The sequence below is a fragment of the Callospermophilus lateralis genome, chromosome 11 (assembly GCF_048772815.1).
Source record: "Callospermophilus lateralis isolate mCalLat2 chromosome 11, mCalLat2.hap1, whole genome shotgun sequence".
Taxonomy (NCBI): Eukaryota; Metazoa; Chordata; class Mammalia; order Rodentia; family Sciuridae; genus Callospermophilus; species Callospermophilus lateralis.
The window spans coordinates 46,382,031-46,454,119 of NC_135315.1; the positions used below are offsets into that span (position 1 = coordinate 46,382,031).

The following is a 72,089-nucleotide window of genomic DNA, read 5'->3' on the forward strand; positions in this document are numbered from 1 at the left end:
TAGTACATGGCATGATATAGGAATACATCCTCTCTATATTTTTTAGCTCTATAGCTTGTGTCCCAAAATTGTTCCCAATAATAATTTGAAGTGTCACCTTTGATATATATATAAAACTGTGTTGGTCAGATTTTTGATGCTGTGAACAACATACATGAACAACTTAAAGGAGGAAAGATTTATAGATCTATTTTGGCTCACAGTTTCAGAAGTTTCAGTTCATGGTCAGCTGGCTTCATTGTTTTTGAGACTTAGGTGAGGCAGAACGTCAGGGTAGAAGGGTATGACTACAGAAAGCTGCTCTTCTCATGGCAACCAGAATGCAGCAGGTGGGGCAGGAAAAAGATGTAGTCCCCAAGGGCATGCCCCCAGTGACCTACTTGCCCCAGCTAGACCTTACTCACAGTAGTCCATTCAGCTATCAATGGATTAATCCACTGATGAGGTCAGAGTCCCCATGATCCAATCCCTTCCCCCAAAGCCCCACTTCTGAACACTGTTTCATGAGGGAACCAAGTCTTCAACACAAGAGCCTTTGGGGACATTCCAGATCCATCCACAACCTGTACATTAGTCTGTGTCTGAGCCTTATATTCTCCACCATCCTGTGTTGGTCTATAGTGTTTCCACAGCACTTCAGCCTCAGCTTCTCACAGTCGGATTTGCTTGATCTTCTGGGAAGGAGTCCTCTGACTCTCCCCTCCCAAACCTTGATTAGTCTCAAATGTTTTCTCTTGCATTTTAACTGTAGGTAGCACTAAATATCAACTGGGGTTTTTCTCCCATTAGGATTTTACTCAGATCTATGTTAAATTTATAGATTGATCTCAGAGAACTGATAGCTTTACAATATTTGGTCATTCAGATAGGGATATGTATCAAGTGTTATTTCTAGAGAAGAATTTTGTAGGCTTTTAAAATCTAGAGTTTTTCTTTTTCATTAAGTTTATTTTTCAATATGTAACAGGTTTTTTTTAACCATTGTGAAGCGGACATTTTAATGTTCAATATGAATATTTTAGGACTCTTGATGCATATTGCTAATTTATCTATCATCAGGAAGATGGCATCTTTGTTTCCATTTCACCATACCATCACAAGTATTCATTATTTTAAGTCATTGTTAATTTGGGAGGCAAAATTATGTTAACCACGTTTGCATTTTTGCCTTTGTAACGTGACTTTATGTCCTAAGCTTATTTACCTTTCAAGTTCTCACTGTTTTCCTATGTACTTCTATTAGTTCTTAGAGGGCAAAGATATTAACCTTCTCATATATTCTGCAAATATTTCCCCAAGTTCATTATTTGACTTCTAACTTGAATTATTTTCCAGACCTTTAAAAAACATTTTATAGATTCATATATGGAAAATGTTTACATATAAGATCTTAGACCTATTGATACTTTTCCTTTGTGCCTTCTATTGCTTTTGTACCTAGAATGTTAATCCAGCCTGCATTCATTTTGATACATTTTATAATATATGACTCTAAGAGATATTGGCACTATCTATGAATATCTCACTCCCTACCTCACTCTCCACTCACTTGTGATGTTTAATTTATTCACATGTTAAATTATCATAAATCTAAAAATGTTTGTATAGTCTGTCTTCTATTCCATTAATTGTCTATTCCTAAATCAGTATGGCTTTATGATTACTACTCAGTAACAAAAACCACCCTCATTTATTTCTTTTTCTATAACCCATTACAAACTAAGCTTTACACACACCATCTCATTTTAATCCTTGTAACCAAAGTTCTATTTGGCAAATGTTACATTTTTTTACTTATATATGGAGACAGCTCCAGGGGGAAAAATATGACAAAAGAATACAGTCTAACATTTTCTTCATTATTTTTCCAGGTTTTTGAAGGAAAACTACCATCCTCTAAATCCCCCAAACTAATCTTAAGCACCCAAGGACCTACATCATAACAGATGTTAAAGCATCACATTTATTGCCTTGGGCAATTTCTTTCCTGCCTAACAAAATGTAACACCCCACACCCCATCCTGGTTACCTCCACCATCCTGGGGGCAGAGACACCAGCTTACAACAGACAACCCCACCTATTGGATGAGAAGAGAAGAAGGAAAGATATGGATCTCTAAAACTAGCAACAACTATGGTTTCTACCTTTAAGTATTTTTTTTTCTTTCTCTTCTACCCTTCTGTCTTCCAGGACTCACATCCCCAACATATGTGAAACCAAGAACTTCACAAGAAGTAGGATTTTGAGGACTGAGTTATCTGAATAATATAATATAGAGGGTTGTATATGCCCTTTTTTTCCTTTTCTTCTTTCTTCTTTCATTTTTCTTTCCCCCTCCAAGTTTTACTATTTTAACATCCTATATAATTCTAAATACATATGTGTGTTTGTTTTATTTACTTTACTGTCTTCCCATGTACTTGTCTGCCCTAAATTAATTCCTGTCTATTCACTTGCTACTAACCCTCTTCATTAGATTTCTATTTCATACTTTCTAAGATATATGAACTCTTTAGCCTCACATCCTACCTCCTCAGCATATTATCTTATGCCCCCACCTCCAGTTAATTGTCCACCATCAGAAACTGTAAAACTTTTTTTGAAATTACTGATTATATTTTAAATAATAATTGAATCCAACATTTCTGGACATTGAGACTAAACTGTAAACATCTTAATAACATCAATTTATTCATAGGTGATGTATGTTGATATTGGGATTTGTTAATATTGTCCTTCTCCACAAGGAGAGATGTTGGAACCCTACAAGAGCACTACAAACCTAAAGGGTAAAAACAATAACACCCAAGACCCACAGAGCTGGAAAGGAAGACACACAAGCAACATGAAAAGACAAGGGAAGAAGGTGCCTCAAACAAATGAAGACACCACATCATTAGAATCATTGGCAGCCATAGCAGAAGAAATGACAGAGAAGGAGTTCAGGATGTACATGGTTAAAATGTTCTGTAAACTCAAGGAAGATATAAGAGAGCAAACACAGGCAAAAAAGATCACTTTGACAAGGAGCTACATAAACAAAACCAGGAAGCAAAAGATCACCTCAACAGGGAGATAGAGGTTCTATAAAACAAACAAAAAACAAAACACTACAGAAATACTTGAAATAAAAGAAATAATAAACCAAATTTAAAACTCAAATGAAAGCATCACCAACAGAGTCAACCATTTAGAAGATAGGACATCAGACAATGAAAATAAAATATATAATCTTGAAAAGAACACAGACCACACAGTGATAATGGTAAGAAACCATGAGCATAACATTCAAAAAATATGGGATAGCATAAAAAGACCAAATTTTAGAGTTATTGGGCTAGAGGAAGGCATAGAGGTCGAAACCAAAGGAATGAACAATCTATTTAATGAAATAATATCAGAAAAATTTCCAAACATGAAGAATAAATTGGAAATCCAAATCCAAGAAGCCTACAGGATGCAGAATGTATAAAATCACAACATACCCACACGAAGGCACATTATAATGAAAATGCCCAACATACAGAATAAGGAGAGAATTTTAAAAGCCACAGAGAAATGAATTAGACTACATATAGGGGAAAACCAATTAGGATAATGGCAGATTTTTATAACACAGACCCTGAAAGCCAGAATATCCTGGAACAACATATATCAAACTCTGAAAGAAAATGGGTGCCAACCATGAATCTTGTATCTAACAAAATTAAGCTTTATATTTGAAGATGAAATAAAAAACTTCCATGATGAATAAAAGTTAAAAGAATTTATAGCTAGAAAAACAGCACTACAAAACATCCTTGGCAAAATACTCCATGAAGAGGAAATGAAAAAATAACAATGAAAATCAGCAGAGGGAGGTAGTACCCTAAAGAAAAAGTTAATCAAAGAAGAAAATCAAGTCAAGTTAAATAGCAAAAATAAACAAATATGGCTAGGAATACAAACCATGTCTCAATAATAACCCTGAATGTTAATGGCTTAAACTCACCAATCAAAAGATTTAAAAATATACAGAAACATATCAAAAAGATAGTGCACCATGATCAAGTGGGATTCATTTCAGAAAGGCAAAGTTGGTTCAACATAAGGAAATCAATAAATGAAATTCATCATATCAATAGACTCAAAGATAAGAATCATACATGATGAAAAAGGTAATTTCACAACAGACACTACAGAAATCAGAGGATAATTAGAAATTATTTTGAAAAATTACACTCCAATAAAATAGAAGATGTTTAAGACATCAACAAATTTCTTACGTCATTCAATTTGCCCAGATTGACCCAGAAAGATATAGACAATTTAAACACACCAATGTCAAGTGATGAAATAGAAGACACCATCAGAAGCTCATCAACCAAGAAAAGTCCAGGACCAGATGGATACACAGCCGAGTTCTATAAGACCTTTAAAGAAGAACTAATACCAATACTCTACAATTTATTTCAGGAAATAGAAAAAGAGGGAGTACTTCTAAATTCATTCTATGAGGCCAATATTACCCTGATTCCAAAACCAGGCAAAGACACATCAAAGAAAGAAAACTTTACATCAATATCTCTAATGAACATAAATGCAAAAATTCTCAATAAAAGTCTGGCAAATTGAATACAGAAATATATCAAAAAGACAGTGCACCATGATCAAGTGGGATTCATTTCAGAGATGCAAAGTTGGTTCAACATAAAGAAATCAATAAATGTAATTCATCGCATCAATAGACTCAAAGATAAGAATCATATGATCATCTCAATAGACACAGAAAAAGCATTTGACAAAATATAGCACCCCTTTATGTTCAAAACACTAGAAAAACTAGGGATAACAGAAACATATCTCAACATTGTAAAGCCTATCTATTCTAAGCCCCAGGGCAACATCATTCTAAATGGAGAAAAATTGTAGGCATTCCCTCTAAAAACTGGAACAAGACAGGGATACCCTCTTTCACCATTTCTATTCAATCAATCAACAAATATATGAAAAATGCTCATCATCTCTAGCAATTAGAGAAATGCAAATCAAAACTACTCTAAGATATCATCTCACTCCATTCAGAATGGCAGCTATTATGAAGACAAACAACAATAAGTGTTGGAGAGGATGTGGGGAAAAAGTACACTCATACATTGCTGATGGGACTACAAATTGATGCAGCCAATATTCAAAGCAGTATGGAGATTCCTTGGAAATCTGGGAATGGAACCACCATTTGACCCAGCTATCCAACTCCTCAGTCTATACCCAAAGGACTTAAAAACAGCATATTACAGGGACAGAGCCACATCAATGTTTATAGCAGCACAATTCACAATAGCTAAACTGTGGAACCAACATAGATGCCCTTTAGTAGATGAATAAATGAAAAATGTGGTGTATATATACAATGAAATATTACTCAGCAATAAAAAATAATAAAATCATGGCATTTGCAGGTAAATGGATAGCATTGGAGAAGATAATGCTAAGTGAAATTAGCCAATCCCCCCTCCCAAAAAATGCTGAATGTTTTCTATGATATAAGGAGGCTGATTCATAGTGGGGTAGGGAGGGGGAGCATGGTAGAAATAGATGAACTCCAGATAGGACAGAGGGTTTGGAGGGAAAGGGAGGGGGAAGGGGGTTAGCAAGGATGGTGGAATGTGATGGACATCATTATCCAAAGTACATGTATGAAGACCCCAATTGGTGTGAACATACTTTATATACAACCAGAAATATGAAAAATTGTGCTGTATATGTGTAATAAGAATTGTAATGCATTCCACTGTCATTTATTTTTAAAAAATCAATTTAAAAATTTTAAAAAGAAATTATAAATGGGGACCAAATATTATAATATTTGAATAATAAAGCTCCCTAGAGAAAGAACAAAGAAAATGTGGTGAAGAAATAACCCAGGTAATCGTTAAAAATAATTTTTTTTTTCTGGAACTGAAAAAATGCCCAGATTCAAAACATTATGGATAAAATAGATTGACTCCAAAGCAATCTCTGTGAAATTTCAAATCACTAGACTCAACGAGAATAATATATTAGCTTTCCAAGTCAGGGCCGGAGGAAGTAAGTTTCCATTCTCATGTGAAGGATAAGGACTTAAATGGACCTTGATTTCTTCCACAGCTGGCTAGCTAGTCTGGAGTGAACTTCCTTCTGAGAACAACTCTCAGAGCAGGGCAAAATATTTCAAAATACATTCTTGCAGACACCACAAAGAAGATTTTTTTTAAAGTGAGAACTGTTTGGACAGAATCTGGAGGAAGAGGGAACCCTGTGGAGCTGAGCCATTCTTCAGAACAGCTGCCGTTGATTTAAGTCAGGGAAACCAAAAGATTAAGACATCAAGAAGTTGACCAGATTTCTGACAATACTAAAGGACCTGGAGAAAAGAGATGGGAATTTAGGGTCTGATAAACCCCTGTGCTTTGGATTAGGATCCAAAATGTCTACACTTTAATAGTTAAGATTGAACTGAAAGGAACCCTTGCAGGAACTATAGACAGTTCCAATTTATCTCTATCCTTAATATTGAGTTGATGTGATCCTAAACTTTCAGGGCTTCCACATGCCTGGCAGAAACAAATGTAAATCCTCACTCTAGACCTTGTAAGATACACAGTTTTTATCAAAAAATTTGCAAATATAGATATAACTTACATCAAAAATGGCAAGGCATGTCAGAAGATAACATAAATAAAAACCATTAGGAGCAATAGAACTGGATCACATTCCAATTTATACATTCAAATTATCAGACACAAACTTTAAAGTAACATGGTTATTATTTTTTAATTTTTGTTCTCATTTGTTATATATGACAACAGAATGCATTACAATTCATATTACACATTTAGAGCACAATTTTTTATATCTCTGGTTATATACAAATTATATTCACACCATTCATGTCTTCATACATGTACTTAGGGGAATGATGTCCATCTCATTCCACCATCTTTCCTACCCCTATGCCTCCTCCCTTTCCCTCCCACCTGTGCCCTATCTAGAGTTCATCTAATCCTCCCATGCTCTCCCTCCCTTCTCTTTATATTAATCAGCCTCATTATATCAGAGAAAACATTCAACATTTGTTTTGTTTTTTTGGGGGGGATTGGCAAATTTCACTTAGCATTATATTTTCCAACTCCATCCATTTACCTGCAAATGCCATGATTTTATTATTTTTTATTGCTGAGTATTCTTCCATTGTGTATATATACCACGTTTTCTTTATCCATTCATCTACTAAAGGGCATCTATATTGGTTCCATGGTTTAGCTATTGTGAATTGTGCTGCTATAAACATTGATGTGGCTATGTCCCTGTAGTATGCTGTTTTTAAGCCCTTTGGGTATAGACCGAGGAGTAGGATAGCTGGGTCAAATGGTGCGGTTCCATTCCCAGTTTTCCAAGGAATTTGCATGCTGCTTTCCATATTGGCTGCACCAATTTGCAGTCCCACCAGCAATGTGTGAGTGTGCTTTTCCCCCCCACATCCTTGCCAACACTTATTGTTTGTGTTCTTAATAGCTGCCATTCTGAATGGAGTGAGATGATATCTTAGAGTAGTTTTGATTTGCATTTCTCTAATTGCTGGAGATGATGACCATTTTTTCATATATTTGTTGATTGATTGTATATCCTCTTCTAAGAAGTGTCTGTTCAGTTCCTTGGCCTATTTACTGATTGAGTTATTTGTATTTTTTGGCTAAGGAAGTAAATCAAAGAAGACCTTAGAAGATCTACCTTGCTTTTAGATAGGCAGAATTAATATTGTCAAAGTGACCATACTACCAAAAGCACTATACAGATTTAATGCAATTCCAATCAAAATCCCAATGACATTCCTCAAAGGAATAGAAAAAGCAATCATGAAATTCATCTGGAAAAAATAAGAGACCCAGAATAGCTAAAGCAATCTTTAGCAGGAAAAGTGAAGCAGGTAGCATCACAATTCCAGACCTTAAACTATACTACAAAGCAATTATAACAAAAATAACATGGTATTGGCACTAAAATAGACTAGTAGACCAATGGTACAGAATAGAGGACACAGAGACTAATCCACATAATTAAAGTTATATTAGACAAATACTCCAAAAACATACATTGGACAAAAGATATCCTCTTCAACAAATGGTGCCCGGAAAACTGGAGAGCCATATGCAACAAAATGAAATTAATCACTTATTTTTCACCATGCACAAAACTCAACTCAAAGTGGATCAAGGACCTAGGAATTAAACCAGAGATCCTGTGACTAATCAAAGAAAAAGTAGGCCCAGATCTCCAGCATATTTGATTAGGCCCTGACTTCCTTAATAAGACTCCTGTATTGCAAGAATTAAAATAGAGAATCAATAAATGGGATGAATTCAAACTAAAAAGCTTCTTGTCAGCAAAAAAAAAACCAAAAAAAATACAATCCGTATGGTGAATAGAGAGCCTACATCTTGGGAGCAAGTTTTTACTCCTCACACATCAGACAGAGCACTAATCTCTAGGTTATATAAAGAACTCAAAAAGCTAAACAAACAAACAAACAACAAACAATAAACAAACAATCAAAAACTCAATCAGGAAATGGGCCAAGGTTATTATTTTTAAGGACTGACAATGGCTACAGAGTGCTAGAAATTTTGCATCTTTAAATGAAAATTTCAGAACTGGGTAATATAACAACCCAAATTAAGAATATATAAGTAACTTTGATAACACTATGGACACTGCTGGGAAAAAAAAAAAGTATTTGGGAACCAGAGGATAACTGGGAAAAACAAAATCCAAAGGGACCCCCACCCCGCCCCGCAGAGATAAAAGAAAGCACAGTTCAGAAGAAAGCATGAGAAAGTAAAGAAAATGGGGTTTGAACTATGTGAGCACCCCCAGCCGTGGTGACTTTGAGATCAGCCCAAACTCTGTCCCTGGAAAAAGTCTGGTGGCTTGCTTTTTTGGCAGGTGCCTTTGGTCCTGGCTTCTAACAAGCCAGTATATGGGAGCCTATGTAATAAATAAAAAATAAACTTTCTAGAGTTTAAAGTAGCACCCTGCCCCTGTGCTTTCTTCCTTAGCTAGCTCCAGGAACAATCCCAGCCCTGCAACCTCTCCAGCCTGCTAACGTGAAGATCAGTTCCAGACAGCTATGTCAGCTCTAACCTGAGTTTCCAGCCTGCCACCTGTCCTACAAATTCCAAACTTTCCAGCTCCCTCAGTTGCATGGGCCTCTTCCTTAAACCCATTTCCTTGGACAGACAGGTAAAAGATAAAGATAGAGGATAGACAGGATAGATAGTAGACAGATAATTAGGCATAAATATGGACTGTTGGTTCGGTTTCTCTGGAGAACTCCAGACAATATAAGCACTAATATGAACACCAATATGCCTCTGTAATTGTTTCTGAAGGACAATGGGTTAGAGAGAACACTATTTTTGTTATAAGTCTTATAGTGTTTTTGGCTCTCTTCCACGATTCTATGCATTTATTGCTTTAATCAAAGTAGATATAAATAAAGCTAAGGAAAAAAGAAGTGTGTGGGGGAAGAACAGCAAAGAAAAATACTCAAACATAGACCCCTGAGGATACTCTATTCTTAAGAAGGAGATGGTTCAAGATATATAAGTAATGAGCATGTGTAGAGAATCAGACGTGACTGCGAGCGTGCTTGCAAACAAGACGCTTGGAGTCCTTGGTGGAGCTTGCCTTACAAACGGGATGTTCTGCCAAGTGGGCTAGGAGGGCTCTGAGAAAATTTTTATCTGTTCTTAACAAACAGCAGAGCTCAGAATGCTCCAGCCCAAGAGTAGATTAAGCCATGAGAAGCAGGTTACTTCTGATTAGTAAGTTACTTCTGTATACTATGTTTAGCTAGCTTAAAGACCTGAGTCATTGCTGTTGGAATGCTGCCTTCTTTGTTCACAATACTATAAAAAGATTGCTGTATTCAATAAAAGGGCTTCTTCTGCTTCTTCTTCCTTGTTCATGCTGACCTGCGTTTGAGTTATTTGCCGCAAACATAGGGAAAATTCAGGGGGCCTGTCTGGGTGGCCTAGGGCTTTCAGTAGTAGAAACTGCTTAGCACTCTCACCTATATTTTATGCATATTTCACCACCATAATTCTGTTTCGAAAACAGCACCAGAGAGCTCACAGGCTAGTGAGGCCTGCCTAGGATCAGGGAGTGGAGCAGGTTCAGAGGAATCACTTAGTAGTTGGAGTCTATGTATTCAGGGCAAGTTCTTCTCTAGAAATATTTACTGATCTGAAAGAGGCTGAACAGTGCTTTTGGAAAGCTCAATTGCCTGATTCTATTACAATTACACTATCATACCTAGAAAGCCAATTTATGTACTTGTGTGTGTGCACACACATGAACCAGGAATAGAATCTGGGGTTATATGCATGCTATGCAAGAATTCTACCACTGAGCTACTACCCCCCACCCCCTAGAAAGTCAATCTTTAAAATTGCAGTAACAATGATAACTAAATAAATATCTTTCCTGGGTTTGATAAGATGACAATATTCTCTTATCATCTCTGTCACAGACACAAGTGTTCCTTTGGTTATGACAAATTCCAGCTTGTGTCACTACCATTCACCAGGCCATTAAAGGAAACTGTTAAAAGTCCTTAAGAAATCTGGGAAGTGACAGCTTATTCTATAAAACTTTATTGTTCCAGACACTAGGTTAACTATGCAGGAGTACCTTAGGAAAAAAATCCTATGCTTTTATAATTATAATCTATTTATGTCAAAATATATTCTATTGTCATGTATAACTAAAAAGATTCAATTAAAAAATATAAATATGCCATTATGTAAAAATGTGAGTGTGTAACCGATGTGATTCTGCAATTTGTATTTGGAGTAAAAATGGGAGTTCAAAACCCAATTGAGTCAAATGTATGAAAGATGATATATCATGAGCTCTGTAATGTTTTGAACAATCAATTTAAAAAAAAAAAAAAATATATATATATATATATATATATATATATATAGATAGATAGATACACAAATTGATGACATGCCTTCCGATGCAATGCTTGCAACAGACTGAAAAAAATCACAAGTATAAACTAAGAAAACATAATATGGATTAGGATCCATGTCTTCCTAGGGGAAACAATGGTTTTTATTGGAGGAGAGACTTTGAAAAAAATACAAATGACCTCATGTGTATGTTAGTGAATAGGAAGTCCTTGAGTGTCTGTCTTAAGCAGCACCCCTGAAATAAATGGTCTCTAGTCTTTTGTTAGTCCTGTGCATTTCCATTCAAGAGTCAAAATTTCAGGCACTAAATGTGTATGGAAAGATCTGATGGAAAGATCCTTCAACAATTATTTAAATTTAATATTGCACAAAGGCTAGGCATATGGTTTTACTGCCCTGAACCCAGATCATGTGCACCAGGTAAAGGAAGTAGTTTCCACGAAGCAAATAACAGAATGGTTAGAAAAGGAGAATGAGTGTAGACCACCCATGATGTTGAGATTCTCATCTTTATCTTGACCTTTGTGGTTCCAATTTAGCTAAGCCTAGAATCTCAGGAAAATTGTTATAGGGACCTATTCCTTAGTTTGAAGCAAGAAAATTAGTGAAATGAGGAATATTTAGTTGAGATTTTAAAATAAGCAGTCTCTCACAGTCAAAAATATTTCAGAAAACTCAGATTATAATTTCAAGTTACAGTTTCCTCATGTCACAAGAGCTTGGAAACAGCAAAGAGAAAGATTTAAAAATTGCAACAGTTTCTACAAAATGCTTCCTCAGACAATAGTAAAGGAAAATAGGAAGTACTATTAACAACCCCAAGAATAGATAACACTCTACCTTAACCCCATTATGAGGATTTACACATTTTCAACTATTTCTCATTGTCTCAGTTTTTTGCATGTGCGCACACACACACACACACACACACAAGCTCTAAAACAGTCTTGGCAGGAATTCTTCAATCTGTGAATAAAGGTAATCTGGTCACTGTTCTGAGCTCTGTGCTCCATAATGTGCAGAGGGAGATCCCAGGTCAAAGGGAACAACCAGTTCAGTTGAATATTGTGGACCTTCCTTCTCCAGCTCATCCTTCTAGAGACAGTCTCCTGCTTTGATTGGGAATGGAGGCCTTCCCAGCCAATGTTCTTTGTCATCTCATTAGCCAGGACCAGGTCATATGCCAAGAAGAATGAAACAAATCACATGTCAAGGAATGAGGTTACCCTGAGACTGGTGTGGACAAATCAGCCCCTGTGGTGGGTAAGGGGACTCATCCTCCCTGAGATCAAAGGATCTCCACCTGCAGTCTAATAAACTATGGTTCCATTAGTGAGAAAACAAGAGAGGTGAGGAGAGAAACAGCCACCCGGTGGGCCACCAAGAGTGGCTTGGGATAGTCTTAAACCATCCCCCAAACTCACCCCGGTTTCCTGTCCTCCCACCTTGCTTCAGTTCCTGGCTGTCCCCTCCTCTCCACCTCCCCACAACTACTAGTCGGTTATAATGTTTTCTCCTCAGCTCCGTCACTTATCTCACCTGGTGGGCACCTAATCACCTGTAAAGGTTATGCAGCATTTTCTCAGATGCCTATTCTGATTCACTGGGTCTGGAACAGGCTTAAGAATTTGCATTTCTAGTAAGTTCCCAGGTGACACTGCTGCTGCTGTTCTGGGAACTACAGTCTGAGAACTGCGGCTCTAAGTATGTGTCATTCTCTAATTTGATACTTTGTCTCCCTAGAAAATACCACACTCTTCAGGTAGGGACATGTCAGACTGAGTTGACATCACAGCACCCAACATAGAACCTGCCACACAGTGGGATCCCACCAAAGTTTAATGATTTATATTCCACTCTGTTTGTCTTTGCTGGAATCCTCGGCTCATTGGTTCTTCTTCTTTTTTTTTTTAATCTTCAGTAAAGAGATTCTTCTCCAGCCATTTCATCTATTTTTTTTCTTCTTCACAATTCAGAGAGTTGTTGAGGCTTTAGGAAATTTGAATGCCAATCTCACTGCTCCTAGAAGAGTGTCTTTAGGACATTCTTTAGGAAATAATGGCCTCTCAGGTCATACCTGTAGACCTAGTGCAAATCCTGGCTCCTACATCTACAAGTTGTATAACTTTTGGGAACTCACAGCTCAGCCTCAGTTTTATCATTTATAAAATGAATATAATAATACCGTACTTCATGGAACTGTTAGGAATTTTAAATGATATATTTATGAGAAATGAATGTAATGCCTGATATTTAATATAGTTGCTAGTATTATCATTATTATTCATTTAATTAGTTTATTCTCCCTCTGTTTTCATAAGCCCATTTTTTTCCTGCCTCACTGAGACCATAAGGATATTTGGGCTCTGAAATTTCCCTTAAGAGAATTCTTCATGCCAGGCATGGTGTTGCACACCTGTAATCTGATTTACTCAGGTGGCTGAGACAGGAGGATTGCAAGTTCAAAGTCAGCCTCAGTAATTTAGTGAGGACCTCAGCAACTTAGTGAAAGCCTGTTTCAAAATAAAGCATAAATAAGGACTGAGTATGTAACTCAGTGGTTAAGCACCCCTGGGTTAAATCCCCTGCATCCCCCCCCAAAAAAAAAATCCTTCATATTTCTCCACTTTAGATTGGTTTCTTACTGACTACAGGCTCCATCTTGCTTTGGCACAAGCTGGACAGGACTGAGATCCTGGCATCTCCAATCTGGCCATGGAGTAAGGGCAGTATCTCAATCTGGGACATGAGGCTCAGCTGCCCCAATTTCAATCTTGCTGTCCTGGGATGACTGCTAGTATCTTTGGCTCCTCATTCCCTCCCTTGACTTCTGGGTTAAGCTGAACTTTTGGGGCCAAGGTGGGCCTGGGGCCCAGGGAAAGGCTGCAGGGTCCACACTGGGAGATGGACATCCAGGTCTCAGCTCTGGCACAATGTTCTTCTCACATGGGGATTGGGAGGAGGAGCTCCTTCGTAAGGGAGGAGTCACATGGTGATGTTGCAACCTTAGGGGTGATGGTGGAAGTTCCACATGGAGAAAGCCAGGGAGAAGAGGACTGGGTCTCCTGGCCATGGGTCTTTAACCAGCCCTCTTGGGTCTTTCCCGGAGTAGGAAGCTGAGGAGTGACAGCATTACCCTCTGAGCCTGGTGGGTTAGCACAGCCAGCCACCCCTCTGAGGACTGTCAATCTCAGTTCCAGGATCCCTTACACCTTCATTCCTACTCTCCCACTCTGTCTCTTTAGCAGGGTAGGTGAGGGGAAGCCAGATTGGCCAAGGGCTGAGTCCTCATAGGGCCAGGGATCACAGAGGCTGCTCTAGCTCCCCATGGAGTTTCCTGATTAATTAATTAGTGGGTGACCCCCTCTGCTCTGACCTGCCTGTCACCCCTCCCACCTTTGACTGTGGAGCCAAGTCTTTCTCTCCAGGGTACACTTGCCATAACTCCCCCCCACACACACACACACTCAGCTTCAAGGAGACCAGCCCTAGGTCTATGTTATGGTGGACAGAGCCTGATCATGCCCACAGGTGAGCTGATGTGCAGGGGACTTATTGGCAGGGAGTAGAATAATCAGAGGAGAAAGGCAAGGTAGGTAGGTCAAGTGCCTGAGGAAGAGAGTTAAATAAGTACCTGCCCACATGTGGCAGACAGCACAGGGAAGTGACTAACCACAGGTGGGATTCGGAAGCTGGAACTGGAATCCTGGCTCATCCCTTGATTGCTGAATGGCTTCAGGCACAGTCTTCTCCAGGTACTGCTTCTCCATCTTGTGACATGGTATTGGGTGAAATGATATCTAAGAATCATTACCAGTTGCCTGCTACGAAGACAGGAAGGGGAACTCCTTGACGATGTCTTACTCATCTCTGAATGCCCCTCCCTTGCCTTCTGCTCCAGTACCTGCCTGACACGGAGTAGACACAACAGGTAAGATCGTTGAACCGATTATTGAAGAGAAATGAGTGAGATGTTGACAGAGAGAATTAGAGGAGGGGAGATGTTTGGAATAGAAAAATCCATTTGGGGTCAAAACTGTCATCAAAGTTATTTTGCACTCCACTGAGAGACAAATCTGGACTATTTAGGAAGAGACTGGATTCATGGAATTGGATAGAAACCCCCAGAACTGAGAGTGCAGGGGCCAGTGATGGTCTCCCCTGTGCACCATTGCCCACTACCTCTCTAATAAGGCAGACAGACCTGTGCAAGGGCAGGAAGGGGGGGGAGCAGCGAGCAGGCGTTTATGTGTGAACCTGTGTTGAGTCCCACTATGTCTGGGAGGACCCCCTGAGGTCTCTATGTCTCTGTCATTTATGTGTGGGAGGGGGATCTGTGTGTACATCTTCATATGTAAGTGGCACATGTGCTATGTTTTCTGTAGTGCATGGATCATGTCTATGTCTGTGTGTGTGTTAGTGACTATGACTGTCCATGTGTGCTTGCATGTGTGTGTTACTGTCCTAGTGAGTGTGAGTGCATGTCTGGCATGCCTATGTATGTGAGTGATTCAAGATATCCCTGCACCTTTGTGCAGGTGTGTGTCCTGCGTACTTCTGTGTCTTGGTATATCTGGGTGACATTGTCTGCAGTAGGGTTTAGGGCAGCAACTTGTGTGGGAGACAAGGTACTAGTTCTACATCTATCTGATGCATCCCTGCTTCATTTTTCTATTTTAATTGAGTCCTTCCTACCTACTTCAAAGCAGCACCTGTAATATCTGGGCCTCAGGAAAAGGGCCCTGCATCAACAGAAGCAGGTCAGTACCCAGAACTCTATCACACTCGTCCTTTACTTCAGTTGCCCAGTCCTTTGCCAGAAATTTCAGGGGGAACTGCCATAAATCCAGTGAACCTATCTCCCCATCACTGAAAGTAGTTAGGAGGTGGGGGGTTTGACATTTAATAAGCACCTACTATTTGCTGAATTTTGCTTCAAACACTAAACCATGAAGAGGGCATAATGATCCATTTTTAGAGAAAAAATGTAGCTCAAAGATTTTATGTAACCTCTTAAACTTCCCTTGTAATTTCCTTTGCACATGCTATTTATTCTCTATAAAATTATCTTCCACCCTGTCAGTCCAGTGAACACCTTCTAGCTGGCCCTGCTCAAGTGCCACCTCTTCTCTGGAGCCTTCCCTGATGGTCGAGAGATTTAGGGCAAAGCTCTGTGTGAGACCAAGGGTCAGATGTGAAAGGATAACTAAATATTTGTTGTCAGAAGCCTCATCATTTAGTGGGAAGATGAGCATCATGGCAGAAGAAGTCACTTTAGTGTCAGCAAAGGAGGGCTGAGTTCCAATGAGAGTTACAAGAGACAGAGGAGAGAGGCAGATGGGGGCTGCAGAGTCTAGAAAGGGCACGGGGCTTCTGGGAGGAAATGGAACCAGAGTTGGATATTGGAATAGGGTAGAAAAACCATTCCAGGAAGGGTAGAGAGGGTAGGGGAGGCGTGTGAGAAAGTTCTAAGAGGCAGCATAAAGGCCAGCCTGGCTGGGGTCATGGGAAGCAGTAGCCTATGGAAGCAGTTGAGGGGAAGACTGGAGAGAATATCAGGAGCCATGCTGGAAGGCCTTGGACATTGGGCTGAGCAGTCTGTACTGAATCCAACAGGCAGCACGGAGACTGGCTGGGCACTAAGCTGAGCGGGAAGAGCGTGGCTCAGGAATTCCCAGGGCCCTTGCAATTCTGTCTGTCTGCTTCTCTTTATATAGTACCATTGTCCCAACCCACAGGAAACACACTAAGCCTCTAGACTGAGATGGATGATCACCATCTTCCTCCAACTGGGGACCTCTGGCCAGGAGAGAGACCAGCTCACAAACTCAGCAGAAGGGATTGAGGTGTGGCATGCTGTCTTTTGGGTAAGAGAACCCAATATTTCTCTGCTTTCTTCTTACCTTGTATCCTGTCTCTCCCACCCCACCTCATCTCTATCTATTCTGCATTAAGTATTAATGGAAAAAGCCACATTTTAGCTCCAACTCTCCCACACATACGAAAAAACTATCTTCCTTCTCTTTCACTTTCTCTTTCCCCAACCTGCCCTGCCCTTTCTATTCCCAAGTGATCTTGTACTCATTCTTCCAAACTTAATTTGAGCCTCACCCCTTCTGTGGGATCTTCCCTATATCAGCCAGACAGAGGAAATCACTCTCACTTTGTTCATACAGTTAATGTAGTGCTTATTACATTGTGCACAGCTGGAGGTCAAGGACAATGGCTGCCTTACCTCTGTAGCCCCAGAGCCCACAATGCCTTCCCCCAGCAAACACTCAATAAATAGGCATGAATGGTAAGCATGAGCCATTTTATTGACCCAGGGAACTCCACACAGATCAACCCCAGCTTGAATACCGTGCCCAATTAGTGTTAAGAAAACATTGACAAAGGAAAGAATGAAAGAAAAAGGACCTGGAAATTAGATCCTATGAGAAAGGATCTAAGGCTCCAGTGATCTTCAGGTTGAAGAAAATATCTGTAGATCTAGAATAGATTCCTTTGATTGCTATGCAAAAACAAACAACCCCCCCCCCAATTAAAAAAAAAGCAGAAAATGTTCCTAGAGGCCAAAATTGTGGCCATTTGTTGCAGAAAAGCAGATTTTAGTTGAGATTAAGAAAAACAACTAAATATTTAAAGCCCTCCAATACTGGACTGAATCATCCCAAGAAGCCATAGAAAAAAGCCAGTGCATTTATATATGGCAGAAAGGAAACCAAGATCTATCAGCATCCATTCTCTGTTACTCCTTTTATGTACATTACCTCACTTAATCTTGGCATCAGCCATGTAAAGCAGGAATCAAGATCCTCATTTTACAATGGAGATTAAATGAAGGAGAATCCAAGTTTACACAGCAGTCAGGATGAAAGCTCATGTGGCTGTGACTTACAGCCAATGCTCTTTCTGCAGCATCACACAGCTGCCTGGGGGCGGGGTGGGAAGTGAAGGTCAAGGGCTCTGTCAAGGAGAATAGTGCACTGAAATAAAAGTGGATGGATTTGAGGAGCACCAGAGACCAGCTCTTCCAGGTTCCTATTCTATCATGGGCCAAGGAGTAGGGTTTGCAGAACTAAGGAGTTAGATTCTCTGGGACAGCTAATGGGTGATAATGACAGAGAAGCAGAAAAATGAAAACAGGATACATCTGTGGCTTGTCCTGGAAGTTGACAGGTGAGATATGACTATTGGACTTTTCCCATCATCCTCTCTTCATTTCTGTTTTCCACTTATTGTTTTTCAAAAGAGCTTCATTCAACAAGTAATTTTGGATAAATTTTGTATACAGCTCACTGGACAAGGCAGGGAGATACAGCTTCTTCTTGTGAAGAGTTTTTTTGTTAGGGGCTGACTTGGTCCATTCTCTGGGATCTCATCAAAGCCTGGCCAGTTTTCCTGGCAAAGGGTGGACAGATTAGCTTAGTAGGAGAGCACTTGTAGAGACTTTGGTGCAGAGAAAAGTGTGGTCTTTTAGGGAAGAGATTGAATGGGAGACAAAATGAGTGCATTATTTCTGAAATCATTGGAGTCATTGGCTGAGAAATATAACTGTACAACTGATTTTATGCACTGAGATATGAGCAAAAATAAGCTTTTCCCGGGATCTCCGTGTCATAATGTGGATGCTTTGCTGTCTCCAGTCCATGCTGCCTCTACCAACAACTCTACACAATCTCTTCCCACTCTCAGGAATACCCCCTCCTCCTACACCAGAGCATGTCTCTTTGGTGAACTTCTATTCATTCTTCAAGGCCTGATTCAAATCCTACACCTTTTTAAAAAATACTTCCCAAATTCCTCCAAGAATAATTTACTCCCACGTGGTTCATAAAATTAAAAACGTACTAAGACACTCTGCATGTTGCTCCAGATCTAACTTTTTGAGGATAGAAACTGATATCCTTTCATCTCCCGTCTCCCACAGTATACTATATGGGGGTCAACAAATCATGTCTGATAGCGCAATTCCAGCCTTTCACCTGTTTTATAAATAAAGTGCTATCGCAACCTAGCCATGGCCATTCACTTACTCATTGTGGGCCACTGCTTTTTCAGAACAGAGGCAGAGTGGTGTGGTTGCAACAGAAACCATATGGCCCACAAGCCTACAGAGAAAGTTGGTAAATTCATGAATTAGCATAATTCATGAATGGCAAATGCAGCAAGGTGTGTTGTGAAGAGATTTAGAGTGGTATTTAGATGGCCTGGGTCCTAACTCATTTTGACTAAATAGTGGTGATGATGATAGATTGATGATGAGTTGACAGAAGTTATAAGACTTAGTATGTGTCAGGCACTGTGCTAGTAATTTTAAACTTACTATTCACTTAACCCAAGGATAAAAACTAGTATTTTTCTCATTAAAGAAGAAGAAACCGAGACTCAGAGAGGACATACTACCTTAGTAGTAAAGTGAGGACTCAAAATCAGGTATGACTTACAACAAAACTTGAGACTCAACCATTACCTTAGAACACCCTTGTGAAATGCATTTTCTTCATAAAATTAGGATCATTCAACGACCAATGTGGTTTTCAATATATTTTAGCAAGCAGAAATCTATATTATCAACATGTTTGTAAATACTGCATGCTGGATGTGTATAAAAATTTACATATGGAACCTCAACATGCAGAAAGTCCACCTGGGGCTCCTCGGAATTCAGACCTGCTGACTCCTCACTCCTCAGCATTCCTACTTGGCTTGGAGTATGGCTCTGGTCAACCTCACATCCGGCCCAGATTTCCTCCTCCTTGGCCTGATGGATGACACAGTTGCCCATCCAGTGTTGTTCCTGCTCTTCCTCAGCATCTATCTGCTCAACGCCATGGGCAACCTGTGCATGGTGATACTGGTAAGGTCCGATGGGGCTCTGTGCTCCCCTATGTATTACCTCTTGGGTCACCTGAGCTTTGTGGATGCCTGCTTTACCACGGTCACGGTCCCCCGACTGCTGGCCAGCCTGCTCCACTCAGCTCAGGCCATATCCTTCCAAGCATGCTTTGCCCAGATGTACTTCTTCCTGGCTCTGGGCGTCACGGAGAGCTACCTCCTGGCGGCCATGTCCTACGACCGCGCGGTGGCGGTCTGCCGGCCACTGCACTACACCGCGGTCATGACACCCTGGCGCTGCGCTGCGCTGGTGGGTGCGTCCTGGGCGGTAGCTCACCTGCACTCGCTGCTCCACACCCTGCTCATCTCCGCGCTCTCCTACCCCCACTCTGCCCCCGTGCGTCACTTTTTTTGTGATGCGACGGTTTTGCTGAGCTTGGCGACCTCGGACACATCCTCCGCGGAGATTGCCATCTTCTCCGAGGGCCTGACGGTGGTGCTGACCCACTGATTCTCGTGTCGCTTTCCTATGCGCACATCCTCGACGAGTTGCTTCGAGTGCGGTCGGCAGGAGGCAGTCGCCGTGCCTTCTCCACCTGCGGGGCCCACCTGGTGGTGGTGTCGCTTTTCTTTGGCTCTGTCCTGTCGGTATATTTCCGTCCTTCATCCGCCTACTCCATGCGTTATAACCGCCTGGCCAGCGTGGTGTATGCAGTGGTCACACCGACCTTGAACCCGTTCATCTACAGCCTTCGCAACAAAGAGGTCAAAGGCGCTCTAAAAAGGGGGCTCAGATGCCGAAGTGCGCCCCAAAAGGCGTAAGGACAGGTCTGGGTTCACCAGTATTTTAGTAATAATAACAATTACCAAAAACATTTTTTAAAAAGTTTCTCAATTTTGATCCTATGAGATCTTATTTTTTGTTAAATAAAAAATTAGATGAAGTAAATATGACGTGAAATATAGTGGTGGGTACATAGCAGTGGGTCCAATCCATTCAGTGTTGCCTGAGTGCTTGAACTAGACTTTAAAAAATTGGGGGCAACAAATGAAGGTATGGCAAAGAAATTTGACCTGTTTGTGGAAAATGGAAAGAAGAGTGTGACACAGCAAAGAGGGGTGGAGAGGAATGTTGGCAAGCAGGGGAGGTCTGAGAAGGAGTTTTTTTCCAAATTTTTTGGTGGTACATTAGAGTTATACAAGACCATAGGGTTTGTTGTTACATATTCATACATGCACACAGTATAACAGAGTAATTTGGCCAATATCACACCAGCACTTCTCCCCTCCCTCCTTACCTCCCATCCACTAGTCCTTTCCTTTTGATATTCATGAGATTTCTGTCCCATTCTCTTTTAGTTTGCTGTTTCCTTTCTAGCTTCCACAAATGAGAGAAAACATATGACCCTTGATCTTCTGAGTTAGGCTTATTTCATTTAACATAATGGTCTCTATTTACATTCATTTTCCTGCAAATACGATAATTTCATTTTTCTTTACAGCTGGATAAAACTCTGTTATGTATATGTACCACGTTTTCTTTACCCATTTATCTGTTGATGGTCACCTAGGCTGGTTCCATAGTTTGGCTATTGTGAATTTTCTCTTTGAAGGGTTTTAAGGAGGTTTTGTTGAATGTACTATAATGTTATCTACAGTCCTGCGGACTCTTCCCTGGGAAACTTCAGTGAAGATCTAGTTATTTTTAAAATGTTTTTAAATTTTAAAATTCCCTATATACTACATCAACCATTTTCATAGTGGAAATTCAAAAATAAAGATAAAGATAAAAATTCTCCTTTACCCACTCAAATCAACCTACACTGTCATCCAAGTTGTCCCTTCAATCACTCTTAGTCTCTTATTTGAAACATAAATAGTAACTTCCACTATATACTATTTTGCAATTTCCTTTTTTTTGCATAAAACAAGACATCTAAGAGATCTTGTTGCTACAAATAGAATATATTCAATTTTAATCTCAGCTTCAGAATCCTAGATCCTATAGATCTTCTGTGGATTATTTAATCATTTCCTTATCAGTAAGTATTATAATAACTATTTAAAACTGTTTTTCCAATTTTTCAGTATTATAAAGATGTAATGGACATTCTTGCAAAAAATAAATAAAAGTCAACATTTAGTGAGGAATTAATTATGACAAGCACAGTCCTAAGTGTTTCCTGAATATGTTTCAATCCACAGAGGTTTCCATAAGGAAGGCACTATTTCTTCCCCATAGTACAAGAGTGAAAACACACTGAGAGAAACCAAGTACTGTCCCAAAGTTGTCAGTCTAAGTCCTTTAGCTCCTTCAATAATTTCTAGTCTATTTGATCTTTTTCATCGTATTGAGAAGCTTTTTTTAAAAGAGAAAGAGAGAGAATTTTTTAATATTTATTTTTTAGTTTTCGGTGGACACAACATCTTTTATTTTATTTTTATGTGGTGCTGAGGATCAAACCCAGCACCCTGTGCATGCCAGGCAAGCGCTCTACCCATCCCCAGCCCAAGAAGCTTTTAATAATATATAAATTCTTGGAGTATAATTATGGCCACCTTTTTTCCTTTTCTTTTTATTTTATTCAATTTAATTGTTTCTATTTCTTTTTTTCTTTTTTAAATTTTTTTATCAGCCTGCATTAGCTTTACATATTAATGGGATTTAGTGTGACATTTCAATGCATGCATACAGTATGCACTAAGTCCACCCCCTTCCCACTCTTAATTATTGAATTCCTTCATTTGCTCTTCACTTGGCTCCTTTTCTATTCTTAGTGTTCTTTATTTATGCCTTTTCTCTGCTTTGTCTTGTTTTGTGTGTTGAAGTTTTCCCTGTGAGGTTAACCTTTTCAAAGAATATTTAACTTAACTGATGCTAATTCTATTGGTTTTTGGTTTTCAGCACCATTTGATTTTTTGGCTTTCACAGTTAGTAATCCCTTCCTCTTATTTTCTCCATGTTGTGGTACTTTTTCTATATTCTTTAGGTTTATGTATCATCTTGACTTTAGGAGAGGGGTATCTCTGCTGATGACATTTTTGGATGTGACATCTTTTAACATAGATAATCCAGGGCTGTTCTTTGGGTGATGGGGCTGAAGGCCTCCTGGGTCTCACTGGTCCTGCTGATCCTCCTGGAGTAGTAGTTATATTTTATGTATAACTATGTGGCTTGGACTGCCTCTAAGGTGTAGATGACATAAATCCTAAACCAACATGAGGGCATTTGTCCTGGTTCTTAGGAGGAAGTATTTCCTCCCCCTTCATTCCTTAGCTGAAAAGGTCAGCTTCCTTCTCATCTCTTGCTGCTAGGTAGGAAGTTTTAGGAGAACATTCTCATTGAATTTGCCATCTTGGAAATCCAGACTCCATATGTGCTTCCAATTCTAGTCTCCAGTCCTATGTATCTCGTAAGTTCATGTCCTTTGCCCTGTAGCACTCAGGCTGCCAGGATCTTACAAGTGGCAGCCATGCCCAAGGCTGCATGCAGTGTTGGCTTCTGAGCCCACCATCCCTCAACCAGGTTCCTCCTTCCTAGATCCTGGAGGTGTCCTGTCCTTTTGGCCAGCCCAGACATGCAGTTTCATGTGTGTAGTTCCTAGAAGCAGAGGATTTTCAGGGTTGCTACTTCAGTTTTGCTAGAACCTGAAACACTCACTGGAGCTTCCAAAGCAGAAGAATTTATTTATTCAGAGTCTCCATGACTGCCTTATTGGACTAGAGGCTGCTTTGTGTGTGCGGAGCATCTTCATCACTGACTAAGTCAAGTCTCACGCTGTAAAAACTGTGTCAGCTAGCTGGGGGCTTGTAATCCCAGCAACTTTGGGAGGCTGAAGCAGGAGGATGCAAGTTCTAGGCCATTCTCAGAAACTTAGTGAGACTCTGTCTCAAAATATAATAAAAAGGACTGAGGGTGTAGTTCAGTGGTAGAGTCCCCCGGGCTCAATCCCCATTACCAGGAAAAAAAATATTACATAAAAATTTAAAAGATAAATCATGCATCAACAAGACACATGACTGAGCAAGAGCAATCATTTGGTGGAATTGCTGTCATTCCCATTTTATTAATAAGCAAGTGGGGGCCAAGATAAACGAGGACTCTTGCCTAAAGATATAGGGCGAAGTGGTGCCGTAGGCTCTGAGCCCTCTTCCCTCCTCTTTGACAGCATCCCCAATACCCGTGGGGGGATGGTCACTGCCAGACTGTCAGGATATGTGTCAGTGTGCTGAGCACCAGCCCTGCAGAGCCGTCCACAGGTGAACAGCCACAAGTATGGATACTGGAATTAGCAGATTCCATGTGGCCACTGGCTTGCATCCCTCTCATGCCCAGGAGCCTGAGGAGTACTCCACCTTTCAGATCTGAGCTGGCCAAGGTTGAGTCACTTGGGTGGGCTTCAGAGGCAGTCCCCATGCACTCCTGCAGCAGGCCTGGGCAAAGCTGCACAGGTCTCAGTAAGAAACATTAATGAACAGAGCCTGGGTTGAAGCCCAAATTAAAATGGCAGTGACACTTGGTTCTGTCACCACATGTAGTCACTGCACAGTGGCTGACAGGAGAGGTATGCAGACCTCCAAGGATTCAGCAAATGGGAAGCCACTAACAGGACTAACACTTGTCCAAAGGTGGACGCCAACATGGGCCACCAGCCTGGGAGAGGGCCACACTTACCCCCGACACAGGCTCCAGTCACCATGACATTAAGATGCAATGTCTTCCTGGCAGAATAAGGTGACTGTGACACATGTCTTTATGACACCCCCTCTGAGGAGCCCTTCCCAAGGCTGCGCCAATTTCCACACCTGATGCAGCCCCCAAGTGAGGTGGTCAGGGTCTTTGAATTGGGTCCCGCATCCACACCCTGCCTCCTCCTCCCAGCAAGACTCCTTTTTATGACTAAAATTAAGTTTTTATCCACTTCATGTAAGAGACCACATATGGAGCTGGCTTCTTCAGATGCCCCTTTCAGGACACAGGGAGCCCACTAGGGGCTCCCTGGGCTTCCCATCACCCTGCCTGTGCCCAACACCACTCTGATGTCTCTGCCAGGAGCTTCAGCCTCCCTCACCCATCCCTAGCTCTGTGCCTTACCCCTCCTCAGTTTGCACTGTCTTCCTGCGTTCTGGCTGTGGAGTCTGCTGAATCACCGCTCTGAGGTCCAGAAGGCACTGGCCAGTCACTGTGCAGACCCTAGTGCTGGGGCGCGGGTTGGGGGATTACTGGTGAAATCTGCCCCCTTCTCTTCTACCAAGTGACTCTTCATAGTTTCCAAAGAAATCTCAGGTGTTGTAGAAAGCTGTTGTAGATGACTATGATGGGCAGATTATCAGCTGGCACTTTTTAATTAATTAATTAATTAATTTTAATTAGGACTATATAACAGCCGAATGCATTTTGATTCATTGTACACAATAGAAACACAAATTTTCATTTCTCTGTTTGTACATGATGTAGTGTCGTACCATAAGTGCTGTCATACAAGTACCTAGGATAATAATGTCCATCTCATTCTGCAGTCTTTCCTGCCTCCATATTCCCTCCCTTTCCCTCCTTTCCCTTTGCCCAATCAAAGTTCCTCCATTTTTCCCATGTCCCCCTGCCCCATTATGGATTAGCATCCACTTATCATAAAGAACACTTGGCCTTTGTTTTTTTGGGGATTGGCTTACTTTGCTTAGCATGATATTCTCCAACTCCATCCATTTACCTGCAAATGTGATAATTTTATTCTCTTTTAATGCCAAGTAATATTCCATTGTGTATATATACCACAGTTTCTTTATCCATTATTTATCTACTGAAGAATATCTAAGTTGGCTCCATAGTTTAGCTATTATGATTTGAGCTGCTATAAACATTGATATAGCTGCATTACCATAGTATGCTAATTTTAGTTCCTTTGGGTATAGACCAAGGAGTGGGATAGCTAAATAAAATGGTGGTTCCATTCCAACTTTTCTAAGGAATCTCCATACTGCTTTCCAGTTCGGGTGCACCAATTTGTAGTCCCACCAGCAACATATGAGTGTGCCTTTGCCCCACATCCTCACCAACACTTGTCGTTGTTGTATTCTTGATAACTGTCATTCTGACTGGCATGAGATGAAATCTCGGAGTAGTTTGCATTTCTCTAATTGCTCTGAGTAGTTTGCATTTCTCTAATTGCTAATTGCTAGTAATTTGCATTTCTCTAATTGCTAGCGATGTTGAACGTTTTTTCATATATTTGTTGATAGATTGTATATCTTCTTCTGAGAAGTGTCTGTTCAGCTGGCATTTTTATTGGATCAACTCCATACATAGCTGAAAAAATTAACTTCCTCCTGCTTCAACAGTCAGAACCTATAACACATAATACCAGCTCTTCTGGTGTATCAGCTGACAGCATGGTCACCCCAGTCTCCAGCAGGCTGCCTCCCGGAGGTTACTTCTTTGTCCCCCAGCAAGAGATGGTCCCTAAAGTGCAGGGCTCTTGACAACTGCCCAGATGCCTCTACTTTAGAGATCCTGTTTCTGGAAGATGTACATATTTGCAGGGGAAAAGTTTGACTTGAATATCAAAAGAGATGTTGGACTCGGACTTTTTGGCAATGCTGGGATAATTTAGACTATGGGGACTCTTGGAAATGGACTAAATGTGTTTTGTATTGGGAAGTTGGCATGAGCTTCTGGGTGCCAGAGCAGAATGTTATGATTTAGATAGGAGATGTCTCCCAAAAGCTTAAGTACAAAATGATGAAAGAATTTTCAGAGATGAAATGGTTAGATGGGGAGAGTTGTGACCCATTCAGGGGATTCATCCACTCATATGGATTAACTGAGCAGTAACTCTGGGCAGATAGGATTCCTTGAATGAGGTAGGTCACTGGAGGCATGCCTTTGGGTTTATATTTTTTCTCTGGTGAAATGAGCTCTCTCTGCTTCTGACTGCCATGTCAGAACTGCTTTCCTCTGCCACACCCTTCTGCCATGACATTCTTCCTCACTGTCAACCCAGAGTGATGGAGTCAGGTGGTCAGAGAATTAACCTCTGCAAACATGAACCAAAATAAACTTTTCTTCCTATAAGGTGTTCCTGTCAGATCTTTTAGTGACAGTGATACAAAAGCTAAATAAAACATAAGGTATTATTAGTGCTTGTGCATTTTTGGGGGGAGTACCAGGGATTGAACTCAGGGGCACTTGACCACTGAGCCACCTCCCCAGACCTATTTTGTATTTTATTTAAGACAAAGTCTCACTTAGTTGCTTAGTACCTCACGTTTTTTGCTGAGGCTGGCTTTGAACTCGTGATCCTCCTGTCTCAGTCCCTTGGGCTGCTGGGATTACAGGTGTGTTTGTGCATCTTTAAAAGTTATTATCTTTCAGGATGAAAATGGATAATGGATAAAAGTCTAATTGAAACAAGATTGGCATGTAGTGATAATTTCAGTATATTACTTGGCCATACTTTTGCATACATTTAAAATTTTGTCATGATAATTTAAAATTTGATCACAACTTTTGCTTCTATTTGTGGATTTTTTAAAGATCAGGCTTTTCTAACACCATATCATTAGCAAATTATTCCTTTTTCAGTTTTCTTTTTTAAATAGGTAATACCAGTAGGAAATTCAAGTCTATATCTCTCACAATGCTTTTGTGTGTATGTGTGTGTGTGTGTGTGTGTGTGTGTGTGTGTGTGTGCATGCGCACATTCACGCACGCCCACAAGGGGTACTAAACTCAGTGGCTCTCACATGCTAGGCAAGTGCTCTGCCACTGAGCTTCTACTCAAAATATTTTTCATTTTGAGACAGGGTCTCACTAAGTTGCCTATGGGCCTCAAATTTGTGATCCTCCTTGGTCAGCCTTCTGAGTAACTGGGATCACAGATATGTGGTACCACAATGCTTTTTCTCCCCCTGAATGCATGTACTATCTGCTTAATACTTTTATGCATAAGCAGCAACATTGTACCACCTGTAAATGTTATGATGACCTTATAGACACACACCTGGGAAAACTACCTGTTCAAAGACAGAGGCCATAGGGAGGTTGGATATGAATGAGCCTAAGACTTCTTTATATGCCCCCAGCAGAGTAGAAGAATGGCTTAAGGCTAATTTATAGTCAAGTAGGGGTTTTGTTCATACCAATGGATTGGGTGATCTGTAAATACTCAGCACCCTAGTAGCTGGTAGTGAGAAGACAGTACAGCATAAGTAGGCATAAACCCACCATGGATTTGAATCTCAGTTCAAGCAATGACTAACTGTGATCTTGCCAGAATTTACACATACAATCCCCCATATAATGGGGCACTGTTGAGTTTTAAATATCACATGTGGAGTGTAAGGAAAGTAGGTCTTGCTGTTCAGTCCTTGCATGTCTTCAAGGAACCTAGAAGCATGACTGACATTTGGCCAACCCCTGGTAATGTGGCCCTCAGAGTGTTCTTATGTTAGTGGTTGATCATGATGTTTTGTAAATCTGGATCAATGGGCCATGTCATTTCAGCCTGTCAGGATTGCTTTGCATCTACATCAGCATACTTGATGTACGTCTGGGATCCTAAGTTTCAGTGGTTGTGACTGTCATGTAGCATGGTGTCTCTATGTGATTAGCTCTCAATGAAAGCCTCAGACCCAAAAAACTTGAACAGTTTTCTCTGTGCAGAGACATTCTGCACATGTCCATAGTTTATTGCTAAAGAGAAAGCATGTCCTGTATGGCCCCAGATGGGGAAGTGGTCAAAAGCTTGTGACTGACTTCTCTGGATTCCTCCTGAGATATATATCTGATATATATCTCAGGAGGAATCCAGAGAAGTCAGTATATATATATGTTTTTTTTCCCTGATTCTCTTGGTTTCTATTCTTCTGTTCTAATAAAAATTATCCATAAGTATAAAAACACATATCCTTGAGAAGATGATGTAGGAAGCACCCTCTGAGACGTGGGAGGACAAGGTTTGAACCTTGCCACAGTGATATGACTAGAGCTCACCTAGTCACCCTGGAAGATTCCAGGATGGAGTCAGAAATTGCCAACAGCAAAACAAACAATAACTAGAACTAGATTTGGCAGTAAGGCAAACAGCAGGTGAGTCAATTAGGTCATCCAGCAGCAATAAAGCAACATGAGTGGAGCCGGCAGAAGTTTTATAAATAAATTAGATCTAAAAGATGGTCAAATATGGTTCATTAAGAGAAAAGAAAATTTAATAGGAAGATAGAAGAGAGTTTACAATGTTCAAAATGTGAACAGAGAGAATGCAAAAGAGATATAGCAGGTTATGATTATAAGGAAGGAGGAGGAGGAAAAAACAAAGTAAAGGGATAAAGAACAAGAGAATATCCTGTTAGTGGGAGAAGAAAGGAGAGAAAAAAAACCAAAATAAAACAAAATCCTTATAACCCTCAAAAGACAAGGCAAGTAAAAATAATGATAGTAAAAATGCTAAAGTGAGAGAGAAAAAAAAAGAAATATGTATATGTATATATATCCACAAACCAATCAGCACACCAAGAACCTCCCCCCGACACACAAAAAAGTGTGTGTGGAATATTCTTTTTTTTTTAGAGGAGAGAGTGAGAGAGAGAGAATTTTTTTAATATTTATCTTTCAGTTTTCAGTGGACACAACATCTTTATTTTATTTTATGTGGTGCTGAGGGTCAAACCCAGCGCCCAGCGCATGCCAGGCGAGCACTCTACCACTTGAGCCACATCCCCAGCCCCTGTGGAGAATATTCTTAATGAACAATAAAGGAATGGTCTCCGCTCAGGTGGTCAATATAATTGACAAGAATGAATGGTCACACGTGGAGGGCCTGGAAGCTGCTGGTGTCTGCTCGAAGTTTGGGTCTCAGGAGCCTCCCAAGAATTCTGTTTAGAGGGCCAGGGGAGGGGGTGGGCAATCCTCCACACACTCTGCTGCCCTCAAACACAGCCTTCCTGGGATGAGTCCCTGAATGTATTCACACCCACTTGTTCAGATTCCCAACCCACTTCCTATGGTCACACGAGCTCCAGACTCAAAGGGAAAGCAAGTTGGGCTCCCCTCTGTATCCCTTACTTGAATCCCCCTGGTACAATCTCTTCTGTTCCTGTTTCACTCATGTTCTGCTGGGTACACCCTGGGCCACAAGTTAGGTACTTGCCAGGACAGTGTTTGCTATGGTCTCCCAGTTCCACAGCACTAAGCAGCAGTGTGGCCTCCTTGAGATGGTTCTTACCTCAGCTGTCCATGGCTGGTTGACAAATAGTGCAACTTTCAAACACCAGATGGCTGTGCAAGCTCTGGATCAGCTAAGTTTGGGCTGCCTTTCTGATCAACAGGACTTTCTGTGCCAAATTTGCCCATTGCATGCCTGTCTGTGTTCTCCCTCCCCTCTGTGGTGTACCAGCACAGGTACTGCAACTAGCCTAGTTTCATCATACTCTTCTTTGTTCAGTGCACCCTAATTTCTGAGTCTCTAAGACACTCTGATTGTCCAGTGTTGAATTTTAGTGAAATCCCTCTATCACCCACCTTGCTGAGAAATAGTACTCCCACTGCTCGAATCCTGGGTCCCAGCACAACTGGAAATGTGGCTTTCCACTACTCTGCCATCTTGAATGTCTCACACTGGTCATTTGCATGGAGAATGTCTTCCCTAGGGGAATAATTGCTCTCTATTTAGTTCCTTAATTAAGAGGTTGACAGCTCATACTGTGAGCACTTGGCAGATACTGACTGATCATCCCAGGTTCTTGAGAGGCAGACAGGTCATTTATATCCTCTGCTTAGAAGAGAAATTAGGGAACTTGCCCAGGCTGTAGTAGGAAGACCTAGTTCAATTAGAGAGCCCCACACTGTAGAGAAAATTCTCCATCTCTGCTCCAGACCAGGTCTGGATGTTGCTTCTACACAGGAAGGGGATAAGAGAAAGTCAATATAGAGGATTGATCCATTCCAAGAGAGGGTATAAGGGCTGGAGGCTGGGGGTTCTTGCTGAGCAACTGTGTGCTGGGTACATGTCTAACAGGTATGTCAGTGAGGTACCCAGAGCACCAGCATCCAGGTGTGGAAGACAATGATGAAACAAGATCTTATTCTGGAGAGCAACTGGCTCATCAGAATGGTTGGCCAAAGCATCTCTGAGAAGTTGACCTTGAGCTGAGAGAGATGGAAAGTAGGACCCACCCTCTTTAACTTCCAGCAGACATTCTGAGCCACTGCTTGTATCAGCAAGCCATGAAGTCTAGCTCTTCTGCTGAGACATCCTCCTTCCACAGGTGGAGGGCGATGGACTTGAGGGATAGCCCCAGACTCCAAGAGCCAGATTGTGGACAGCAGGCAAAAGAATCTCCCAGGATGCTGGAGCCTGCAGTAGAAAACCTCCTGGGAAGCCCCTGCAGGAGACCTATGCCAGCAGCCTCCACCTAAAGGCTCCGGCTAGCACCTGCCTTCCTGATGCTGGTCAGGACACAGGGTTCCAGTGCACAATGACTCAGGTGAAAGTTGGAGATTGTATTGAGTCCAGGCAGAGTGATTCTGGGATGGCTGAAGTGATTTGCCATGGGTGATAAGGCCATGTCCAAATAACAGAACTGAGCCACAGTGCTCCCTGCACCCACCACAGAGAGCTCAGGAGACCAGGGAGGGCATGGAAAACTAGAAAGAGAGTGTTTCGGGAAACTGGTCCTAGTACCAGGTTCTTCTGCAGTAGTCCAGGTGGGTTAAATAACCGAGAGGTGACAAGCAACTTGAAGGTTGAATCGGGAACTACTTTATTGTGAGTGAACTCAGCAGGAACTAAGCGAAAACTCAAAGTAGCGGGCACCCGAGATAGCAGGAGCCGCTTCTCTGCCAGACTGCAGAGGTACATATACCCAACTAATTACACTCAGCTTAACTTAATTGACATCATCTAGACACAGCAGTCAGTCATTAAGGAATGAATTCTCATTATCTTAATGGCTCGCTGGCGTTGGCTCAGAAGCCATTCCTCCCAGCATACTGCCAGGCGCCATCTTAACTTGGTTGTGGCCCTCATCATTCTTCTGCAGAAAGCCCTCTGGCAAGGCTCTGTGAGTGGGCTAGTGTCTTCCACACATGTGTGGGATTCCCAGAAGCCTGCTGGACTTTGTTTATATCAGCTCTGAAGGCAGAACCCCAAGAGTGGCTGATATTCTCTGGGAAGGTCTCTGTGCATGTGTCCCATAGATGCCCTTGTCAGGGATGATGTCCTGGGCTCTCCTTCCATTGGTGAAAGACCTAGGCCCACATACCTAGTTCCTGACACTATCCTGGATGCCCTGCCTCCACGGAATTCAGCATCCATGTGCCATGGCCACATCCAGGAGCCTGTGGTCCAAGCTTCATGCCCAAACTTCACTGTCCAACAGCAAGCTCATGTCCATTCTCCAGGCCTCATGCCCTGCACCAACAAAGACCCCAAGTAAAGCCATGACCAGACTCCAGGGGGGAGAAGCCCAGCTAGTAGAGGTTGCCCATCAGAACCTAACTAACCATAGCTGTAATTCTCAGTTTTCTTCAACCCTCCACCAAAGCCAGACAGTCTCCCAGCTTGGTGCAACCTTTGAGAAGGGCAGCTTGGCAGGAATAACAAAAATTTTAAATGGGTGACATTTATTTTTCAGAATTCTACTTTTAGGAGAGTATTCAACAGAAATAATCTGGTTGGAGCACAAAGACCTGCATAGGCAATAAGCAAGTTGTGATCACAGAAAATCAGAAGCAGTTTAAAATTTGCCATCAAAGGGACTGGCTATGCAGGGCCTCCTGAAATGTAAAGGAATTTTCTATATCTATAGGTGTCAACATGAAAATCTAAAAGTAACTTTAGTTTCTAAACCCAAGGCACATAACTGTCACCTCAGCTCTGATGACTAAAGAAGCATGAGTGGAAGTAAGTGTGTGATGTACATGGAAGGAAGGGTTTGGCATCAATCCCTAGTTTTGCCTGGTCCTGCATGAGGAAGGGTGTCAGTCACCCCCTTGAGCAGAGGGACTGGAGGAGAGGATCTGAGCATGGGTTTTCACTTGCCTGATTTAAAACAAAAAACAAAACAAACAAACAAACAAACAACAACAACAACAACAAAAAAAAACAGTGTGATGATTCCTGCATTCTATTTTTTTTTTTTTTTTTTGCAAAAAAAACCAGGCAGCATGGTGTGTAGAGTCCACCATGATGTCCCAGAGTGGGTGCAGTCACTCTTTGTGGTGACCTCCAGCAGTCCTGGATTGTACTGGGTGAACCAAACCTCCTGACTAGTCTCAAGATAGTATCAAAAGGCACTAAAGCCGGGTGTGGTGGCACATGCCTGTAATCTCAGTAGCTTAGTGAGACTGTGTTTCAAAACAAAAGCTGGGGTGTGGCTCAGTACTAGAGCGCCCCTGGATCCGATCTCCAGCACCACAATAACACAAAAGGCTTTGAAGCTGATGCTCCTCTTGCTGTGGATGCAGTAGGAAGCCTGGAACTGAAGCGGGTGCCAGAGCCACCAGACCTGCTGCCATTGCCTGGCTTTGGTTCCAGGTGCATGTGTCCAGCACACGTGGCCCTGGGGCTTCCAGGTCAGGCTGCACAGGGTAGGACCTTCCCAGCAGGCAGTGTGCAGTTGAGAAGGTTGTGTTCCCCTGACCCCTGGAGCCAAGCTCTCTTGTCTAAAGCAGGATCAGTGCCAGATACTCTTTGTCGGGCTCTGGTATTCACCCCTGAGACTAATCTCTCTAAAGCACCATGTGCAGAAACCTAGTGTTGGCCTCAGTCCCCTAGAGAAGCCTGAGCTGATCCCAGAGGAGGTCATGATGTCACTTCTTGTCCTTACAAGTCCCGGACCCTCCCTATGTGCCCACCTGCTTCAATAAAGGAGCCCACAACACTCTCCATGGCCTGATGTCCCCTGCACTGAGCTAGGTGCTGGGGCACAGGTTTCAGGGACCCTTAAGTCCCTGGACCACTTCAGACCCAGAGCAGAGGGTGTTGCCCATTACAGGCTGTGCCTGAGGCTAGGCACAGCTTCTGTCTCCCTGCTGGGGCTAGACAAGGTGGGGGACCGTGCCCTGAGTGGGTGCAATGGGAAGCCATCCTGGAGGAACCTGCTATCAACTGCCTGAGGATCCTTGGCTCCTGGGTGGTGAGTTCAGAGGGCTCCTTGCACACAGGTGAGCCCACACCTCCCTACCACCCAACTGGGCTGTGGAGGCTGAAGTCAGGGTCCTGAACATCCAGTAACTGGCATGTACAGGGCAGTTGTGCAGGGGATGCTTTCTGTTCCCACTGCCCATACATACACACCGAACTCATGGCAGTCACTTCTGGACACCTGACGTGCCTGCTGGTTGGCCCTAACAACCAGAGAACCCACCAGCTCTTGTGCAGAAGAGGGGTGCTTAATGGCAGAAGGCTGAGCTGGGCACTAATTTTTTCCAGGGTGGCGCAGATTGGAAAGTCCCTTAAACCCATGAACTCTGTGAACATAATAAAAAACTTAAATATCCTTTTTAATTTATCATCAATATTATATTTCTTGTTTAAGTTTTTATAGCTGTCCCACCTCTGGGATGATGGATCAGAGGGGATCTTGAGGCCTGGTACTTGGGTGAGGTTGTGATACCAGGGCTGCTGAGGAGGTTGGTGACACCAGTCTTCTCAGGTTATGTCCCCTTGGTGGCTAGAATGAGGGGCCCGATTGCAGAAGAGTCCCAACTTTGTTAGGAAGGAGGTCCTGGTAAGTATTTAGGGTCAGAGGGGACCCCAGCCTTGCCCGAGGGTTGTAGCAAGTGAGGAGCCTGCGCACCTTCCCTCCCCAAGAGGAGAAAGGAGTGAGGTAGGTGGTGAGGAGAGTCAGGTGAGAAGCCAGGGACCTCAGGGCAGGCTGGTGGGCTCTCCACAACTCCCTTCCGTAGCCTGCTCTGCTGGCCAGTGCCTGTCGAGGCCCCACTGGGGAGAGCAGGGCAGCTGCTATCTGAGCATTCAGGTCTCTGAGGAAAGAACCTGCTATATGTTCTGTTGGGAGGTAGTTACTCTTGACTAAAGAATGTATGATTCCTGAAGGTTGACCAGCTGACCCAGGCAGCATCCAAGTTACAGGCAGTGAGGGGAGGCAGGCCTCAGGCTTGGCTCTGAAGTAGCTTCACAGCTGGGTGAGGCCTGGCCCTTGCTCTTCTTATCCCTGTGCTCTTGGATCCAACATGTACAGGAGTTCTCGCAGCTGAGATTCTGATGTGGGTGGGCAGGCCCAGCCCTAGACAGAAGGTGACGCCGGGGGTTGCATGCAATATCTATGCTGTCCCTGCTGCCACCAACACCACCCCACGTGATGCTCAGGGCAATTGTCCCTGTCCCAGCCAGTGGAAGGCTTGGCGTTTCTCCATGGTCCCTGGCCTGCCTCACAGCAGCACACTCGAGTGCTGGCAATGTAGCACTGGTGTCCACCAAGGATCCTGCTCACTTGAGGTGGTGGCACAGAGCCCAGGTTCTCTGAGGTTGCTAGGAGTTTGAGCCCTGAAACACCAGGAAAGAGGAGCAACGGCTTGGACTTCCAGAGGCTCCTGCCTCAGCCTAGCTTAGCAACGGTTGTATAACCAGGACCATGTAACCGCATGGCCCCTGGAGGCTGGGAGGTGGCCAGCTCTCAGGCTGGTGATCAGAATGCAGCAACCTGGACAGCAGAAATGACCTTGAGTGGTGTGTCTAGTGTCCTTTAAGGGCCACTTATGTGTTCATTCTCTCCTGGAGTCCTTCTGGTTGGAAGTGCGGAAGTGCCCCACCAAGGCCAAAAAGCATGTCAGCCACCAGTGGAACCTGGCTCCAGATTCCTAGTCCTCTACTCTTGGGCGTGCCTTGGACTGAGCTCCACCATTACCTGATGAGGTAGGCAAGGTAGGCACCCCAGACACTGAGGGCCAGCAACCCCCAGCTGGCACTGAGGCTCACGGTGCTGTTGCAGAGGTCTGTGTTGCAACAGGAAGCTCTGGAGTAACTCAGGCTCTCTTGGAAGCCAGGGCAGGTGTAAGCACATGACTTTATAACCAGCGTTTTCTGTCCTGGGGGACCTGGAAGAGGCAAGATAGAGAGTTGTTTATTGAGACCTGTGGAATCTGCTCCTGCCCCTCTCAAAACACTCAGGCCTCCCGACAGCCTGCCTGATGCTTCCTCCTTGCTCTCCCACCCCACAGGGAAGCAGGGCAGGAGGTGACCAGGGTCAGGGCCCAGCATGTGACCACCACCAGGGCTTCTTCTACCTGCTACTCTACTTCACCTCCCTCTTCCTTTCTGAGTAGCTGGTACCCTTGGGAACAATCTGAATTGTTGTGTTTCCCGTGCAGCATGTGGAGTGGACAGAATATCCTGTCTGATCTTCCACTTGGAAGAAAGCAGCAGCATTGTGCCCATTTTGCAGGGTAGAGACAATCACAGTGTTTACCTGAACAATTGCCGGCCAATCTCAGTGCCTAGATTAGAAATGGGGGACTTCCCAGGTTCGCCTTTTTGCTGGAGGCTCCAGGTGCCAGATCCACATCTCACCCCACACCACCCTGACCCCCACCTGCCTGGAAGGCAGATACTCACTGTTCCAGGTTGTCAGGCAGTATCGGGCATCGGCCCTGCAAGACGTAGGCTGGAAGCAATTTCCTGATGCCAAGCACTCGTGACACTTCAGGCCCTGGACTGGAGGAGAGATGCCTCAGTTCAGGGACCCAGGCCTCCCACCCCACAGCCATCGACCCCACAGGTGTGGACCCTGCTATTTGGAAAGCACCCACCTCCCAAACCCTCCACCTCATTCTGGCTCCCCCATCTGCCTGCCCACCCTGGCAGTCAGCCCACTGCTGGTTCTGGGAGCACACCAGAAGTCATAGCACCATGCATTCTCTAGGGCAGGAAACTGAGGCTCTGAGCAAGTCCTGCCCTGTGCCCTGGCTCCTTCTCTGGGCAGCAGAGGGGCACATCATTCTGGGGGCATGTCCACGTACGTCAGACTCTCAGAATGGCAGCCAGGGTCCTCAGAGCCCTGGGGACACAGGGCAGGGCCCCACAAGCTTACCTGGCCTTGCCAACAGGAACAGAGGCAGCAACCAGAGCAGGTGTCGCATCCCTAGTCCAAGCAGGCAGGCAGGCAAGTGAACAGAGCAAGTGTCTGACCTGCATGAGGCCAGCTGACTTTTATTAGCCCCCCCAGATGTGGTGGGTGGGGTGTCAGTCCTAGCTCACTCCTAGCTAATGACATGTGTTGTCACGGGGGTGTGGTTAGATGATGAACACTTCTGGAATTCACCTGACTGGCCCAGGCCTCCGCCAGCCACTGGACCTTATTTCCCCACTTCTCTCTGTGGGCCAGGACAACCATGCTGCTCTGCCTCTTGCTGGGGCCCCTCCCTGGCAGCATAATCTGCTCCACCATAACAAACACTGCACACAGGGTCAGAACCCCAGAGAAGCATCTTTCCCATTCTGGATGCTGAAGACTGAGGGCGAGGTGCCTGCAGGGCTGGCTCCTCTGAGGCCTCACCATGCCATCTTCTCTCTGTGTCCTCCCATGACTGTCCTCTATGTATCTATGTTCTGACGTCCTTTTCTCACAAGTACACCAGGAGGATTGGATCAGGGCCACCTTAGTGACTTCACAACCTGCATTGCCTCTTTAAAGACCCATCTGCAGACAGTCACATTCTGAGGGACTGGGCAGTCGGGGCATCAACATATGAATTTGGGGGACACAGTTCAGCCCATGACACAGCTGGTCTTTTTTCATGCGGGGGTGTAGGTGTGATGCACAGTCACTGGGTGTTCTGTGGGAAAGGTTAGCCACAGCCTCCCCAGAAGGGACATGGTAGGGGCCCAGTGTGACTGACACTGGCCAAGGAGGGGTGAGAGGTGTCACATGGAGCTAACATCTACTTCTTTGCCTCACCACACCGTGGGCTGTAGGGGGACTTATTTTGTGTCCCATCAAGAATGAAGAGGACACAGTGTGTACCTTCTGTCTGAATTTCAAAGATGCAGAAACACCAGAGGGAAGGATGTGACTGGGTAGGAGTGTCCCTTAGAAATCAAGGGAATCAAATGCTAAGACAGAGCCCTTCTGATGGTGGGGGCATGACTGCATACCCAGGGGATCTCAGCTGGACACCCACCCCCTGTCCACCATCAGCAGAGACTGGATTCCACAGGCTGTTAGTGGCCCTGAGCCAAGGACTCAGGCCCAAGTGCCTCTGACCTTGGGAGATTCCACACTGTTTACCACTACTGGCCAGATCCCTTCCACCCCAGTAGCCCAGATGGCCAGAGGCTGTTTGCTTGCTGCTAATCGCAGAGGCAGTCAATTGAGCCCAACCAGCCTCTCCAGAGCCCCTTGAACCCAGGTGTGGGGGTTCTGGGAATGAATTGCACAGCATGGCTGTTTCTCTGCGAGAGCTTGGAAAGCTCTATATACCTGGGTCCAGACCCACACTCTCAAGCCTGGACTGGGGCCCAAGTTGCATTTTGCCTAGTGCCACACAGACTAGGAGGAAGTGCTCCTCTGGATTGCTACAGATTCTCTCCTCCCTGACTTCAGGTCCCCTTCTATTGCCACCACGCCTAGCCAGGACTCCTTGGTCCTGGGCACTGTCACCTCACCAAGTGGATCCAGAAGCCAAGGTGCCCTGTGGGTCAGACCCTGCCCTAGGCCATGCAGCAAGTAAGAGATGGATGGGTCCATGGAACCCAGGTCCTTGGCTCCTCCAACATCGCCGGCAGGGCTATTTCCCCTTGCAAGTGAGAGACAGAAGATGAGTCCAGGAACACATCACCTCCATAACCAGAAGGGAAAACAGGGGTGAGGGGCAGGCACTTGCTGGGGATGCTGGGGGGTGGGGAAAAGGTCTCTGGAAGGGTTTTAGTTTCCACCAGCCCTGTGTGGCCTGACAGGGTTCTGGTTCTGTCAAAAAAATAAAAAAAATAAATAAATACTCAGTGTGCAAATTGTGGGAATTTGGTCTTTCTTTTAAACGACCAGGATTCCCGATGTGAGTAATGAACCCATTTCATGGAAAAGGAAACTGAGGCCCTGAGGGGGGATATGACCAGCCAGGTCACACCTGGGTGTGAGGATTGCCCTTCACATAGGGGACTGCATCTTCCAGTCTCTGAGGAAACAGATACCCCTGGTGTTGTAGGCTCATATCTGCTCTCTGTATGGGGATAGTCATCACCCTCCTGGGGACCCAGAAGCAATAGGTATGCTGGTGACCTAAGAGACCCCCCCCCACCCAGCCTGATGGACTGGTCAAGATTTCTGGGAGCAGCCTGGGAACACCCTACATGACTGAGCCTAGACTTGGCCAGCAGCCAGGCTCAGCAGTGACAGGAGGGGGCAGACCTGCTTCCAGCACCACCTAATCTCCCTGAGTCCTCCCAGTATCCTAGGAGACAGCTGACCTCACTGCACTTCCCAACCCCCTGTCTGCGTCATGTTATGGGCTAGCGGGAAAGGCCAGGGGTCAGCCAAGAGGAACGGTACATTCCGAGAAGGGAGTCAAGACAATACCGGGACTAGTCACAGGCGACCAGCCCAGAAGTTCTGCTTATCATGTCTGTGTTGTAACTAAGCTTCATCCCCTAGGTAACCTGAACAGTACAGCAGGCAGCTGATGGTTCTGTAAAAAGAAAAATGCCCTAGAGACAGCCTAGTTCTAAAGCTGTGGACCTGTGGCCACATTCCTTCACATGGCAAGGGGACATTGCAGATGGGATGGAGCTAAGGATCTGGATGTGGGGAGGTGATTCTGGATTGCCCAGGGGCCCTGATGTCATCACAGGGTCTTTGCAGAGGGAAGCAAGAGGCCAGAGGTCAGAGACAGGGAGGCGAGGACAGAAGCAGAGAAGGGACACTCCAGAACAGCCCCTGGAAGTTGGAAGGAGCAAGGGCAGAGCTGTCCCTCAGCCTGTGGGAGGAAAGCGATCAGCCACACCTTGATTTCAGCCAGGAAGACCCATTGCAAGCTTCTGACCCCCTGAAGTGACAGACACCATAGTCGTTACTTTTGTTGTTGTTTATTACACTGGCCACAGGAGACCAGGTTGTTAGGGTCCTGCCTCTGGAGTGGACCCAGAGAAAGGTAACCAGCCTAGAAGTTCTGCAGGGGAGGTTGCTCATGACCCCAATGACAGGAGCAGGGTCAGATCATGGAGTCAGGGGACTCCTCAAAGGGATCTGACCTCTGTCAATGGAGAGGCCGCGGCTCCCAGAGAGCCCTTCCCATTTCCTGCCCTGGGTGCTCCCCAGCCATCCCTCTCTGGCAGGACTGCAGTCCTGACAGTCGCCCTTTGAAACACATCTCCCCTATGCAGCCAGTCCCTGGCACTTCCCCCAGACAAGAAGTGAGAGCTGCCCATCCCACCTGGGCCCTTGGTCTCTGGGATCTAGGTCACTGTGACCGGGAGCACCCCAGGAAGGCTTCAGCCAGGAGCAGCACTGAGACAAGGTGTGTTGGTTTGTTTTTGATAGAACTTTGTTTCTGTGGTAAATGCACGTCCCATCTAATTGACCAGTGGCCACTCTTGAGTGTACGGTTAGTGGCATAAGCAGCCCACCCTCAGGACCTCCTCATCTTACCAGACAGAAGCTCCATCCCACTAACACTAACCCCTCCCTGATCCCGGCCCCTAGCACTCACCACCCACTGCCTGTCCTAGAGACCTCAGAGGAGTGGAATTCCTGGCTGGTCTCACTTGGTGCAGTTTCTTCATGGTTCTTCCATGTTGTGGTATGGGTTAGAACTTCCTCCCTTTTCATACATGTACACGTTTATAACTGATCTTCTTGCTGACTGAAGCTTTACTGGTATACACTGTTCTTCTTTGTCCCAAGTAACCTTTTTTGATCTGGTCCATTGTGACTCCTATTAGAATAGCCATCCCTGTTCTCTGTGGGTCACAACTTACTGGATTTTTTTTCTGTCTCTTTGCTTTCAACCTGTTTGTGTCTCTAGATCTAAAGTGAGTCTCAGGTGGGAGATGTGGTTCAGTGGTAGATCACTTGCCCGACAGGCACAAGGCCCTGGGTTTGAGCCCCAGCACAGCAAATAAATAAAAATAAATACATAATAAAAATAAAGTGAGTCTCTTGCAGAGAGTATATAATTGGATCAAGAGGGATATATTTTTTCCATTCTGGCAATCTCCTTGTTTGGATTGGAGAGTTTAATTCACTTACATTTAAAGTAATTACTGATAAAAAAAGATTTGTTTATGTTAATAGTACTAGTGATTCTTTTATGGTGGTGGTGATAGTGTTAATGGTGGTGATGATGGTGATGGTTGTGGTGATAATGATAGTGATGACAGTAGTGGCGATGGTTCTAAGGGTGTTATGGTATTAAGGAAGGAGATGATAGTAGGGATGATGATGATGATGATGATGCTAATGATGGTGATGATAGTGAAGGTTGCTGGTGGTGGTGATGTGCCACGGTCCGGCTGCAGCAAAATAACCGGGGGGTGACGAACAACTTGTGTAGATTGATACAGTAGGAGTGGGAGCCATTTATTGTAGGACAAAAGAGGTATTTATACATTCCACACAGCTTATCTTAATTAACATAAACTAGATACAGCAGTCAACCAATAAGAAATCTCCACACTTAATGGCTCACTGGCGTTACTTCATAAACCACTCTCTCTGGCAAAATGCCAGGCGCCATCCTGACTTGTTTACAGACTCTAACAGTGATGGAGGTGATGATGGTGGTATGGTGGTGGTGATGGTGGTAGTGATGATAGTATAGTAAAGGTGGTATTGGTGATGGAGGTGGTGATGGTGTTGGTGATAGAGGTGGTGATGGTGGTGGTGATGGTGGTGGTGATGGTAGTGGTAGGGATGGTGGTGGTGGTTATAGTGGTGTTGCTGGTGCTGGTGCTGGTAATGGTGATGGTGGTGGTGATGGAGATGGTGATGGAGGTGGTGGAGGTGGTGATGGAGGTGGTGGATGTGGTGGTGGAGGTGGTGAAGGGGATGGTGGAAGTGGTGATGATGGTGGTGATGGTAGTGGTGGTGGTGGTTATAATGGTGTTGCTGGTGCTGGTGCTGGTAATGGTGATGGTAATGGTAGTGAAGGTAGTGAAGGTAGTGGTGCCTGTGTTATTAATGAAGGTGATGGGGGCAGTAATGGTGGTGTGATATTAATGGTGGTGGTGATAGTGGAGATGATGGGGATGGTGGAGAGAGAGCAATAGTGGTGATTTGCTAACAGCAGTGGTGGTAAAGGCAGGGAAGGAGTATATCATGGTTTCAGCTGCAGTTGGCATGAGTCAATGCTAGGTGGTTGTTAATGCTCAATCTTCAGGATCGTTAACACTTGAACTTGAATCCCAGCTCCAACTCTTATTCTCAGCATACTCATTACCATGTTAGTCATCTCAGTCTGCCTCACTTATTTACTCAGTGTGGTGGTCATGGGACTCACCTAAGGTGACTGGAGAGTAAATGGAATAAGTCTCACAATGAGTTTAGCCCAAGAATGACATGGATGCCTTCCCCCAAATCGTGGGGTTTACAAACACCAGCCCAGACACGCAGCACTACTGGCTCTAAAGTCTCCAGATTTCCATTGATTTCTGGCTCCATTTAGTTCTTGTGACCTTACCATGATCCACCCATTTGTCCCCTAAATACACTTTCTTGGGTTGTGACTGAGCTCAGAGGTAAAGCACTTGACTAGTAGTGCTGCCCCTGAACCACGCAGGCAGCTGAACTTAAGGTCGCTTATGTGAATTCCCAGGGACACCAAATAAAACACACACACTTTACCTTTAAAAAGATTCAGGACAGCTTCTCTGCTCTTGGCCTCAGGCTCCCCAAATGGGAGAGCAAGAGAAAGTCACAAGACGCTGATGAGAGAGAGAGCGAGCACGTTTGGAAGTGGGCTTTTATTGGAGGGACTCTTATTCTTAGAAAGTTCCACCCAAAAAAGGTCAGACGGGGCAGAGTTACAAGGGACATGTGAGTGTCATTCGACCCAAGGGGTGACATGCCTACATCTGAAGATACGCCCTCAACTACCCCAACCAGGACAACGTCCATGTCAGTACAAAATGTCGTGACTGGTCAAAGCCTCCTGCCTCAGGATGGAAGGCGTGAATCCTTCAGAGTGGCTCCCTACCAGACCAGAATGTACAGAGCCCTGGGTTCAATCCTCAGCACTGTAATGAACAAATACATAAACTCTCTTCTGCCCCAGCGTAGGTGCATTTATCTGGCACTCTGATCCCCTTCTGTGTGGCTTCTGGGGACACACTGCAGTTTGCCACAGGCTCATACACTCTGGTCCCAAAGGCTGTGAGGTTCAGAGAGTTTCCACCCACTTTGCTCACCTTTACCCACTCTTTCCAAAGGCTCTTCATGCCCCTCCAAGCCTTGCAGATATGACCACTTAGATGCTGTTCTCACCCATAGACTGTCCTTCCCAAATCTGTGTCCTCAGGCCACGTGAAGTCAGGAAAGCCCACACAAGCCAGATATCCCTGTGCCTCCTTCTCCCTATATCTAATTGGTCCCAAAGTTCTTCCTAACCAGAATCACATCTCTACACTGTTGCCGCTGTGTCTGCCACAGAGCAGCTCTTGTCTGCCAGGGTGCCCCTCTTGCTTTTGTCTCTGGGCCCCACCCACTTATCCACTGCAGACACATGCCCTAAGCTATGCTGGCTCAGAACGTCCTCATGCCCCAATCCAGTGCACAGGTCATTCTCTGTGTACTTTAATGTCATCAATCTTGGATCAGGATGAGGAGATGGAAACCCAAATCCAGTCTCCCTGGTTCTAATACAGCTCTGCCACTTACTTGCTGTGTGAACTCGAGTTAGTTAGTAACTTCTCTGTGTGTCAGGTGCCTTATGTGTCAAATGGGTCTCATGACAGCACCTACTTCCTAAGGTTTGGGGGAGTACGTGTGATACACACAGATCCTCTTAAGGTATAACTGCCCTGGTGCTCCCTAGACACGGTCTACAGTTTTAACATAGTTCACAACATGCTCACCTCCATGTTGTGTCTGTCTGCTGCAGGCTGACCCTCTTGATAGGGATGGGAGGGTTTTCCTGGACTTCCTACTATCCAGGCTGTGCAGGCCAGCTGCTCTGCTGTGGCCCAGACACAAGGACTAGAGCACTGTGATGAACACAGGTGCTGGCCTGGCCCACCTGAGGCTCCAGGACCAGCCCTCTCTAGGGGTGGAGGGAGCGCCTGCAGCATGCTACACCATAGCCAGCCAACTGTATACCAAGCAGCATCAGAGTTTCCATGGCAGTGATGGCCATGTGCAGCCTTGGCCCCCTGAGTCACTCTGATGTTCTAGTGAGTCATGGCCTCTCCATAGCTCCAGAGGCAGGACTCCAGGTCAGCAGCCCGCAGGCACGCTCCTTATTTCTCTGGCTCCTGGCTTTCCTCCCACCGCCACTGTGTGAGCACACACCCAGGGACCTTGGACCCTGGCAATGCCATAGGAGACTTAGGACACCTGTGTCTGCCCAGGAAACGTCAGGCAGTGGGGCTACCCACATGGCTGGGGGGATCCGCCCTCTCCCTGTGGATGAGGCCTGAGAAGCAGCCACCAGGTGACCAAAGGTCTTGAAACTACAACTGCACAGCCCACACCACAACTCCTGCCCAAACTGAAGAGCCCCTAAGGTCCCCCCCAGACCCTCTGCCCACCCCTCACAGCCCAGCCCCACCACCTGGAGGTAGGAGGACAGCTCAGAGCCTGGGAACACAGTGTGGAGCCAATCCATGTCCCCATCCTGGCCACACACCTGCTTCCTGTGTGCTGGATGCCTGTCTTCTCATCTGCAAATTGGAGGGAACAGCAACCCCTATGAGGCCAGGGAGCCTTGAGAAGCATGGAGTAACGTGTGGGGTGTGGCTGGCTCGAGCCCCGGACACGTGTGCTGCCCTTGCTGTGGTTATTTCCCAGATGCCAAGAGCTGCCCGCGTGGGCTCTCCTCGTCTTCACTTCTCCCTCCTCCTGCTCTGGCTCTTCCCTCCTCACCACCTCTCCCTCTCTCTTCCCACTGTCCCTGTTGAACACGGCTCTGCAGCCCCCTCCCAGAGTCCCTCTTCTCTCCTCACCCCGTCTTTCCCCTTCCTCTGCCCTCTTGTCCTTCACTGCCCCTCCCAATCTGTGTCCTGGGGTGATCCGCCCTCTCCCTGTGGATGAGGCATAAGGCCCTGCCTGGATGTTGCCCAGTTACCTTCTACTAAATAGTTGTGATTTTCTCCTGTTCCAAACCTGCTCCCTCTCATCCTCCCCAATCCCAGTCACTTAACTATGCACCTGGCATCTGCAGCAGCCTTCTGGTGCCCCATCCCCACAAGCTTCCACTGGTGGGCTGATCCAAATCCAGTCCGCAGACTCCCATCTGTCCAGCCCTCCACCCCAGCTGCCTTTGCCAAGGTCCAGCTGCTGCCCCTCTGTCCTGCACTCCATCCTCCCATCCTGGCTGCAGGGCACCTCTGACCTGATCACTGCCCTGCTCTGCTATAGGGGCTGTTCCCCCAGGGAGTGCTCCTCCCTCCCACCAGAACTAGCCCAAACTCTTGGGTTCCCAGAGAAATTCTGATGCCCTCTGAGACCCGAGATCTGCTTTACTCCATCTTTGAACTTGTGTGTGTGTGTGTGTGTGTGTGTGTGTGTGTGTGTGGTGATGGGGATTGACCCCAGAGCCTTCTGTATGCAAAGCAAGCCCTCTACCAACTGAGCTGTATCCCTAGCCCTCTTCAGATGTTGTTCTGAATGCTTTTGCTGACACCGTTGTTTGTGTTTCTCACCACTGAAAACAAAGAATACACACAAACAGGGAAACACACAAAAGCTCTCCCTCTAAGGGCACCCCATAAACTTTGCACAGGGATACACCCCTGCAACCACTCTCCTGAAGTCCCTGTGCTATCCCTGCCCAGTAACCACTGTTCTGATTTCTCTTGCCAGCCCAGGCTCTTTTCTATTCTGGACACTTCCTTAAGTAGGATCAGACAGGGGGGCCCTGCTCTGAACTCGGCATGGACTCGGGGCTGTGCTTGTCCCCTCTGCTCTGTGCTGCTGAGTGATGTGCTATTGACGAGAGTGTCACACTGGGTCCATCTTTCTGTTGATGGACAGACTGGGAATGAATACATACAAGTCCCTGGGGATGTTGACTTTCATGCCTCCTGGCTGTGTGGCTGGGAAAGCAAGTGCTGAGCCATAGGGAGACTGATGTGGAGTGTGAGAGTCAGCTTTCCATTGCTGTAACACAATGCCTGAGGAAGGGTTTATATTGTCTGACAGTTTAAAAGGGTTTTTATTCAGGGCTGCTTTGGGGCCTGTGATGAGCCAGCACATCATGGAGGAGCCTGTGGCAGAGCAATCTTCACAACTCATGTCTGGGATGCAAGAGGGGAAAAGGAAGAAACAGGGTGCCTTCAAGGACACACCTCAGTGACCTGAATGAAACCTCCCCCTAGGCCTGACCTCCTGAGTTCCACCACCTCCCAGGAACACCATCTGGGGACTGGCCTTTAACACACGGCCTGTGGGGCACTCTGTCCTCCAGGCAGTCCTGCAGGGATTCACTCCTCATGCTGCATGAGACACACCTACGCTAAACAATTATTCATGTTTCTCTGAAAACCAGATCTGACCAGTGCTCTGTCTGCCAGGGAAGACCCAGGGACTGCCCTGTCTTCATCCTGTGGGGAAAGCATGGGGACTGACTATGAAAGGACTGACCCATGAAAGCATGAGGACCTAATAGGCAGGACAGACGCATCTAGGAAGTGGCCCAGGCCTCTGACTTCTCCTGCTTCATCTGCCATCCCATGGCTGCCCTGATGGCTGGCACCCTGCTGTCTCAGCAGAGCCTGCCCTGCCACCCAGATGGGGGCTCATCTTCTCCTGGCAGTTGCATGGCCTCCTTCCCTCTGCCACACCATACCCATCCCTGCTAAGGCCACACGATGACTTGAATCCTTGGAAACAGCAGGAAAGGGGACAGAGAAGGATTCATAGCAGATGGGGTGCTGTTGGGGCTGTTTGTGACTCATGACCCCATGTATGTTCTACAAATCCACCTGGGCAATCATAGCACTGTAGGTGTTTTGGGAGGGTGTGCAGGGGGACACCGAAAATATCCATCAAGAAAGATGGCATTCCTTTCATAGAGAGCACCCTAGTCCAGGAGCCTCAGAATAGGGACCCATCCTGGTCAAGACCCTTCCCTTTACTAGGTGTCACCCCAGATGCACAGGAGGAAGCTCCCAGGCTGGAAAGGAACCCCATGTTTTACCCTCCTGTGACCTCAACCAGGGCCACCCCTCCTCCATCTCAGACTTTGAAGCTTTGAGCGGTGGAATAAGGATGGGGAAGTTATGGAGAGTGACCCCCTTGTCTCCCCAGAGCCCTTGTCAGAGTCACTGGCCAGAGGCGAGCATGCCCTGGCTTCTATTGGGTGTGAGCATTCGAGGCTGCAGCTGCAGAATCGCAGTTGTTATAAACATGGCCACTGAACACGTCTTGGTTTCAGTGGCTTTTCATCCCTGTGGCCTTTCCAGAAACACGTGAGCCTGCTCCTGGGGTCTGTGAGCATGAGCATGAGCAGAGCTGTGGGAGGCTTTCCCGGGATGGACACAGGGAAGGCAGTAGGGCTTTGAACCTGTCCTCCATGAGGCCACCGGAAGCTATGCTCTTGCTGGGCACCAGCCCCATCAGCCAACTGCTATCTTGACACTAGAATTCTGGGGTGACACTTGGGCCTTGACTTATATGTCATTCTCAGGGGTTCCTTGTCTGCCACAGGCTGTCCTGTGGACACAGGGATCACATTTGCCACCAGAGGGAAGGGTGACACCAGCTCTACTGGCCTTGATCCTGAGAGTCTGGCTCTGCAAAGGCACAGTCACCCTGGAATTGGAATTGAGGAACAAAACACACATGCACACACCATGTGCACACACACCTCCTTACCCATCACACAACCCAAGACACACATGTCACACGCACCCACTCAACACCAAGTACTACAACTCACCTGCCAAGAAACCCACCATCCTGTCCAAACTGTGCTGTAGAAACAACACACAGCATGCACAGCACCCAACTATCCACACACAAACACAGCACACACACAACATGCACACATCACACACCTACTTCACACATACCACATACATACACATTATACTACATACCCACACCATACTTTGAATGTTATTGAAGCTTTTTGTGGCTCATTATATGGTCAGTATATGGAAAGTTCTGTGCACATGTGTCTCTGTGTCCTGTGGCTGTCAATCATAGTATCTGTGCTGTGTGGGATGGCCACGGGGGGCCTTGGGTCTTGGAGGAGGGGCTCATGCTGCCCTGGGTCTCATCCTCCTGGGCCCTGCTGAGACCCTCCTGCCCCAGCTCCTTCTGGTGATTCACCAAGGGATCAGGGTCCCAGCTCTTGTTCTGCCTGTCATGCAGGGTATACCTGGGTGCCCACAGGACAGCAGCCATACTGCACAACTCAGCATCCCCATGCCCTAGAGCTATGGGCTCTCTTCACCCCTCATCCAAAAGGCCTTTCCATCTGCTTACCCAGATGCCAGGGGTTTCCCTCCCAAGGATTTTGCCCCATGTCCTTCACATTTCTCCAGTGGGCCAGACTCCAGCTGTTGCCTCCCAGAATGCAGAACTGAAGAAGGGGATATTGACCATGGGATAGACCTCCAGGGTTGGGCTCAGAGGCCCTCCTCTCTGAACTCTCCTTCCAGCCCTGACTATGCCCCAGCTACCCACCCCAAAGCCCAGGAGCAGCTTGCAGTAGTCCACGCAGGTGGGCGGGGGGATCCATGCCTTTAGGAAGACTTGCAGTAGCAGTCTGATACAGGGGAGAGGGGAAGAAAGGTGAGAAGTCCAGGAGGGGATTAAGGAGACCCTGAAAGCTGAGACACCTCAGGCCCAGGCTGCTCATGGCCACCAGCTGCGCTGGTGACATGGATAGCACCTCAGTGAGGAGCTCATGGTCAGTGGACTAGGAAGTGCCAGCAGGTAAGCAGGCACAGGTGAGGATCTTTGTATTTCTGGGCCCAAGAATCTGGAGTCCTTGCTGACTGCAGTGTGTGTGTGTGTGTGTGTGTGTGTGTGTGTGTGCGCGCGGGGGGGGGGGGGGGGTTCCTCCAGCATCAGAAATAAGAGGACACAATATAGCAAGGAAACATGAATTTAATCACAATTTGGCCAAAATAGAGGAAGAAGCTGATCTGCCTCTGCTCTCCCACAGAAGTACTGCCATCCACAGGAACGAAGCTGGGAGCATGGTCAGTTCCCTCCAGCCCTACATTTCTTCCTGGGCCAAGGCTTTGGCCTAGTCAAAGCTTCCATCCTGGGCATGGGGTGGGTGCCTGCAGGGAGCTAGGACCTTGGCAGGAAATGGCAGAGACGGAGAAAAAAGCAATTGGGAACTTCTTTAAAATTTCCTGAGTTTAATTGAGCCCTGTCACAGCCCCCCTGTCGTTTCCATCCTGCAGTCTTGAGGGAAGTGGGGCTCGCAGTCATCTGGCCCCTTTATTGTGGGGCTGAGATCCCCTCAAGGATACCCAGAGCTTGTGAGGGCAAAGCCAACTGGCAAAGATGCCCACTCGCTCCACCTAGTGGAGAACGTGGGAACCCTGCTCTGAAGCCTGGGCAAGGCCTGCTTTGGGTAGGGTTGGCATGTGGCCATCTTCATTCTGACAACATCCCCCATCCCTGAGTAACTTTTTCTGACGACATCACTGATTATCCATCAAGTGGTCTGGGCCCATGTCACTGGGATGGACTTGTTCTGTGCTTTGGTCTGATCTGATCCCTCCTCAGAGGGGAAGCAATAGACTCTTAAGAGTCAGTGTCAAAAGATCCTTTTTAAGGCAAATTTGAGCAACAAAACAGGCTTAGAAAGAGTGGTTCCCGTGTAAGCTTTGACCTGGAGTCTTGATGCACCTGCCTGGGTCCTGCCAGGCTCACCACCAGAGTGGGCTTGCAGTGGAGGAAGCTCCCAGGTCAGCATCTGCCCTCCTGCCCAGCCCCAGACTCCAGGTTCCCTGGCTGCAGTCCACTGTCCAACTTCCCAGGACCCCTTTCCCCTTGTTATGCTCGAATTCGGGACCCCCCCCAAAAGACCATCAGAGACCAGGATCGATGTAAACAGCAAAGAGGTGTTTATTGCAAGCTAGCTTGGTCCCCCCCCCCCACATACACACAGCAACTGGTGACACTGAGAGGCCCTGAGCCCAGGGTTTGCAGCAGTTTTATACATTCTTTGGAGAAGGCAGGGACCCCCACATACATCATAGCATCTCTTAGCAAATCATCACACACCGCGGGAAAATCAAATAACAACTCTAAAACATGATTAGCACATTCACTGGCGGGAACAAGTTGGGTAGGGGTGATTGGTTACTACAAGAGGGGGGATTCATTTGAACTGATTGGTTTAAGCCAAGAGGGGTGTTTGTGCTGAACTGCATGTTTTCCCAACACCATAAACTACTGGGAGGGTCATCTGGCATCCCAGGTATTTCCCTGTCTCATGCTGATTGGTGGCTGCTAGGGGATTGCTAGCCTGACTGAGTCAGGGACACCTGGCTCAGCAGATCTCTCCTGTTATTTGTAGATAAACAACTTAGCAGGGTGGGAATGTGCCTAGGAGTGTTCTGTGGGTCTTTCCAAGGACAAAGGTCACGCCCCCTTCCTTGGACAGGCTTTGCTCTGAGGTAGAGGCTGGTTTTTCACCCTCATGGGGCTCTACTTCTCTCCAGGGCTCTGGGGCTGTCCACCATGAAGGTCACTGGGGACATCTGTGAGGATTAGGGGCTCAAAACAGGTGCTCAGATCTACCTTATTCTCCACCCTCCTGATGCTGCATGCATGGAGAACTTTGCTATCTGAGCCCTGAACCTCTCCTCATTCACCCTTGGGGTACCTACACCTAAGTGTGTTCCCCAAACCCAGACCCTTCCTCCAGTGGTAGAGCTAAGGGATCCCACATCTCCTCTGCCTCATCCTCCCCCATCAAAACTGTGGATCCTGCAGTTTTTGCTGGGATACCTTCTATGATTGGGGGCAGGCTCCCAGAGGCCCCAGTTATGGGGTCAATTAGGCATCACAACAGTGTCCAGGTGACCCTGGCTGCTAATTCACACTCAGGGTCTTTGGGAAAACATTCTCTCTGCAATTAAATTCTTCCTTTATTGTGCTACAAAACTGGCACACGTCACTGTGGAAACCTTGGGGAAGGTGGAGAAGGTGAGAGCAGGAGGAAGAGGTGGCCTGCATGGAGATGCACAGGAGATCTTGAGAAACTGAAGTGATTCCATTTTTGAGAAACCAGTCTCTACCTCAGAGCAAAGCCTGTCCAAGGAAGGGGGCGTGACCCTGGTCCTTGGAAAAACCCACAGAGCTCTCCTAGGCACATTCCCACCCTGCTGAGTTATTTATCTACAAATAACAGGAGAGATCTGCTGTTCCAGATGTCCCTGATGTAGTCAGGTTAGGTGAGGACCCATAGAAACCCCCCTAGCAGCCACCAATCAGCATGAGACAGGGAAAATACCTGGGATGCCAGATGACCTTCCCAGTAGTTTATGGTGGTTGATAACATGTTGGGAAACCATGTAGTTCAGCACGTACTCCCCTCGTGGCTTAAACGAATCAGTTCAAACAAATCCCCCTCTGGTACTAATCAATCACCCTTACCCAACTTGTTCCGGCCAGTGAATGTGCTAATCATGTTTTAGAGTTGTTTTATAATTTTCCCCGTGGTGTGTGATTTTTTGCTAAGAGATGTTATGATGTATGTGAAGTCCCTGCCTTCCCCAAAGAGTGTATAAAACTCCTGCAAACCCTGGGCTCAGGGCCTCTCAGTGTCACCAGTTGCTATGTGCGCGGAGGACTGAGCTAGCTTGCAATAAACGTCTCTTTGCTGCTTACATTGATCTTGGTCTCTGGTGGTCTTTTGAGGGTCCCGAACTTGAGCATATCAATGTCAGCCCTGGAGCCAGGCTGGCATCTTTGAAGTCTGTAAGCAGAGAGATGGAAGCCAGCAGAAGCAGCCTAGACTTGTGTATTCTGCTGCCCAAGCTGACCTGGAAAGCACTTGGTAGATGCCTCCACTGTACCTCTGACCAGAGCTGGATGTGGCCTTTACCTCCTCTCCACTCTGCAAGGCTGAGCCAGGCCATCCTTGCTGAGGGCCTGGGACATTTGCAGTCTGGATTTTCCAAAGGAGCCAAGGCTGACATTGCATCTGGGGGATGGCATATATTTTTATCTACCTTTCATTACAACCATTTCTTCCCCGCAGGGCCAGAAGTGCCTCTCAGGTCACTGTCATTCTTCAAATGTACATTAAACAATTCTCCAGAGCCATGACCAAAGAATAGGAAATAAAATTTCCTTCTGAATGGATTCAGTTATTTTTTTTCATCATTGGTTACCTTTACTATTTAACTTATTTAGTCCCTTAAAAAGCTCTGTTTCTACCTCTGTAATTCAGGTTCTATGAATGTCAGGTGATTCCCCTTCATCCTGCTTATTTGAATAAAAATTTGAGTCAGGTCTCTTGGTTTTGATAACTGGGAATCAACTTTGAGGCTTCCAAGTCTGGCAACAGAAACATTCAGCTCTCCTGAATAAGCAACACAGAACAGCTGCATAAGGATCTCCCAACACAGCCACTACCAACTTAATGTCCAGAAGTCAAGGGGAACAAAAGTAATAGTTAACCCTCACCACAGGGTAGACATTAGCCTAAATGCTTTGAATACTTTTTCTCATTTAAAGCTATTAGAAGCCATATGGGGTGAGTATTCTTATGCCAATTTTATAAAATGAAGAAAGCTGTTTTGAGAGTTGAACTTCTTCTTCAAGGTTAGTGAAGGAGAAAGCCAAGATTTAAACCCAGCTTCTGGCTACCTGGGTCAAACTTTTCCCACGAAACCATTTTAGTTCTCAGGAAGGAAGAACATCTATTATATAAAATCAAATACAAAATCCATTATTTGTGTTTTTGCTTGTTTGCTATTTTCTAGAATTTTTTCTTTAGTTAAAGTCACTGGAAGCCTGAATTTTTAATCTCACAGATTCCTAAGTGTTAAAATGATTAGCTTTATGAAGTATATGACAAAAGATTGGGTGTGTGTTGGGTAATCCCAATCAAATGGTGACAAGGCCAGGACTAAAGGGAGACAATGTCTTTACCACTGGAAACGACAATATTTTGAGCTTCCTAAAACCCTATAATTTTGATATTTCAACCATACCATTTAAAACTCTGATATTCGTTTTACTTGTTTTTTATCAAATAGCATATGAATTGGTGGCTTTTGGAATAAAATTTATAATTTTATAAGCACAAGCATCTACAGGTCTTATCATTTTGTTTATATTTGTTATTTTACTTGTTTCTCCTTTTCTCCTGCCTGTCACCACCACCTCTGTATTTGGGTACAGCCTCTCCCATCCAGCCTCCCAGCCCAGCTGTGAAATAGATCCCATTTCTCTTGGACCTTACTTCCTGAACCTGTTCTGATTGTTTCACACCTATAATTGACTTAGGTGAACTTATAAATTAATAACATTGACTTTACCTTAATATAATGAAACATCTGAATTAAAAAGTCATTCCTGGAATCTTCAAGAATAAGTTTGCATCCCATGTTAGAACTTGTGTTGTGAAGTAAAAAATGATGTCATAGGAATCTTCACTACTTTTTAGACCAAATAAATTATTTATTTCTTGAGCCCTTTTCACTTCATATGGCAAATCCTCTGATAACTCTTTGCTATTCTTAGCAGAAAGAAAAAGATTAATAACATTGTTATGCTGGAATTCGGGACCCCCAAAAGACCACCAGAGACCAAGATCGATGTAAGCAGCAAAGAGGTGTTTATTGTGAGCTAGCTCGGTCCTCCGTGCGCATGCACAGCAACTGGTGACCCTGAGAGGCCCCGAGTCCAGGGTTTGCAGCAGTTTTATACATTCTTTGGGGAAGGCAGGGACTTCACATACATCATAGCATCTCTTAGCAAATCATCACACACTGAGGGAAAATAAAAAAAACTACTCTAAAACATGATTAGCATTCACTGGCGGGAACAAGTTGGGTAGGGGTGATTGGTTAATACAAGAGGGGGATTTGTTTGAACTGATTGGTTTAAGCCAAGAGGGGTGTACATGCTGAACTACATGGTTTCCCAACATGTTAATCAACCACCATAAACTACCAGGAGGGTCATCTGGCATCCCAGGTATTTCCCTGTCTCATGCTGATTGGTGGCTGCTAGGGGGTTGCTATGGTCCCTCACCTAGCCTGACTGAGTCAGGGACACCTGGCTCAGCAGATCTCTCCTGTTATTTGTAGATAAACAACTTAGCAGGGTGGAATGTGCCTAGGAGTGCTCTGGGGGTCTTTCCAAGGACAAAGGTCATGTCCCTTCCTTGGATAGGCTTTGCTCTGAGGTAGAGGCTGGATTTTCAACATCTGTGGCTAAGATAACATAAATAGTCAATAAGAATACAGCATAAAAAGAACCAGTTCCCAAAACTTTAATATGAAAAATCTGTAAGGGGAGTGAAAACATCTAAAACTTTTATAAATGAAAAATCTTTTTTTCCTCCACTTGATTCCATATAACTGATATTGCACTGGTATTCTTGCAAAATAATATGTTCATTTATGTGGCTAGTCACAGGTAGGACATTTCAAACAGAATTTACCATTTCATTTTAACCTTTTACAAAACTTTTCCATTAATCTTTTTACAATTTCTTTATAGTTATGGTGCACTTGTTATTTATTATGGGGATAAATCATTAAATGCTTCTCCCCTCCCCTCCCCATTCTTCACCCTGGCTAATTCAAGTTCTCAAAACATGGTCAAACATAGGTGCTCATTGCTGCCCCTGGCCCATGGGGGCAGCTAAACTTCAGGTCACTCGTGTGAATTTCCAGGGACACCAAATAAAACACAGACACACACTTTACCTTTAAACAAGCTTCAGGATGGCTCTTTTGCTCTCAGCCTCAAGCTTCCCAAATGGGAGAGTGAGGGATAGTCTCCAGAGGCTGGTGGGAGAGAGAACAAGCACATTTGGAAGTAGGCTTTTATTGGGAGGACCCTCATTCTTAGAAAGTTCCATCCAAAAAAGGTAAGAAGAGGCAGAGTTACAAGGGACATGTGAGTGTAATTCAACCCAAGGGCTCTAGGGTGACACCTAAGGGTGCAGACGCATCCTCAAACTTCAGGAAACTCATGGGAAGTTAGCTCGTTCCCATGAGTTCCTCCAAAGATAGCAAACTTTTTTATAGGTTCTTCAGTAATGTGATGAGAGGTCATTTTACCAATAGTTTTATCTGATTTCTGCAATTCAGAAGAGAGGAGATCAAAGGAAGCTCAAGTCCTAAGAAAAGTTCAGAAATTTAAATTTAAAAGAGAATTTAACCAAAGTACAAAGTACAGAGTTCCCTTGAGTGAAGAACTCTAAACATTTTCTGTTACAAGTTCTGACCCCTTTATTATTATGTGGGCACTCCCCTTCGTAGCTCTGTCCTTTACCATATTTGGAGTAAAATATGCAAAGATCAACCAGAGATACAGTTGTTGACTTCTAACTCCCTCAGATGGTCAGTAGGTCTAAGTACAATAATAAATTGACATCTCCTACCAGTACAAAAAGTCAGTTTCCCCTTCAGATAAAATGCCATCCAATAGGGCTTTCATGATCATTTGTAATAATAAAAATAGTTTGTAAAGTTCTAATCCTCCAAAATAAGTGGCTCATTTGATATTTGTTTCCACTGGCATTAAAAAAAAAAAAAAACATTTCTGAAGTGAATCCAGGCACTTTTCATGATCTGAGGGCATTGAGTCTCATATCTAGAAACAGTCAAAGGCAGATACTCAGAGCCTCTTTTTTGAGCCAACACCCTTTCTTTTGGATTGCTTTTACACAGTAAGAGACACAGGGACCCAATGGGTGATCACTGGGTCTTGAAAAGCTACTTTGAAACATCCCTTAGTTTCTTTCTCATGATGTTATTGGTTATTCTCTGTCAATTTCCTTAGAAATCTTGCCAAAATACCAAAGGAAAAACAACTGTTAGTAATTTTTCAAGTTCTTTTAATGCCCCCAAATGTCTTAGGACATACTATATATATGAATATATTAAGACATGGCCTCATTTACTGTCAGAAGTCCTCTCCACTGCAACGCATTGTGTAAAAGGGGGTCTTATTAGAGGAAATTACCCAGAATACCAAGATGATTACATGCCTTTGGAGAAATGACTCTGAGCCAAATCTGATTTGATTTCATGCTCAATCACCCAGAATATCAAATATGTTTAGTATGAAAATTCTATGTATTAGTAATACCAAGCTGTTTCATAGGAGTACAAGAATAATTCATTACAATTGCAGAGTACTTAAATTTATGATGTTCTTCCACATACATTAGTTCAATTTGTTCATATATCCACTTTGTAAGATAGGACAGGGTAGGTATTGACATCCCCATTGCAGGGATACAACAAAGGTTAAACAACCTGAATAAGTTTCCACAGATACATCAGAGAAAACTAGGCCTGGGGCCTATGTGTTTGACTTAAGTCCAGTGTTTTTTCACAGGGCAACAGGGTGTCTCTTTGTTATTTTTGGTCTCCTCTGAAGTTCTACTTTTGTTCTTTCAGAATTCACATAAACAACCACAATAGTGTGCTCAGGAAACAAACGAGCTTACTAATAAAATACATGATAGAAATGTGAAAATGAATGCTTCATGATATTTAATAAACAAATTTCCATGTTTTTCCTTTAAGAAACCATAATGCAGAGATAAAGCAAAATAAGAAAATATAAATTTATAAGTTAAAATTATTGTTCTAAGACAAATTCCTGCAGTCTTTGATTTTCTGCACACTTTAGTGTACATTAAACACCTCATTGTAGAGATGATGAAAACACACATAAATGTAAAGAGATAACAACTGTAATCCTACTTTGGTTTCAAGAGCAGTAACTATGGTAAATTATTAACACTGTTATGTTTTGTTTTTCTTGCTGATTTGTAGTTTGTTCTGTCCTTTGCCCTAGTCCCTCTGGAAATGCTACTTTAGTTTTCTCCTTTAGCTGGCACAAATGACTTGCATTTTGAGGCTTGTTTTATGGAATTTTAACAGATCAGCATTTTGAAGCACACTTCACATCCATAAAGTTTCTGTTACATGTCCAAGTGAATAACTTATTTGAAAGTTAATGAACTGCTGTAATTCTTCCTTATACTTACCTTGTTTATTGTGTACAGTTTGTCTTCTGTGGAAAGCTTTATTAGAAAAAAAAGAGAGCATTTCCTTAGAACTAGAGCAACAGAGGCTTTTCATACTCTTATACCAACTTAACTTCCAAAACATTTTTAACTCTCTGTGTCCCAAATCACACTTGAGTTTGGATCCTTGCAAAAACTATGCAGTTTTATTAATTCTTTTTTGAGAGTTTAAAGAACTAAGGGTTTAAGGTGAAACCTTTTCTAGTTGTCACTATCTCCCTATTAAGTTGAATATTTAATGTCTTGAAGTAGGTGTATCATGACTTCCAGCACTACAAATGTTGTGTGCCAATGGAGGTGACTGATTTGTTAACAAAATAATGTAGTTTAAAACAAAAAAACAGTAATTTTTTACTTCATGGTTATGCCAATCTGATAGATCAATGTTAGAAATTTTGTAGGAGACAAATTTAAGTGGGTTTGTTTCCTAATTGGTATAATTGGGAGATAGGGAGGGTTTTCTGTTCAATATTATGAAGTGTCTCATACATAATGTGACTGTCCAAGAGTCATGCCATCAAACTATTCTCACTACTTTAATGTTTTCATGTTGCTGTCACCCATTTTGATTAACTTTTCAAGTGGAAATAAATGAATGATAACTAGAAAGAGATAGATATAGAACAGATAAGTTTAGAAACTTCTAGAAAAAGCTGTGAACGCCTGTAATCCCAGCGGTTTTGGAGGCTGAGGCAGGAGAATCGCCAGTTCAAAGCCTGCCTCAGCAATTTAGTGAGTCCCTAAGCTACTCAGTGAGACCCTGTTTCAAAATAAAATACAAGAGAGGGCTAGGGATATGGTTCAGTGGTTAAGTACCTGAGTTCAATCCCTGGTACCAAAATAAAAAAAACCCAGAACCCCAAATTGCTAGCAAAGATTCCATATTGATCATGCCTAAATTCCTTACAGATATAGCACAGGATATTGTTCCTCCTGGGCTTAATGTTGTTGTTTTAATGAGAAATCTTTTTTCTTTTTTGAATGAGTGGTTGTTATACATATGTTTATGTATGTATATATCAGGTCAAAATCAGCTTCCTTGATGCTCATGTTTTGGGTAAGTCTCCTAACTGTAACTACGATGAATAACAAGTCTTTTCAGACATTTTGTTGTTTGAAATCTTCTTTCCAAGTTAAAAAGATGAACCTCTTCCTTCAAAACTTATTCCTTACCCTGGCATACAGGCCTACTATTACTTGGTGTCAATCTATCTCTAATCTTATCTCCAAACATTCTTATTTGACCTAATTTTCCAAGAAACTAGGAAAATGTTTTACTGTCCCATAGTCTTAGACTTTTATTAACAACCCGTTATGAGTGCTCATTTTCATTCTGCCAATCTTGATATCATGTAGATGACATATGGACACACACACACATATGGACAGACAACACAACACACAGTGTGCACACATACAAAGGTAAAGGCTCTGTAGCATTTCACAGGTGAATCTTCATTGCAACTCCAAGGTTGAATAAAAAATAAAAAACATAGAACAGATCAGAAAAACATTAACCTAGGTGCATAGGACCCAAATCATGAGCTAAAAAAAAGATACGGAATTTAAGATTAAAAACAAGAGTCCTAGAAAAAATGACCAGCTAGTAATTAGTAAAATACCATACAATTTACTTTTGGGTTTAGTATAATATGAAGTTTCTTCCATTTACAGTTCAATGTAAGTCCTGACATAGGAAGGAGCTGGGAAAAATTGCTGTTCCCTAACCCTGCTCCCAAACTTGCCTGTGTTCCTCAGATAGGAGAGTGTTGCATAGGATCATGGAAAGCTAAATCATATTATTGGGTTAGGTATTGGAATTCCTTAATGTACCACAAAGGATTGGAGGTGAAGAATCCTAGCCTCCTTTTGATTTGGAAGATGTCACTAAGGGAGAAAGGGACATGTGTATTCAGACAACTCCCTCCGACCTTGCCACTTCACAAAAGGGAAGCAGAGGTGCGGGTTGGGTAGAAGGAGCCATGTGAGAGTGAAAGAGAGTCGCAGGTGGACTGAAAGTAGGTGAGGGAGGTCCCAGCAGAGTTGAAGCAGAAGGTGGAGAATGGTAGAGAGGGGGTTCATCAGCGGGGTTGAAGTCTGGGGCCTCAAGTGGGTCCTGAGGTCAAGAAGAGAGAGTTTAAGAGCCAGCAGAACTAGGACCAGGCAACAGGAAGAATACAGGGACAATATGGAAGGAAAGACAGAGGGATAGAGGGATCACTTTCCCAAATACTCACAATAGTTGAAAAGATTCCCGGTAATTTTGGGATCTGGAGTGCCATTAAGCAGCCATTTAGAGTCATTATCCAAAGGATATTGAGGCCAGCTCTGATTGCACAAGCAGATAAGCTTTTTGGGATTTAGGTCCAGGGTGAGGGAGAGAAACCCAAGTTAGCCAGGAGGCAGCCTAAGGGGCTTTGGGAGGGAATGGACCAGGAGCCATCTATGATGAGATGTAGGAGATGAGTTTAGAGGTGGGGTATCCCCAGTCTCTAATATCACCTAGTTGAGAGGACGGTTATGCTTAGGGTGTCATCACCACCACTGGGTAAGCATCTGGGCAGGAGCCCATAGAGGCACTTGGGTGCCCAGCCAGGATCACATAGTAGGGGCAGAAGCCCATAGGCTGAGAGGTAGCCTCACCAGGACAACTCCCAATCATCCTTGGTGTTTTTTTCTCAAAACCCAAGACCAAGATAAAAGATCTCCTATAGACCCAGTCGACTGTAGGGTGCCTCAACTACACAGTAACCCTGGGAGTGCCAGACAATCAACGGTCACTTCCCAGGACCCGTAGGTTGTTGAATTCGACGGAAGATAGGGGTCTTACCTGAAATGTCCGGTGGTAAGTGCAGAGAGGACGTTCAGCAGAATGCAGGGACGGGTCCCACAATGGAATATGGATTGGGGCCTGGGGATGCTCAGTGACTCTCAAAGAGGGGAGTGGGCACACTAGGGAAACTGATGCTGGGTTTTGGCACCAAAAAGGAAAGAAAGTGAGAAAGCTAGAGACGGATGAGTGAGAAATAAAGGACAGAGATCAGGCAGAGAGCCACACAAAGGTTTATTTGTCAAAGCTGACAAATTAAGACCATCTTCCTATAGAATGGAGAGGGAGGCCCTGAGATGTTTGGGTGTTCAGTTTTTGTGGGGTAGGGGTTTGGAACTGTAGCTGTGTCACTATGAACTAGCTCAGGGGTGCTTGCATCAGAGCTAGGTAGGAGGGGAAGAGCATGGGATTGTCTTAGGTCATGGTACCATGGGCCTTTCTAGAGTCAAGGGGTCATGTACTTCTGATTGGCTTAGGGTTATGGTACCATAGGGTAGGTCACTAAAGGGGGTGGGGGGAGTTCAGGTAAGAGAAAATATAGGAAAGCAAAACTTATCTCATAAGATGGTGGTTAACATTTAAGATGACTGCTCAAGGTTAAATCAAGACCCTAGAGCTACTTTTCAAAATTTGCAGCTGTGTAAATCCAGATGCTTGGGTGAAGCTGCTGTGGTGTGAGGAAAGCCTTTCCTGTTAGGCCAGGTGACAGTAAGGAACAATCAGCATATATGAAATCTGCTGTCCATTGGAAGCAACAGGAAAAAGCCCAGAAGCTGCAAGTGCATTTATGTCATTTGGAAGTTCAATTCTTATCATGTCTTTGCTTAACCTATCTTCTCCCCTTTAGTTCTTTCTTATGGTAATTTGAAGCTGATAAATTTACTGGTATTTTCAGGAGAGCATAAACAATTAAAAATATTTAAATTCTGCATCAGTTCAAAGAACTTAGCATCATCTGCTTCTCGCCTTTGGTAGGAAGGTAATGAGCAGCTACTTAGCTCTAGGTGCACAAGGATGATGGTCCTGAGTCTCCTGGGATAGTTAGCTAAATCTTGAAGTTCCTTAGGAAATGGAAAGACATCAGCTCCTTGTGTTCCATTCAACAGTGAGCACAGGGTGCCCAGTGAACATGCATTAGGTTAGTGAGTGTCCCCTCCAGACCTCAAAGCTGAATTGTCTGTTCTTGTCTTTGCTCCAGTAGCCTCATTTTTTGAGTCCCAATATGGACTCAAGCAAATCTGTTTAAGTTGTGTATATCTTCCTGACCCAATCTGGGAAGGTCATATGACTTTAGGAATTTATCAATGCCTTCACTATCTTCTATTTTATTAGAGCATAAGTTTTCAAAATAATTTCTAATTATATTCTGTATTTCTGTAGTGTCTGTTGTGATATTGCCTTTGTCATCACATATGCTACTAATTTGGGTCCTCTTCTTCTCTTCGTTAGTGTGGCTAAGGGTCTGTCAATCTTATTTATTTTTTCAAAGAACCAACTTTTAGTTTTGTCAATTTTTTCAATTGTTTCTTTTGTTTCGGTTTCATTGATTTCAGCTCTTATTTTAATTATTTCTTGCCTTCTACTGTTTTTGCTGCTGGTTTGTTCTTTTTTTTAAGGCTTTGAGATGTAGTGTGATGTCATTTATTTGTTGGCTTTTTCTTCTCTTAAGGAATGAACTCCATGCAATGAATTTTCCTCTTAGAACTGTTTTCATAGTGTCCCAGATATTTCGATATTTTGTGTCTGTGTTCTCATTTACCTCTAAAAATTTTTAAATTTCCTCCTTAATGTCTTCTGTAACCCATTGTTCATTCAGTAGCATATTGTTCATTCTCCATGTGATGTAAGAATTTTTCTTTATTTTAGCATTGATTTCCAATTTCATTCCATTATGATCAGATAAAATGCATGGTAGTATCTCTACTCCTTTGTATTTGCTAATAGTTGCCCTATGGCAAAATATATGATGTATTTTTAAGAAGGATCCATGTGCTTCTGAGAAGAAAGTGTATCTGCTTGATGTTGGTTGATATATTCTATATATATATATATTAAGTCTAAGTTATTTATTGTGTTGAGTTCCATAGTTTCTTTATTCAACTTTTGTTTAGAAGATCTGTCCAGTGATGAGAGAGGTGTGTTAAAAATCACCCATGAGTATTGTACTGTGATCTATTTGACTCTTGAACTTGAGAAGAGTTTGTTTGATGAACTTAGCTGCACCATTGTTTGGGGCATATGTATTAATGATTGTTATTTCTTATTGATGTATGGTTCCCTTGAACAGTATGTAGTGTCTTTCTTTATCCCTTTTAATTAACTTTGGTTTGAAGTCTACTTTATTTGATATGAGTATGGGCACCCCTGCTTGCTTCCAAGGTCCGTGTGAGTGGTATGAGTTTTTCCAACCTTTCACCTTCAGTCTGTGTATGTCTTTTCCTATCAAATGAGTCTTCTGTAGACAGCATATTGTTGGATCTTTTTTTTAATCCAGTCTACTAGCCTATGTCTTTTGAATGGTGAGTTTAAGCCATTAACATTTAGGGTTACTGTTGAGACATGATTTGTATTTCCAGCCATATTTGTTTATTTTTGTTATTTAACCTGACTTGATTTTCCTCTTTTTTATTAGTTTTTCCTTTATTGTACTACCTCCCACTGTTGGTTTTTATTGTTATTTTTCATTTCCTCTTCATGAAATGTTTTGCCAAGGATGTTTTGAAGCCCCAGTTTTCTATCTGCAATTTTTTTAAACTTTTGTTTATCGTGGAAGGTTTTTATTTCATCTTCAAACCTGAAGCTTAATTTTTCTGAATATAAGATTCTTAGTTGAAACCCATTGTCTTTCAGCATTTGAAATATTTGTTCCAGGATCTTCTAGCTTTCAGGGTCTGTGTTGAAAGATCAGCTGTTAACCTAGTTGGTTTACCCTATATGTAATATGCTTCCTTTCTCTTGTGGCTTTTAAGTTTTTCTCCTTGTTCTTTATATTGGGCATTTTCATTATAATGTGTCTTGGTGTGGATCTTTAGTGATTTTGCACATTTGGGGTCCTGTAGGCTTCTAGGATTTGGATTTTATTTTATTCTTCATTTCTGGAAAGTTTTCTAATATTATTTCATTGAACAGATTGCTCATTCCTTTGGATTGGACCTCAATACTTTCCTCTATCCCAATAACTCTTAAATTTGGTCACTTTATGCTATCCAAAATATGGATATTTATATCCATATTTCTTGGATGTCCTGCTTGTGGCTTCTTATCAGTCTCGCTGTGCTGTCTACGTTCTTTTCGAGATGATATACTTTGTCTTCATCGTCTGATATCCTGTCTTCTCGTGGTCTACTCTGACGTTGATATTCTCATTTGAATTTTTAATCTGGTTTATCATTTCTTTTATTTCTAGGATTTCTTTTTTTTTTTTTTTGTATAACCTCTATCTCCCTCTAAAGATGATCTTTTGCTTCTTGGATTTGTTTATGTAATTCATTGTCAAACTAATTTTTAATTGTCTGCATTTGTTGTATAATGTCTTCCCTGAGACTCCAGAACATCTGAACCATGTATATTCTGAAATCTTTATCTGACACTTTTTTCTGCTGTAGATGTTACCATTTCTAATCTTGTATTGTCTTGCATTGTTTGTGGTCCTTTCTTTCCTTGTATTTTCATGTTGCTCACATTTCTTTCCAGCTCTGTGAGACTGTTGGTTATTGTTTTTCCCCTATAGATTTATATTGCTCTTGTATAGTTCCAAAATCTCTTCTTTGTGGGGAAAGACAACGTTAACAGTTCCCAATAGCAATAATACATCATATATGAGCAAGTTTTCATTAGTAATACATTTATAGTTAGTCTCTATGTCTAGAGATGTTGGATTCAATTATTATTTAAAATATAGGGGCTGGGGATGTGGCTCAAGCGGTAGCGTGCTCGCCTGGCATGCATGCGGCCTGGGTTCGATCCTCAGCATCACATACAAACAAAGATGTTGTGCCCGCCGATAACTAAAAAATAAATATTAAAATTCTCTCTCTCTCCCTCTCTCTGTTAAAAAGAAAAATATAGTCATTAGTTTCATAAAAGGCATACAGTTTCTGGTGGTGTATAGAGAACTAAGGATGTCATGTTAAGGGGGAAAGGTGTGAGGGTATGGGGTTAATCTATCTAAGCAACTTTGGAGAAGAACTCTAATGAATAGAAAAGAGGTAATTTAGGGAAGAATGAATAAAATCAAATACCTATATGTATTTAGAAAATTATCCAAAGTAAAAATAGTAAAAGTTAGGAGGTTAAAAGTGGGAGGGAGGAAGAAAAATAAAAAGGAAAAAAAGAGAAGAAAGAGAAAAAATAGAAAGGGAGAAAGAAAATAAGAAAAAAAGGGGGAGGGGCTTATGTGATTCCTCTATATTATATTATTCTGGTGATTCAGTTCTTAAAGTCCTATCTTACGCAAAGCTCTTGGTTTCACATATGTTGGGGTTAAGAGGGAGAAGGGTAGAGGAGAATGGATGAGAAGAGGAAAAAAAAAATCTCTTAGAATTTTGTTTTCTTTTCTTCCAGTAGGTGGCACTGTCTATTCCTAGCTTGAGTCTCTGCCCTCAGGGTGGTGGAGGTAACCAGTGTGAGAGGGCTTGAGCTTCTGCCTGGAGCTTCCCTGCTCTTAGTCTCTTAGTTGGAAACCAGGTGCCTGTATAGCTGCAGTTCTGGGTTGATAGCCACACCCCCCCCCAAAAGATTGTGAGAAAGGTTTTGAGTTATCACATCTGGGGGTAGGGGAATTGGAAAGCAGGTACCCGATCAGCCGCAGAACCACGCTGATAGCCACACCCTCCGTTAGAAGGTGAGAAAGGTTTTCCAAGATGGATTCCGTCAGTTTCCCAAGTTGGGTGTTTGGTGCAATGGAGGGTGTTGGGGTGACCTTGTGCTGTGGCCAGAACTTGTCTGGTGACCTGCGTGGAAGTAGAGCATAGTCTGGCAATCTACAGTTCTGTAGATTTCCTGATTTTCTATTTCTGATCTGCCACTTGTGGTCCGCCCAGGTGTTCAGACTGCAGGTTTGGGGGCTCACGTCTGTGGTCTTACCGGCAAGCAAAGCCTCTGTGTTCTGCGCCGTGCTCGCCACTCTGGTGGAATCTGCAAAAGATTTGCTGTATGGTGTCCTGTCACATGCTCTGAGATATAGTTTTTCGTCAAGACAGGACCCCGTGAAGAAGCCTTTGACTGTTTTCTCGGATTCGTGTGCAGAACCGCCAGAAACGGTATCTCCTCTACTCCACCATCTTGGCTCCCCCCTTTGGCTACCCCCTTTAGAGTAGTTTTGATTCACATTTCTCTAATTACTACTGAAGTTGAACATATTTTCATATATTTGTTGATTGATTGTGTATCTCCTGTGAAGTGTCTGTTCATTTCCTTAGCCCATTTATTGATTGGGTTATTTATTCTTTGGATGTTTAGTTTTTTGAGTTCTTTATATATCCTGATAATTAGCACTTTCTGCCACGCGACCAGCACGCAAGCTTCATAAAAGAGGTTCGAAGCATAAAAATTAACTAGTGAGTTTTAAAATTAAAGAGACATATTCTCATTACCTTTAATGCCCAGCTCTGGAGATGGCTTCTCCTAGCTCCTGCCTCCAGCCACCTAATGCGGTGGTGAGGTTTACCCAAGAGGCTAGTGAGAGAGAGAGAGAACACACCAGGGAGTGAACTTTATTGGGGAACAAAAAATTTAAGAGAAAATCCCATCCAATGAAGATTGAGGAGGGGCAGCATTCCAAGGTCACGGTCAGTGATTGGTCTTTGGGTCAGTGGCCAGGCACACCTCCACACAGACAAGCCCTCACACCTGGGACAGGGTGGGGAAGGCTCTGACACAGTTGTCTAAGCCAGGGAGGTAACTCAAATCACGTGTGAGAATGGCTTCCCACATATTCCCCCTTTTTTCTTTTAAAAATCAGGTGATGATTTACTCTCTCGAGTCTTTGCACTCTTGCTCTGAAGACTCGCCATCCCAAAGAAGAAGGATCCAAAAAATCAGCTCTATTATTTTGAATATCTTGGATATGGTGATGGAGTTCCAGAAGATCCAAGCTATTATTATTATTTTGCCAAATACCTAACAAATGGTTCTTAACCTTCTCCCAATCCCAGAGAGAAGCATTGTACTTGACAGCTGTAACACACACATATTTATAATTTGCGTGGCATTTAAGCCTTTCCTTAAACTTTAAAGCTGAAAGTTCATTACTTATATTTATAACAGTAGCCTCTAAGGTGTTTAACTTAGTCTCAATCCTTTCATCAATATTTACTTGATTGCTCAGAGCCTTGGAAGAATTTTTGGCTAAATTATTAAGAAATTTTGCAGTTGAATATTTTGAGATAAAGTTATTGAGGCTGTGACCGTGGATGCAATGAAAGAAACCAGTGCTAAAACATCAACAATTATAATTCCAATAGCACGTTTAGGTCTCGCTAGCTGGGTATGAATTTGCTGTAAGACTTGAAAACCAGCATCAGCGTACCATGGCTCTGAAATATTAGCAGGCAATAAAACAAAAGAGGGCTGATGAAGTATCAGCACTTCTTTTCCTCTATTATACCTGGTAATACAATTGGTTAGGTTACATGTGTTATATGTAACAACATATCTGTCATCTATACATTTAACTTTTACGTTTCCAATAATCAAAACGTAAGGAGATTGGACACTGTCTCGTAAGCCATAGCAAGATCCCTCCTTACAGCTCTTGCCAACAAATTTTGGTAAAGGCTTGTCTGTAAAATGTAAGAATTCTGAGGCAGCAATTAAGTGCCAAACATCTTTTTGAATACCACCCTCACTGTAAGTCAAAATATTACTAACAAATCCTGCAGGTGTTATAGCAGAATTTTTTTCGTAATTGTCTCATCAATTTTTGGAGACCAGTCTAAAACATACCCACTAGCTTTAGACACCTTATGTTGTACTGAAAAGGTATTTACACAATCTTTCCATCTAGGAAAGGTGCCAATATAGTTGTAGAACTATTTGGACAGTGGGGTATTCGTGGAGGTATTGCAGAAATGACTGGTTTGTTATGGGAAAGTCCCATCTTAATCACTGATCTAGTATAAGGTTTTAAGTCTCCATAAATAGTATGATTAGTCAGTCTAGGTCTCCCAACAGCTGTCTTTTCCTCAAATGATACTCTCAGACAGCTGGCATGTTTATCGTGGGACCAACACAAAGGTAATTGGGCACTGTAGCCAGAATAATTAAATCTAGTCACATGATTGGGAGTAATATGAGTATCTGTAAATCCTCCCATCATGAATGAGTCATAAGTAAATACTGGAATGGATTCTCCAGTCCACACTTAGCTGGATATACCAGGGGTGGATCTGGGAAATACATCCAGTAAGTGTCTGCTCAACTCCCTTTTACCCGACAGCCCAGCAGGGCAATCACTGTAGCTACCATCATCAATGGAGTCTTGTTTCTTCCTAGGAGTCCAATTATTCTCGAAGCCTGTATTGTCAGCTTCTTCACTTCTTCCCATGAGATCAGCTTTTCAGCTGGGTCATGTTGGTTCCTCTTCATCCTTCTTCGATATCTCTTTCTTTTGAATGGGGGCTTCTCTGGGTCAATCTTCAGTCGCTTGAATCTCGGTTCTCTGTGCATTCAGGCACCCAGATAGGACAGAAAGCACCTTCTAGAAAAATACAAGCATGACCTCTGCCCCACATAATCACTGGATCTGGGCCTTTCCATTGACCAGTCTGTAAGTCTTTCCACAAAACTCTGCCTAAAGGGCCTGCTGTTGTGGAAGACATATGTCTCTCAGCTGCAGTGTGACCTTCTGCATCACAATTTTAAAAAATTTAAAACAAATAAGGCATGGTTGAGGCTATTTTGGGGAGTCATAAACCTATTACCCCCTTTTAATTTTTGTAATTGCAGCTTAATAGATAAATGAGCTCATTCCACAATGGCTTGACCTTGGTGGGGGGGTATAAGGAATTCCTGTTTTATGATTAATTTGAAATTCTTGGCAAAATTGTTAAAAAGAAGAGCTTGCGTAAGCTGGTGCATTATCTGTTTTAATCTGTAAAGGGCATCTTAACACAGCAAAGGCTGCTAGGCAATGAGAAATTACCTGTTGAGTATTTTCTTTTGTACGTGCTGTGCCAAAAATAAATCTGGAATGTGTATTAACTATCACATGTACATAACATTGCTTACCGAATTGAGGAATATGAGTTACATCCATTTGCCATATTTGATTTGGTTTTAATCCTCAGGGATTTACCCCTGATGGCAGAGATGGAGAGTGAATAACACACTTAGGGCAGTGACTTACAATTTGACGAGCTTGTTCTCTGGTAATATTAAATTTTTTATGTAAGCTAGAAGCATTTTGATGATGCAAGGAATGGGAAGCTTGTGCACAATCATATGGAGACATCTGTTGACAAACAGCTACTAATTTATCAATCCTGTCATTACCTGAAGCTAAAGGTCCTGGAAGATTAGTGTGAGCCCGTATGTTTCCTATGAAACATGGGTATTTTTGCATTTGTACTGACTGTTGTAGATTACAAAATAATTTAAATCACTCTTGTGATGAAGTATATCCAATAACTGAAGTTTCAATATTTTTGGTAACTCCAACTGCATATGAGCTGTCAGAATAAATATTAATAGGCTCATTTGTAAAGTAATTTAAGGCACAGATGAGAGCTTGAAGCTCCGCTCTTTGGGCAGAAGTATATGAAGTTTGTATTACCTCTGTGTGAACATGACTATAAAAACCTGCTTTACCTGAGCTTGAACCATCAGTGAACACCAATAGGGCTCCATCTATGGGCTGGGCACCTACAATTTTTGGAAAAATAAGCAGTGTTAATGATGCAAATTGAATAATTTTATCACGAGGGTAATAACTATCTATCTGACCAGGAAAATCAGCAAAAGCTATCTGCCATAAGCTAGAAGTTTGAAAAAGCCAATTATTTTGTTGAACAGAAAATGGAATAATTATAATATCAGGTTCAGATCCAATTAATTGTAAAACTCTCATTCTACCTTTAATTACTAATTGAGCAATAGAGTCGTGAAAAGGAATTAATGTTTTTTGGGGGGGAGTGGGCTAAATAAATCCACTCAATAACTCCCAATCTTTGCCATATGGCTCCCATTGGGGTACACACAGTTGGAAATATTAATAAATACACTATTTCTTTAGGATTAACTCTAGTAAGTTGTGCATTTTTAATTGCACTTTCAACCTTTTTTAAAGCTGTTCTAGCCTCTATTGTCAGCTGACCTGGAGAGGTTGGGGAAGGATTTCCTTGTAATATCTGACTTAAATCAGAAGTAGTTAGTTTTAAGGATGGCCTCAGTCTTAATAATTTTTGAAAGTCTTTAAGGGTATGTAACTCCTTAACCTTTATCTGAAGATTTTGAGGACGGATTGTACATCCTTGAATTATCTGACCTAAATATTGAAAGGGAGGCAATCTTTGTATCTTTTGAGGAGCAATGCATAAACCCATTGCTGTAAGTGAAGCTTCTGAGTAAAAATTTCTGAAAGTACTTCTGGATTAGCATGAGCCAATAATATATCATCCATAAAATGAATAATATATGCATCAGGAAAGTTATTTCTTATAGGAGCTATTGCCTGACCTACATATTTTTGGCATAAGGTAGGATTGTTATGCATTCCTTGGGGGAGGACCTTCCAGCAATATCTTTTAACAGGTTCTTTAAAATTAATTCCTGGGATAGTGAAGGAAAATTTTTCACAATCTTCAGGATGTAACCTTATTGAGAAAAAAAACAATCTTTTAGATCTATTACCATCAAGCTATAGTTTAAAGGGATGGCTGTGGGGGAAGGAAGACCTGGCTATAATGATCCCATAGACTGAATTACATGATTTATTGCTCTTAAATCCTGTAGTAATCTCCAACTACCTGACTTTTTCTTAATAATAAAAATGGGGGTGTTCCAAGGACTAAGTGTTCATTCTATATGACCAGCCTGAAGTTGTTCCTCAACTAACCTATAAATTATCCTAAGTTTTCCCCCTGAGATGGGCCACTGAGAAATCCATATAGGCTCCTCTGTAAGCCAGGTGATCTTTTCAGCTGTCTTTTGGATGGGGGAAACACTCAGGGCCCCTAGTAAAAATTTTGTAGTATTTACTAATCTCTGATGAGGAGGCTGATTTGCAAGCAGATACTCTCTTTGAAAGGTTCCATTATTATCTCCAGGAAGAAACCCTTGATTAACTTCTTCAATTGATCTTGTTTGTTAATTTGCTCAAAAACTGGGAAAAGTTGGAATTCGCTAATATCCTCCCCAGCCTCTTGCACTTTTCTAACACTTCGTTGGAACCGGGTAAGAAAAGTCATTGCTAACTCAGAGTACCTGTTAAATTTTGTTTTTTTTTAACAGACAATGGCCAAATTCTAATAGCCTGGGCAGGCGGTGTTAAACACAGCCTGTTGAAATTTCCCTGCAAGTCCTGGATTTCATTGTCCGATTCCTCTCCCTCAGACTACGACTCATCGGTAGATCTCCGCTGTTGCCATCTTGAACCTGGGCTTGTAAGCCACGTGGGAGAGAAGGGCTTTCTATCTCTCTAGAAATCTCTTCCGGACTTTCCTCTGGGAGGAGAACCCTCTATCCCTCTGGAGGCCTCCTCTCTTTGACCTTCGTCTCTATGATCTTCCTCCAGGCTACTCTGGTTCTGTTCAGGCAAGCTTACATTTTTTACTTTTGGTTTCTTTCCTGGGCTTTTTATCTTTATTCAGCTGAAAGGAAAGGAGATTTCCTTAGCCTCAGGCAGTTTTTCCATTTGAATAGACTTAATGGCTCTCTGAATACCTTTCAATAGATCTTCAGGGGGTCATGGACTATGGCCCATGTAATCAAAGAGACAAATTTCTAAAGCAGTCCAAACCTTTTCTATATTTTCAAAATTTCCAGGTAATTTATTAGAAAGGCAGATTCTATGTAATTTCCTTCCTAATTTGTCCCAAGTATGTAAATTTGGTGAATCTTGGTCACAAAACCAAGGACAAAATTCACCTACAACCTTTAAGAATTGTAGCAACTGAATCTTTTTTATTTGCTTTCCCTTCTGATTAATTATTGTCTCTAAAATAGTCAAGTACATGTTCTTATCAGTAGAAGTCGAATTTCCCATTATTAATAATTTTAACGTCTCCTTTGCTTCAGTACCTGCCTGGTACTTCCGTGACCCCCAAAATGTCACCAATTCCTTATTTATATAGTGCACTCCCTAACTCAACCTAGTCAATTTAATATGCCCCCTCCTGGGTGCCACTTGTGCCACGCGACCAGCATGCGAGCTTCATAAAAGAGGTTCAAAGCATAGAAATTAACTGGTGAGTTTTAAAATTAAAGAGACATATATATTCTCGTTACCCTTAATGCTCAACTCTGGAGACGGCTTCTCTAGCTCCCGCCTCCAGCCACCTAATGCGATGGCAAGGTTTACCAAGAGGCTAGCAAGAGAGAGAGAACACGCCAGGAGTGAGCTTTATTGGGGAACAAAAATTTCAAGGGAAAATCCCATCCAATGAAGGTCGAGGGAGGCAGCATTCCAAGGTCAAGGTCAGTGATTGGTCTTCGGATCAGTGGACAGGCACACCTCCCCACGGACAATCCCTCGCACCTGCGAGAATGGCTTCACACAGCACTTTATCTAATGTGTGTGTAGTAAAGATATTCTCCCACTCTGTGGACTCTCTCTTCATATTATTGTTTCCTTTGCTGTGAAGAAGCTTTTAAGTTTGAATCCATCCCATTATTAATTCTTGATTTTATATCTTGCTCTTTAGGAGTCTTGTTAAGGAAGGCAGGACCTAATCCAACATAATGAAGATTTGGACCTACTTTTTCTTCTATTAGGCACAGGGTCTCTGGTCTAATTCCTAGGTCCTTGATCCACTTTGATTTGAGTTTTGTGCAAGGTGAGATATAGTGGTTTAACTTCAATTTGCTGCATATGGATTTCCAGTTTTCCCAGCACCATTT

At 43.5% G+C, this 72,089-nt stretch overlaps 1 protein-coding gene and 1 pseudogene across 1 annotated transcript; one reads left to right on the forward strand and one right to left on the reverse strand.

Moving 5' to 3' along the window:
* Positions 1–19,717: 19,717 nt before the first annotated feature.
* On the forward strand, positions 19,718–20,661 carry LOC143409421 (olfactory receptor 1L4-like; annotated as a pseudogene).
* A 14,569-nt stretch (positions 20,662–35,230) lies between these two features.
* LOC143410512 (lymphocyte antigen 6D-like) lies at positions 35,231–36,937 on the reverse strand. The gene is made up of 4 exons (XM_076871384.1): positions 36,889–36,937; positions 36,414–36,512; positions 35,707–35,896; positions 35,231–35,345 (listed from the first exon to the last, which is right to left on the reverse strand). Exons 1-4 carry the CDS (start codon positions 36,935–36,937, stop codon positions 35,231–35,233), a joined length of 453 nt encoding a protein of 150 aa, XP_076727499.1.
* Positions 36,938–72,089: the final 35,152 nt, after the last annotated feature.

What these genes read in the sequence shown, in the direction of transcription:
- LOC143410512 (XM_076871384.1), bottom strand. Translation starts at nt 36,937, where the DNA reads ATGCGACACCTGCTCTGGTTGCTGCCTCTGTTCCTGTTGGCAAGGCCA. An exon ending in GTTCCTGTTGGCAAGGCCAG is followed by an intron (nt 36,513 to 36,888) that starts GTAAGCTTGTGG and finishes TCTCTCCTCCAG; the next exon opens with TCCAGGGCCTGAAGTGTCAC. An exon ending in CTGCCTGACAACCTGGAACA is followed by an intron (nt 35,897 to 36,413) that starts GTGAGTATCTGC and finishes TGCCTCTTCCAG; the next exon opens with GTCCCCCAGGACAGAAAACG.